This window comes from Anastrepha ludens, chromosome 4, assembly GCF_028408465.1.
Source record: "Anastrepha ludens isolate Willacy chromosome 4, idAnaLude1.1, whole genome shotgun sequence".
NCBI lineage: Eukaryota > Metazoa > Arthropoda > Insecta > Diptera > Tephritidae > Anastrepha > Anastrepha ludens.
The window spans coordinates 26,168,488-26,240,576 of NC_071500.1; the positions used below are offsets into that span (position 1 = coordinate 26,168,488).

Here is a 72,089-nt window from a genome sequence, read left to right on the forward strand (position 1 = left end):
TCTGAACCCACTGACCTCTGTTGAAGTAGCATTTGGTTTAGGGATGGGGATAATTACTGCATTTTTCCACGCCTGGGGGTAAATTCCCTGGTTTAAGATATTATTATAGAGTCTTAAAAGTCTGATCTTCAGACAGAGAGGAAGATGATGTAACATGGGATATGATATACGATCGGCTCCAGGGGTCTTGCCCGACAGAGAAGAGAGGGTGGATTCTAATTCTATATGTTCTATCTTGGAGTCTAGGTATTGGGAAAAGGTGCAACCGGTGTTATCGTTGCTACTTAAGTATTGGTTTTTGGTAGTTACAAATGTTTCATGAAAATTAGAGTCATGAGAACTATCGGACCAAAATGAAGCAAAGTGGTTGGCTATTTCTTTTGGGTCAGTTATGGGACCATTTGAGTTGCTTAGAGAGATTGCCGGAGTTTGGGTGTAAGAGCCAGATAGTCTTTTAATATCGAGCCAGGCTTTCTTCGGATTAGTTTTATGATTAATGGACTCCGAGAATTTTTTCAGACAGTCTCATTTAGCTTGTTTGCACTTTTTGCGAAAAATTGCATTTGCTTTCTTATAGCGAATCAAATTGATGTTTGTTCTAAAACGTTTATATTCAGACCAGTAAAGTTGTTTCTCTTTTCTCAGCTGAGATAGTTCGGTTGACCAGTAGGGTACCGATTTTGAAAAGATTTTGTTCGTAGATTGTGGTATGGAAAAATGTGCAGACGTCCGAATTATTTTAGTTATCACCGCAGCTTCTTTATTTATGTTGTCAGAATATGGGTAGTAAGAGCAAAGATTAGATGTCACTTGTTGAAACATTTCCCAGTCAGCTTTGTTTGTTAGAAACTTAGGTTTGGGAGGTACTTTGTATGCCGATTGAGTGCGGAGCTCAGTGACGATGGGATAGTGATCGCTGCCATGCAGATCAGATAGGGTGATGGTTGTAAGTTTTGGTGCAATGTTGGATGAACAGATTGTTAAGTCAACGGTTGTGAAAGTTTTATGTGTAGAAAAGTGTGTTGGGCTATTGTCGTTTAGTATGGTAAGATTCTCTGAGAGAATTAGATCCTCTATAATAGCGCCTCTGGTGTTTGTGTTTTCGGATCCCCAAAGAGGGCTCCAAGCATTAAAATCTCCAGCGATTATAACCGGGGTTGAGACTGAGCTTATGTATTGCCTGAGTTCATTGCATGATATATTTTGTAGTGGTGGTATGTATATAGAGACAATAGTGAATTTGAAACTTAGTGCAATTTCTATTGCAATTGTTGCGATGTTGGACTGAATGTGTAGTTCTCTGTGGGGAATGGACTTCTTTACTAAAACCGCGATGCCTTGTTTGTTCGAATTGTTTTGTGGTAGGTTAAAGAAAAAACCTTTGTATTGAGTAGGTACCGCAGCTGCCTTTCCAGCAGCTAGATGGGTTTCTTGAATAGATATAACGTCAGGCGATTGTTCTTTTATCAAGGTCTCCAGCTCAGTGAAGTTATTGAAAAAACCGTGCATGTTCCATTGTATTATCTTAAACATTTTATTTGTATAGAATTATCGCAAAACGTAATGAGAGGGGATATGTTACATGCATGTCTATTGACAATCGTCAACTGTCATGTACTGATCTTCAGTATTGTACTGTGTTAAATTATGCGTTAGACCGTCATTGATAGCATGAGAGTCAGTTGAAGTTGTTGTGAGTAATTGAGTAATTTGTTGGTTTTGGTCTATATTCGTTTGTCCTATGATACTTGCGAGAGTAGATTCAAGGTTGAAAGAGGATTGTAAAAAGGAGTGAAGTGGTGGTGATATAGTGAGTTCATTAGTTAATGTATTTGTGGATTGTGATTCGTGTGTATGGATAATTTGTTGGGTGTTGTTGTTATTTGAGATGTTGGTTTGAGGTATATTTTGTTGGTCGATGTTGGAAGAATTATTTAATGGAATGTTGGATGGAGAGTCATTTTTTGATTTATTTTGTAGAATAGAGCGAGGTGAAATAATAGTGCTTGATGTTGGTTTTTCTTTATTATTAATATATTTTTTTGTGTTTGAGTTTCTCTTACTTTCGTGGCGAAAGATGTATCGAGTGTTGGTATTGTTTGTGCTTGGTAAAGTTTAATTGCTTCACGCATTGAGCATTTGTTTTTGCATTTTATTTTAAGTAATTCTTTCGATTGCAAGTATTTGGGACATGTGTTGGCTGATGAGGCGTGGTTGCCTGAGCAATTCGTGCAAAACGTGCGTGTACAGGAGGAAGTGTGAGGAGGAAGACTACAAGTAACACATGCCGGAGTACCATTGCATCGCTTAGTGGTGTGACCCAACTTTTGACACGTCTTACACCTCATGGGGTTAGGATAGTATGGTTTGACTTTAGCACTTCTCCACGATACTTCTACTTTTTCAGGTAATTCATAAACGTCAAAAGTGAGCAAAATAACACCAGTATGGTGTGAAACACTGTCAACCGTTCTACTAAACTTGTGTACAGCTATAACACCTTGTTTACTCATATTCTCTATGATTTCTTTTTCGTCAACATCAATGAGGCAGGGGGCATAAATTGTACCTTTAACACTGTTTAAGTTGTCGTTGAGTTTGGCTTCAATTTCACATACACCGTTTAGTTGCTTAGCGGATATAAATTTTTGCGCGATTTGCGGATTCTTCACTAATAGCAAGAGGTTACCTGTTCGAAGTTCTGTAATTGAAATTATTTCTTTACTAATAGACTCTAATGCTTTATGCACCGCAAAACATGAGTACTTTGATAGAGGTTTGTTGGTATCGATTGCACTGATAGTAATGAATTTGGGGTTATCTTTTTTTTGAACCGGCAAAGCTGGAAAATTCAATGGTGAATAAGAAGGTTTTTTCCGTTTCGTTTGTGGGCCAGGAGCAAGCAATGCAAACCTGTTGTCCCCGAGATTTGGTGGCCCGGGGGCCATAGTTGGTAAATTTTCCAAAAGCACACTTGTTTTTAAGCACTTATAAAGAAGAGGTAATTAATAAAATGGTAAATTAAAACTTTGAAAGCAAGCACGTGAACGTTAAGCAAATAAACTGAGAAATAGTCAACACAGAGAAACTTAGAATGAGTGAAACACGTCTACTCTGAGTAAACACCTGTCGAGAACTGATTTTTCGCTATATTTTAGGTCAAGTAACATCTTGAGATAGTTTTTTAAGTACATAACAGTGTCTCAAAATATAACTCTTTACTATTAAACTAAACTAGGCTATTAGACTTACAACTTCTCAGACTTTGCTTGCTGACCTAATCAATAATTCAGCTCTATCAAGAATTTCATGTGAATAAATGATTCCTACACAAGGTGAAGTTCAAAATAAACAAGACTGGCGTCATAAAAATGTTTTTGATGGCGCCATCTTTTTAATGAGTTAATGCGTTAAAAGCTACATCCCTAGCTGACTTCCAGTGAAAGCTCGTAGACATTCGATTCAGTGGAAGCAAATTTATTGCCTGTGAAGTGTCAGTAGTTTTGAGTGATCGGTACAAAAATGAGTTTTAAACAAAGAAGTAATATCAAATCTTCGTTGAAATTCATAGAATCGGAGTTTCATCCAGACAAGTTAACTGAGGACCAAAAATTGCTCAAAATTCAACATTCAAAAGACCTCATTAAAGAGGCGAGAAAAGACGAAAACTTCCTTTACAACATTGTAACAGGTGATGGAACGTGGTGTTTCCAAGATGAAGCTGAAACTAATGCTCAAAGTGACGAATGCAAGGCCCCAGACGAGCAACCACCCAAAAAATCGCGTTTGGAGAAGTCAAAAATCAAGTTGATGCTCATTTGTTTTTACGATTCCAAGGAAATTGTCCACAAGGATTTCATGCCAACGGGCCAAACCGTTAATGCAATTTTCTATCTTGGCGTTTTGAAGCGTTTGTTGCATTGCATTCTTCGAATTCCCCCTGAATACCGCGAAGTAGGTATCGCATGATAATGCACCATCTCATCGATCCACTCTTGTGACTGATTTTTTGACTAGAAACCGCATTTTAACCATCAATCACTCACCGTACTCGCCTGATATGGCTCCCTGTGACTTCTCCCTATTCGGAAAATTGTATTTGGCCATGAAAGGAAAACGTTTTGCGTCCGTAGAGGTCATCTAAAGGGCTTGTGCCGACATTCTGAAGGACTTTCCGGTCAATCACCTGAAATACTCTGTCCAAAAGTTTTTAGAACGCGCAAAACAGTGTATCGAGGCCAGAGGAGATTTTTAAAATAAATAAACTCCAAGTTATCAGAACAAAGCTCCTGTCGTTTTTATTTTAGCTCAGTCTTGTTTATTTTGAACGTCCACTTATAATGCAAAACAAAAACAAAGTAGTGAGGAGTTTCTTAATTCATTTTATAATTTATGAGACTAAGCGCACAGTAAGCCCGTTTCTTTAATTATTTGCTTAAATGCTAGTTGGAGCATCGCGCGCGCCCATATAGAAATTTAAAATAAAAAATTGTTTTCTTCTTTGTTGTTTTTTCAAAGTATATAACTAAATTTTTATTTCATCTCAGTCCCATCTCGACCTGACACATAAATTAATTTATAAGTGTTTCAAAATAAAAATTGTAACGAAATAATATCTTATTTGAACCATACAGTTAGGTAACTACTGCCAGAACGCCAGCGTAGTTGTAAATATATACTTTTAGTTCAGGATTACATCGTTAATAATGTTGACTACCTCTTACGCACAAACATTAAATTTACGTATAGTTTCACAATATAATTAATTATTAAAACAAAAATTTTTCAAGATTTTTCCCTTCAATTTTCTAAATGTAGGCTAAACAAAAAAGTTATTCATTATTTGTTGCATTAGCTATTTCAAGTGTTTCGTGTGTTACTGTGTGTATATGTGTGAGTACGTGTATGTGTATTTGTCTACAGTGCAAGTTTTCGGGAAATACTTAAATCTGTTTAAACATTTTACACGACTTGATATCATATTTTCAGTTAATAGAGGTCATATTTTTGAAATTTAACTGTTCGACGATGTGTCCGTGGTGCTATGTGTGGTGTTGCAACTGGCAAAAGCGGAAAATTTTCAAATACAAAAATATAGATATGCATAGGTCATAAACACAAGGAACACAATTATTAAGTAACGCAACCTGTAGATTTTACAAAAAATATAATTAGTGCTCTCAATGATGCTTGTCGCAATTCTCAGTTGGTTGGGAGTTTTCCTCGTATTATTAACATTAGTTTTCTTATTGCGAATAATAGTCATTACATTGTCTACTAACATCAAATTGCTTCCTATTGTTGGTGTTGTTGTTGTTGTTGTTGTTGTCGTTACTGTTTTTGCTGATGCTCTGCCAGCGTTGAATAATTTGAAGATGGAGTTTTGTTATTTTAGATCGAGATCCTCATCCGTGGATGATGACGTGGTTATGTTGCCACTGCCGCTATTGACGTTGGTATTTTTAGCGCAGCGTGCTATCAGTTCTTCATATGGTTTATTCTGTAGTAAACAGACAAGCACAACAGTCATATTGTCGCCACCCAGGCCGCCCATTTGGCAATCGGGTGCGAGACAGTGATTCATCAATTCTTCGCAAATCTCTTCCGGATACATGCCCATGCCGATACGTTTTCGACAAAAGTCGATGACTTCTTTGTTGCTCATTACGTCCCAAATGCCGTCGCATGCCAACACAATGAATTCCCAATCGGATGTTATTTCACGTGCCTCCACATCGGGATAGGCTAAAGCAATGAATGAGTAGCGGCGGTTGAGTAGAATGAGGTAAGCATGAAGATGAATGGAAAGAAGAATCAGAAAAATACATAAATATAAGAAAATTCATTTAAAATTAATAGGAAAATCTTATGAACAATAAAACATAAACAAAAAAAGAAATTACACATACATATGTACATATATAGGAAGCATTTTTATGAAGTGTACGCGCCCGCCTTTGTAGTCCAATAGAATGCAAATACACATCGGAAAATAAACAAACGAAAGCCGTTGGAGCGAAAAGGGGCCAAAGTGCGTATTTATGTATGTAGATACGTATTTAGTTATAAATATAGATCAACACGTTGCGATGATGAAAGCAATTGCCTTCACTTTATAAATTAAATGATCACATTTTTTTCATCGCAATTCACATTTTGTTGTTGGTTTCGCGTGGGCGCTAATGTTAGATCATACAGTGGGATAGCAATATCATTTCAATGGTAATTTTTTTTTTGGGAAGTATTAGTTTGGGGAAAATAAATCTATTATTTTCTCGCTAGATGGCTGTAGTGATCGATATCTCGTAAAGTATCGATCAAACAATTTAAAGTTTACGCTCGTTGTCAAGGTGACATTTCACACTAATAAAATCTTTTGCTATTCTTTGTTTGTTCAGGGTGTTAGCAATGGAAATCAACAAAGAAAAAATCGGTACATATCACAGTATTTTCTTTGATAAAGAGAAAAATGCAAGTCAGGCCTGCTGAAATCGTGAATGGTGCCAATACTGTAACAATTGATTTAGGGGACCCGGTGGTCTAGAAATTTCAAAAAATTGAGTTTTTTTTTCGATATTTCGAAAGTATAGTATTTTAAGAATAGACAGAGAAATTTTCATACGCAAATTCCAAATATTAAAGCTTCTACAGCCCATTAACTAGGTAGAGAGCAGTCCGCGCGCTCCTGTACCTCTAGCTTTATACTCATTTATCTCGAAAAGACTTTTTTCGGCCAGGTGTTGGCAAAAAAACAAAAAACAAACTATTTAACCGAATCGTCTGAAATTTTGATATGTTGTTCACAACATCAATGGCTATCGCCCGTACTGGAATCACACTATTATGTCAATTATTTCGTATTTTTTTATTGAAAAACTGAGAAAAACCTGATTTTTAGAGTGTCAAACTCAAAACTGCGCCATTTTGTCAATTTTTTTTATTCTAGTACGAGACATAGCTACAGTCATACTGATTAATAACTTTTTTGGTTTTTGTGTTTCAGATAAATAAAGGGGGTTTCAATAAGGGCGGGTAGACGTTGAAATGGAATAAAATGGCGTTTGCTGTGTGGCACGTAGCGCCGTCCTGCTGGAACCACATGTCGTCTAGGTCCGTATGGTTCAATATGGGCCATAAGAAATTGGAAGGGCCACCACGTCTACCGAAAAATGGGCGCAATGCGCGCAACGCTTGCGTTAATGAACACTCATTTTGATAATAAAGTTTTATCATTTGAACGTGCTGTTCGATCGTGTAACTTGCCATGATGGATGATTTGGCATAAATAACTGAATTATAAACAAAAGATTTGACAGATGTCACCAAAACAAAATGGCTGCCACAGGGCGCCAAAATCGGCCCCCGCCAATTGAAAAACCCTATAGAAGAGCCAAAATGGACAACACCGGCCAGGTTCAATTTTTCGGGAGGGTGAGCTTCGGCGCCATTTTTAAAATCATTAAAATTAGAAAAAAAAATTTTAGTTTCATAATGGTTTTAAAAGAAGTTAAATAAAAAGCCTAAAAAACTTAAATATCATTTTTCATTTTTTTATTGTAAAAAAAATTCGTGAAATACCCTAAATTTTCGAGCTCTACACCATTGGGACTCCTTAAGTGCAATTTTCGTTTCGTCAATTCTGTTCAAGCATTGTTGAAGTTAAAAAAACTGTCGAAAATGTCGATAAAATCACAGAATAAATCAAAGTAGTCCGGAATTTTAGTAGTCGTAGCATCGCCCAAGAGCCAAAGATTGACCATAAAACGGATTTAAACCATTTGCGCAAAAATTGTATGCAACAATAATGGATTTCTTTTTCCCTTAACTAATATTAATATATAAATATATGTAATTAGCAAAATTTAGCAACACCTTAATGTGACAGGCCTTGATACAATTTTTCAAGTTGCGCGGGCAGTCAAACTACGCACTGTGAATTCTTAAAGATACATAAACACGTGGCGCAAAATTTGATTGTTACAGTTTCTTAAAGCCTTAAGGGTTAGTATTACCCCTGTTTAGTGAATTCTATGACATATGTTTCCCAAAGGACTCCAAGTTGATTGGATTTACACTGACTTCTCTAAGGCATTTGACAAAGTGTCGCGCGAGATTCTAGTAAAGCTAGCTTGCTTGGTTTTTCACTCAACCTTTCTGCAAATGGCTTAAGTCATATTTGACAGACAGACGGTGCGTGGTAAAAGTTGATGGGAGTATTAACGAGCCACTTTGTTGCTACTTCAGGTTGCCCCCAAGGGCACATCTGAGGGACACTTCTTTTTGTCGTTTTTATCAATGACTTAAGCAAATGTTTTTTATTTTCGGATTTCTTGCTCTTCACGGATGATTTACACATTTTCTCATCTGTTAAGGACTCAGTGAATGCTCAGAAGTTTCAACTCGACAAACACAATCTTAGAATTTTGAATATTAAAATTTGTTTTCATTTATTATTTTCGTGGTGTCCTTACAACCGACTTTCGATAAATCAAATTGAACGCGTTCAAAAAAATATTTCTTGAGCTGCAATTAATGGTGCCGTAACCACAACGCCATAGCTGCAACTATAACCCAGCCGCAGCATTACTGCATTTGTCGATTAGTCATGCCGTAACCATAAACAGCTGCTATTGATAGCTCATTAGTTCTAACAGCACTGATAATTTTCCACTAAGTCAATTAATTTTTGGCCCTTAATTTCTAATATTGAAATTTTTATCGCAAATATCAAAACAAATTAAAAGTATTTCACAGCTGCTTACGGTTATGGGGAAAACCTATAATTTAATAGATACATACGGCTACGGTTATGGTTATGGCGATATGCTGCGGCACCGATAATCGTTTACAATGATGCGTGTATGTTTGATCGGAACAGCTGATTGCTATGGTTACGGTTATGGCTACGGTACGGCACCACTAATTGCAGCTTAAAGTAGACAAATTTTAAGTTCACAAGAGAAAAGAGAAGAGCAGTCCTTTCAATTTCCTTTATTTTCAGTGCTATTAATGGCATCGTCGACTGTCCAGTTCTATTTGAGCGGATAAGCTTTAATGCTTCACAAAAAAGTCTTCGCAATGTATACCCTTTTTATGGGGAAGACTTTAAGAGTAAATTTGCGAGTAAAGAACCCATTGCTGACGCACTTAGAGACAATAATGCATTATCCAATTCCAACCTACTAGATTTCGCTTTATCTACAGTCTGCGTCAGACGAAAAGAACCGGTTTTTTTTCTTGTAACTTCTAGATATATATTTTTTCGTTCTGCTTTTTGCTGCATAATAGTCCCACTCAAGAGCTACGACGCCAGTGCTAACTCAGATTAGTGTCGTTCGAAACTTTAACGTAAACGCAACCAAACAAAAATGAGTGAGAAGTACGCGAAGCGTTTTGAGGCGGTATTTTTATGCACGCAATCGAAAGGGCCGAAATTATCTTACGCCCCGGAATGATGTGATGTGGAATCAGCGGTATTAGGTGTACAAAAATGTTGATGACTTTTTCGAGCGCGGCTTGAAGTGAGTGACGACAAAAAAGCAGGATAAAGTGATCGCCCAACTTTTTAAGCGAGAGTCTTCTTTGTGACTACGCCAAGCACGATCAGTTCTTGCTAAAAAGGGAATAGATGTGAGTATCAACACCGTCGAACGTCGACTGAAGGAGGCGAACATATCCAACCGTCCCACATCATCGAAACTACTGCTCTCAGCAAAACACATTGAGAAACAACAAAACAAGAAAATGGCGTCACAGTATTTGGAATGGCTTTCCCAGTCCCCAGACGCCAACTCCATTGAAAATGTGTGGGGAAATATAAAAACGCTTCTTGGCGGAAAATCAGTCCACGATTTAAAGCAACTCGTCCTCTGTCGACGAGCTAGGCAGAAAAGCTGGTTCAAAGCATGCCGAGAAGATGCCAGGCTATACTCGACAACGATGGAGACTATACGGCTTATTGAGTGATTGCGACTCGTAGTTTTGTACATACTTAAATACTTAAATAAATAAATAAATTCGTCCACACCCGTAAAGAAGTTTTGGAAAACGTTGATTTCAAAGCTTGTCTTTATCGCAAAATGTTAGAAATTGCTTAGCGCGAGTTTCTTCTCAATTTATGGATTCATTTTGATGTTGTGCTACCGCAAAAGAGCGCTACAGTTTTAGATCAACTCCGAATGGCCGCCGTCGGCTTTTGTAAGTAGTTTTTTGCGGCATAAACGCACCCGGAGGTTTGCCATTGGCAGTCGTTGAGCTGGTGCCACAGTTAACCCTTTTACAGCACCGCTCGAAATGCGCGATGTACTCGAAATGCCTTGCGTCGGCAAGATCTTTAATGTTTGTTCTAATGAAAAAGAATATTACAGGATTACCAAAATTATTTATTTTCCTCAAACTTTAACAAAAACAATAAAATATTGCGAATTATTTCGTTATTTGTGATAAAAGAGAGTTTTTGTTCGTGGAATGATGCAAAAGGGCTAAAGAACAACTCTCTTTTATTATTTTACTCTTTCACGTTTAGTGTAGGCTTTGATTCTATGGTCTACTGCCTACTGAATGGTACGAAGTTTATTTCTCCTTTGTTTTAAACCTTTAAGCTTTAGACTGAACCTTAAGTTGCAATCAAACAATAGTTTTATTATATCAGAAATACAAACTGGACTTTGGTGGTGAAAATAGTGAAAACAATTAGGTTTTGTATAAAAACACATTTTTAAATGCAGGTGCAGATATGTATTTGAATAGAGATTTTATACCATCCATGCTCATTATTGATTCAAGAAATAATTGTCGTACAAGTTTAATATATGGCTGTATTGTATGAATGTACGAATATATAAAACCCATACCGGTTTAAGACAAAAAATTCGCTGGATATTTGCGAGCCCACTTTAAAGCGGTAAATGACCCATTGTAGCGTGCAGCTACAGATGACCGACAGATAGACAACGCACAGAATTCAATGAAACGGACATTTGGAAATACAAAGCAGATATTCAGGTATGCGCAAATAAACACAGTCCGGGGAAGTATTGTACATATGTTCAGTATAATTTACATTGTTTTTTTTGTTTAAAGGCAATTAAGTGCCTTTGCTCCTGCATGATGAGCATACGAGCACTCGTATGGTACGATGACTTGGTGTTTACTAGTACAAAGTGCGAAGCCATTTGTATGGTAGGTAATGTAAGCACAGTAAAAATTGCGTACTCAGAAATAAAACTGTGAGTGCAAAATCTATGCAAATGAAAACAAATTTTACTTGAAATTAATGTGAAATACCAGGTATGAGGCATACTTCGAAAAATTGTTATTAGTTTGATCCATATTGGAATTGGCTTTTAGAAAGAATTTTTAAATATTTTTATTTGTTAACTTAGCACAATTAGGCTTTCTCTGAAAGGCTCTTGGAAAAGTTATGAGAGAAGAGACAATTTTTCAACATATTGCGCATAATTTCAATCTACGTCATTGTCAATTTTGAACCAGAATACCGTTTTTAAGATTAAGTGTAATTTTTACAAGGAGCTTTCCACTGACAAAATTACATAATCCAGACAAACAGAAACAGAAGCAGTTTACATGTAAGTTCGGTATTAAAAGTGCATCGAGGAGTTAAAACTTAATTTCTTTTTCGACGTGATAAAGGCTCCACCGAACTATTTCGATTGAAGAACGTTTTAGCACTCTAACATCCGACTGCGTACTGCAATTAAATAAAGGTTGGGTCGATGTTGAATGTGAACCACACCTAAACGTCAAGTTTTTTCTGCATTTCATTTGACATTCTTCAATTTCAGACTAACTCAATTTGAACCATGGAAAGATACACAATCGAGCAACGCGTTAAAGTTATTCAGGCTTATTATGAAAACGGGCGTTCAAATCAAAATGCATATCGCGAACTTCGTGAAGAAAATCATCTTCAGTGATGAGGCACATTTTCAGGCACATAAGCAGAATTGCCGCATTTGGGCGAATGATAATCCAAGAGTGATTGCCGAAAAACCAATGCACCCACAAGGAGTGACTGTTTGGTGCGGTTATTGGGCCGTATTTTTTCCAAAATGAGGCTGGTCAGACAGTTACTGTGAATAGTGTTCGCTATCGTGAGATGATAACGAACTTTTTATGGCTCGAATTGGAAGATATGGATGTGGGCGATATGTGGTTTCAACAAGACGGTGCCACTAGTCACACAGCTAACGAAACAATGGCTCTTTTGCGTGAAAAATTTGATGGCCGAATAATCTCACGTCGCGGCGATGTCAATTGGCCGCCAAGATCATGTGATTTGACACCGTTGGACTTCTTTTTTTGGGGTTATTTGAAAGAAAAGGTGTACGTCGATAAGCCAGCATCAATTCAAGAGCTAAAGGATGAGATAATTCGGCACATTAACGGCATAGAACCTCAATTATGCCTCAGTACCATGACCAGTAATAGTTAGTCTGTCGCTACTTCTCGTACGATACAAAGGAAGTCAAAGTCTAGTTGCTAAAGTCAAGTACATGACTATCATTCGGTTGGTCCTGGATTTGAATCTCACTGTGGGCATGAGACTTCAAATAATATAAGGTGTATATCATTGCAGTCGCAGCTAAGAGGCAATTGCAATGCAGTTTTGATATGAAAAAGTTTCTCATTTTGGCCTTCAGAGGCCAATGGCCTCCGACAAAAAATTCCAGGTTCCGCCATTTGTATGGTAATTTCAAGACGCTCACCGCTAATTGGAGAAAAAAACGAGGCCACTGGTTTAACAAAGAATGTAAACGCCAATATATTCGTATACGTACACTACCGGTCAAAAGTTTGGGTTCACTTACATTATTTTGGAATTTTACACAATCAAATCGGCTTATTAGTGGTTTTGTTTTTTAAACGTGCGTTCTTCTACTAGTTTGAGTTTAGGAGATTGTTATTGTTTACAAAGTGACTGTGGGAGACGCTCAGATCAAGAATAAACGTGTTATGACTTGCTGCATTCTGTCAGTGCGTCTAGTGCCTATTACGCGTAACATCTTATTGCTGCAAAACTCGCTTCAAGAGTTATATTTTTAATTGTTTGTGTAATCTTTGTTATCAAAAAGGTAAGTAAAACAATTTTTTGTATTCCAAAAAATAATTGTTTTACAAAAACTTACATACAAGTCGACGTTATACAAAAATTATCTTCTAATTATTAAAATTTAAATAAAACTACATATTTCATGTTTTATTATTTAAAATGGGTCGGAAAGCAGAGTTTAGTGTAGAAACACGAGCAGTCATTGTAGCACTACGTGAAGAAGGCTATTCAACGCGAAAATTTGCTTCGTAATGTAATGTCTCTCAAAATGCTGTCATGAGAACGTTACAAAGAAAGAGCGATACTGGGTGCAATCAGAGTCGTCATCGTTCTGGGAGGTCTAAAACTACGTCAAAAGGAGAGGATAAGTTCATATGTGTTGTAAGCAAAAAAAATCGTTTTCTAACAGCCCCTGAAATTCGCGAACAACTCAATTTCTCGCGCGAGGCTCCAGTATCTGTTTCGACGGTATAGCGACGACTAAGAAACTACGGCCTAAAAGGGTGTGTCGCCGCCAAAAAACTTTTACTTCGAAAGCAAAATACAGTAAAGAGACTTAATTGGGCTAAAAAACATAAAGAGTGGACAACTGAACAATGGTCTAAAGTCTTGTTCACGGACGAGTCCAAATTTGAAATTTTCAACAAACGACGCCGCCAATATGTTCGCCGTTTTGTCGGTGAACACATGATGAACCAATGGGTTATTCCCACATTTAAGCATGGTGGAGGGTTAGTGTTAGTCTGGGGATGCTTTGCTGGAGACAAAGTTGGAGACATTGTGCAAATTGAGGGTATCATGGACAAAAAAGTCTACCGCAACATACTTCAACGGCACGCTTTTCCGTGTGGGAAAAGACTTGTGGGCAGCGGATTCGTTTTCCAGCAGGATAACGATCCTAAGCCCACTTCATAATTTTGCCAGGATTACATTGCAGCCAAAGAAAATCAAAAACAACTCAAATATATGGAATGGCCTCCTCAGTCGCCGGATTGTAACCCGATCGAGTTGCTGTGGGGCGAGTTGGACAGAGAAGTACGAAAATTGCAACCTACTAATACAAAACAACTTTGGACATTTCTGCAAAATTGCTGGAATCAAATAACAGCAGAATCTTTGCGTAAATTAATTGATAGGATGCCCAGAATATGCGATGCTGTAATAAGAGCAAAAGGCGGATATTTCGAGGAATCGAAAATATGAACAAATACTTGTGGGTTTCTTTAAAAGTTAACATATTTTGTATTAAACACAATTACTTTCTGTAAAATAACAATATTAAAAAATATTTGACGAAGAAAATCATGATTATTTGAAAATTTTTTACAATTTTTCAAGTGAACCCAAACTTTTGACCGGTAGTGTATGTCTAATGGACGCGTGACCGCCATACCTTGGACCCCATTTGACCAATTCGATTCTAACAAACTGCATTGTATGGGCCTATAATATTTATAATACGCAGCAATATATTCTGTAAAATGTATAGTCACCACCATTAACTATAATGGCTGCACATCTTTGAGTCATACTTTGAGTTAATTTCTACCCACGTTTTGGAAGTAATCGGCTCCAAATCACCGAATTTTCTTTTACGAGCGTTTGGGTGGCCGCCGTGGCCGAATGAGTTAGGGCGTGACTACCATTCGGAATTCGCAGAGAACGTAGGTTCGCATCTCGGTGAAAGACCAAAGTGAAGAAAAAGTTTTTTCTAGCGCTCGACAGGCAATGACAAACCTCCGAGTGTAATTCTGACATTAAAAAGCTCCTCATAAAAAAATACCTGCCGTTCGAAATGAGTGTACGCGCCAATTAAAGAAACAACTTTGCTTAACTTTTGCCCAAATATTTTCAATAGAGCTGACATCAGGCGACTGTGAAGGCCAATCCAACATATCAATCCCATTTTGCTGCTTCCACTCTATGCACCTTCGGCTTCGGTGCTTGGCATCGTCGTCCTCTTGTAAAATCCAAGGTTAGCTAGTTATTCAAAATATCTTCCCAGCTGATGGCAATGATGCTTTTTAATAAATTTTATTCGTCAAAATTACATTCAAATTGACGGTAAACAAATAAATAAATGCCCAAATCCTTTTTCGAAGAACCAGCCCCAAACAGTAACCTTAACTGGATGTTTCACAGTTCGCTGAAGTTGTCGATTATCAGCAGAACACCAGGACCGACGTATGTAACTATTCGCGTAAAAAGGAAGATTCACCCGTGAATGTTGCGTTTGTTCAATTCCGTTATGAATTTGCTTAGCCCATGCAAGTTCTTTTTCAATGTATGATAATGAGGGTAGCGTTTTTTTCAATGTGCTCCGAAATTTGCATGCAAACGTTTTTGAATCGTGTCTTTACATACAATACAACTTTTCCATAAAACTGCTTTAGCTTCCCGCACGATAAGCTTGGCTTTATCAAAAACAATTCAAATCTTCTGATCTTGCTTTGGGAAGGTATATTTTTTAGACCTCGTCCGACGAAGTCGTCAAAGTTTTTAACGTCTTCGACTTCTTCAAATATTTTGTTGCAGATACGCGTAACCTTTTTTTGGGCCTATAGGGTGTGTAGAAAGGAACATTGCTTCAAATCGTTTCTCCCGGAACCCATTTCCTAAAAACAATGTAGGCTTTCTAACAAATTGCACAACGCGAGAATGACACGCCTATTTAGCAGCATTTAAATTTTCTTTTATAACGGAACTCTAAGTGTGAATTTTGCCGGTCATGCTTCTATTAGACAGACCTTATATAGGTTAGGCTGCTTCTTATTTGACCTAAACTTTTCTGTTTTTTTGCATATATGCCATGTGCAACACTTTTATTATATTCTAAGACATAAAGAAACCTTAAGAATTTTTTTCGCATTTTTAGTAATATAGGGTGGGCCATGTAAAATTTGTTTTTTGAATCGGCTATAAAAAAAAACTAATCAATATTTTTTGAAACTTTTTTTTTTATTTTGAAGATTGAACATTGTCATTTATGAATGAAAAATAATATCGTTGAAATGACTGCCACGACTGGCTTTACAGTATGCCATTCGATCAACCCAATTTTGAAGCACATTTTCGATTGTTTGGGCTCCAATTTCATGAATGGCAACTTCGATTTCGTGTTTTAAAGCATCAATCGTCTCTGGATGGTTCACATAGCATTTGTCCTTAACGGCTCCTCACAAAAAATAGTCCAACGGGCTTAAATCACAGCTCCGAGGCGGCCAATTGATATCGGAATTTCGGCTGATTATTCGGTTTTCAAAAACGGTAGCCAAAAGTTCGAGTGTAACTTTGGCAGTGTGACAAGTTGCACCGTCCTATTGAAACCAAATGTCGTCCATGTCATCCTCTTCAATTTATGGAAACAAAAACTCGTTGAGCATGTCACGGTAACGCTCGCCATTTACTGTAACCGCGGTAGAAGAAGAAGACTCACCACTTTGGAAATAGGTTTTCAATATTTCCCAATTTTGTTCAAGCGTATAGCGTCCCATTTCGTAAATGTCAAACCTTTAAGTAAATTATGAACACATTTGACATGTCATTTGTGTTACCATTCTCAAAAAAATAGGTGGTTCAAAAAGCAAACGCTATATGGCCCACCCTGTATTTATGCCTATTCTCAGAAATTACTTAGAAGTACTTTATGCTAATAATGTCGATCACAAGTGCTCAAGTGCACACTTTGACACAGCGCGCAGTTTACTACTTTAAATTTAGAAAGTGTCAGCCATGGTGAAACGATTTTTAAAGGTGTTCTACGTGGCAGACCGTTATTCGCTCTGACCGTATTAAACAGATGTGCTGATGTCACTTGGGATGTGTTTCACAAAATTTAGCTCATGAAGGCGATAAAAATCAACAACACAGGCCAAATGACGTGGAGTCCAAAGTTCCCCTCAAAAAACAAATTTGTTTCCCCATATCTAACGAGCAAACATGGTAATCTATCCTTGAGTGTGACCTATGGTGAAAAGAATTAAGAAGGTGTGGCCACTAGCAGTGAATTTGTCAGAATTAGCTGATTGGCTGACGTAACTGGGGATGTGTTTGCAAAAAACTAAGTTTGTGTTAGTTATATATGAAAAAAATCCACACAGTTATTTGTTGTTGTTGTTGTAGCAGTATAAACATTCCCCATACATATACGGAGAATGCTGCTGAAGTGACAGTCCTTGGCCAGATATAAATCCGGGCCGTTCCGGTTACGTAGAACCGACTACCGTGGGAACGAACACAGTTACTTCACTTATGTTACTTCGTTGCCGACTGAACAACGTCTGATTGGACGAGTGTGACGAAGTCTCGTTCAATTTCGTTTTTCTCCATAGCGAAAGGCCAAACCTGGTAATCTATCATGCTTGACTTTGCCAATGGGTGACCGAACTGAGCCCACTGGGGCGTTCTAATGTTTGCAAGCGAAGGAATAAAAAATTACCAGCATGTGAGGTTTTCAAAGACGTTATTTATCACGTTTATATAACTAATTCAAGTGTTTCAGATACGATAAATTGTGGGAAATCTTATTACTATTTTCTCAAATTTTGACCAGTGATAGCGACCCCAAAAACTCAATCAAAAAAACTTAAAAAAAATCACGCGTTACTTATTTAAATTATAGGAGCGAATGGCGAGTTGACGCGGCTACATTGCGACAATTGAAAAATAAGAAGCATCCCAATATGTAAAAAAAAAAATTAATTTGCGCGTAAATTTCTGCTATGCGCTTGACCGAGCTCCTCCTCCTATTTGTGGCGTGTCTTGATGTTGTTCCACAAATGGAGGGAGCAACAGTTTTGAGCCAACTCCGAACGGCAGATATTTTTTTATGAAGAGCTCTTTCAACGCAGAAGTACATTCGGAGGAGTGCCATTGCCTGCCGAGGGGCGACCGCTATTAGAAAAAAACTTGTTCTATCATTTTGCTGTTTCATGCACGGAGATTCGAACCTACGCACTCCCGAATGGTAATCACGCACCAACACATTCGGCTACGGCGACCCCCACCCCAATATGTATACATACTAAACTGTAAATGTGCATTCCACGTCCTTTTGAATTGTTTGGAATTGGCTGAAATAAGTTGTAAAAGCTTTGAACTTCACGTTGTGTGACTAAAGGGCTCTCCAATAACAGGTGTTATTTTGAATTAGTTTGCGCTATCGAGAGATGATTAACGATTTTTTATGGCCGGAATTGGATGGTATTGCTCTGAACAACGTTTATTTTCAACAAGACGGCGCTACGTGCCACACAAGCAACGAAATCTTTGATATTTTACGGGCAAAGTTTCCGGACCGTGCTATCTCTCGAAGAGGTGATCACAATTGGCCACCGAGATATTGTAATTCAACACCTTGTGACTTTTTTCTTTGGAGCCAAGTGAAAAAGAAAGTCTACGCGAACAGCCCAAGGTCGATTAAAGACCTCAAATATGGAATTCGTGAGACTATCGAGGACATAGGGCAGCCACTTTGCAATTCGGTTATGGAAATTTTCATGAAAAGGAGATTGTCCTATAAGCGTGGTCTTGGTGGTCATTTGCCTGATTGTATTTTCCACTATTAACGGCATACCTTCCTCCTTATAATGAAATAAACATCCGATCATATGTATTAAAAAATAGCATTTTTCTTTGAATATCAAAATAACACCTCTGATTAAACAAGTTGCAAGTGGTCTAAAAAATTAAAACTTTGGATTTCTTTGGGATACAAAGTTTTTGTTCAATACTGCACAATTTAACTGCTTCCCAACTGTTAAAATGATTACACCTGCTGAGCAAAATAAAAGTATTGGCGCTCTAAAATAATTAACAAATAAATAAAATATAAAAAAATAAAAAAAGATTAAAAAAACACTACTAAACTAAACATATATACACACCAGTTACGATTTGTTCCTCAGGTTTCTTATTAGCATTTCGCTTGAATATGAAATCACCCAGTGCGCGTGATAGCGCTAAATTGCCATTTACACGATTGAACTCCACATAGCCGCCACCCTCATGTATGCGTTTTGTCTCCGCCTCATTATTTGGCTTATGGTCCAAAGACAAAGTCTCTACCTCTCCATTGATGCAAGCAATCGCACGAGAATCACCAGCATTGGCACAATACAAATGGTTATCCTTGATAAGTACAACAACGGCTGTGGAGCCGGCCATTTGTTCGCCCCATGACTCATTGTACAGCATCTCATAGTCGATATCTAGAAATGCCTAAAAAAAAAAACACCCGAAAAATGTATGTATTTATATGATTTGTTTACGCAATTATGTACATCTACATAAATACAATTGCACTAACTCACCTGTTTTAACGCCTTTTCAATGTTTTCTTTGTACTCGGGACGCTTTAGTATGAATTTGTGTAGATGTTTGCCGGCATATTGAGCAACTGTGGCGCCACCATGACCATCATAGACCGCAAAGAACGACGTGCCCGGATCATCGGGCAGAGATAGTATGTGTGTGTGCGAATCTTCCATGTTGATGCGCCATCCTTGCATGCAGCTAGATCCGACGCGGTACAATTCATTTTGGCAATACGCAGACTCTTTGGCTGTGACTGGTTCGGAAAGTGTTTGACCCATTTTATTGGTGGAGTGTTTGTGAAAAATGTGCGGCGGGTGTGGCAAGTACAACGACCTGGGAGTTTATTACGACTAGTAGCCCTTCTTTTGCTTATTACTTGCTCTCAGAGTTTTGCTTTATTAGCACAAATATGCAATCCGAAATAGGCGTGAGTAACTGAAAAAAATAACCAAATAATAAGAAAAGTTTGATTTTTTATCATGATTTTGGTTTTATGAGGCATACAAAAATGTAATGTAAATTTCGGCGCTTCGCCACAGCCCTACAGAATTTGTATATGCGAATTCACAAGCTCACCGTATCCAACACAGGAATTCACGCTTACAAGCTTTGCTAAATAAGATTTATTTGTTTTATGTAAAATATTGAATCATGAAACAATAACAGATTATAAGTCATTATTTCAATGTAATAAAAAAATATAGAAAAATGTCCCAAAGTAAACACAAATGACAACAGTCAAATTGACACACACCCAAATGATTTTGTCAGCCTATCGTCATTTGGAAAATATGAAATTTTTTTATGGAAACTACGAAGCGTGTCAGAAAATAAACAAAGACAAAGAAATGTAGAGAGTACAACCGGATATCAGGGAGATACATTTGAATCATAGTATCAATGCATTTGAACGTTTCTCACGCGTGAAGCCGTAATTGGTTGTCCGTTTCCCGTTTCCCTTCTCTGCCCACTCGCACCAGTGATGACTAAGCATAGCAATGAGTCGCGCGCGCAAGTTCCACTATTACATCATAGTAAATAATTAAGTTTTCATTTAAATTACAAGAATATTCTGAAGCGTACAAACAAGTTGCGGGCATGAAAATATGGTCAGACAGTAAGTTTGCATTTAAGAATTGTCGGGTGTAGGAGGTAGAAGGTCTCACGAGTGACAACTCAAATGTATTAAAAAAAGAAATGGCGCGTAAGCTTCTGTTCTCCTAAGTACAGAAAACACTGGATATGACTGACACTTGGGGCTGTGCGAATGGGCTATCGGCAAACCCCACCAAAACTGGTATTGTCCTCTTTACCAGAAGGAGGAAACTTGATGGACTCGTTCTGCCTAGGCTAAAAGGTGTCACAATCTAGCTATCCAAAGAAATCAAATATCTTGGAGTAATCCTCGATAGTAAACTTCTTTGGACGTCACACGTTGAAACAAAAACATTCAAAGCACTGACAACCTTCTGGCAGTGCAAAGGTGTCTTTGGGAAAACGTGGGGTCTTTCTTCTAGCAAGGTCCTATGGATCTATACGGCTATGATAAGACCTATTATCACCTATGCATCAGTGGTCTGGATGAGTAGACTCTCTCTCGTGGGAATCTGGAGAACCTTATTGAGATTACAACGCACTGTGGCCATTTGTTCCACCGGAGGTTTTCCGACTACTTCAGGCCCGGCATTAGATGCTCTGATTGATTTGCCACCACTTGATGATTTCATCCAAGAAGAGGCCTTGAAAGCCATATGCAGGCTGAAACACAATGGGAATTGGTACGTCCCCTGCCCGACACTGGAAAACAGAGAAGGCATGGACTTCGATTCAACGATTCTCTCCATGCCAGCAAGAGTCGTACTTGAAAAGAGATACAGTGTAGTGCTGCCAGAGGCTCAGTTGTGGGCCCGGCAAACCCTGTTTTCGCATTTTCACGGCTGGCTCCAGGACCGAGCATGGCTCCGGCTCTGGGGTTTACGTGGAATCCAGCAGGACAAAACTGAACTTTACTCTTGGAATGCATGCATCTGCGTTTCAAGCGGAGGTGTATGCGGTTCAAGAAGCGATGAACTTTGTTGTGTGTCTACAGTGACAGCCAAGCTGCGCTCATGGCCTTAGACAGCCCCCCAACCACATCAGTGGTAGTTGAGTTCTGTAAACCTAGGCTGATCTATGTCGGTACACATAACAGCCGGATGCTAACATGGGTCCCGGGACACGTAGGTATCGTGGGAAACGAGACCTCTGACTCCTTAGCTAAGATGGGTTCTGAGGCCAACTTCTTTGGCCCAGAGCCCGTTTTGCCACTCCCTCCTGTGGCCATAAAAGCCTCGGTTAGCAAATGGGTTACTACAACCCACAAGCGAGTTTGGCAGGCTGAGAGAGGTTGCAGATGGACTAAACTGATGTTACCTGTCATGTCCGATCGACTGTCGCAAACCCTCCTGTCATTAAGCAGAAGGGAGTGCAGGCAGCTGGTTGGACTGATGATGGGCCACTTTCTGTGAGCGAAGCACATGGAAAGGGTGGGCATCTCAGACAGTGTACTCTGCCCAGCTTGTGAAGAGGAGGATGAGACGGCGGGCCACTTCCTGTGCGTCTGCCCCGCCTTCGCTCGAATCAGGTTTGAGGTCTTTGGCACTGATGTGTTAAGAAGCGACCACCTTGGCTTCTTGGTACCACAAGATCTACTCAGATTTCTTCGGAGATCGGGTAGATTTAAATTAAAAGGAAATCCAAGTGTAGTACAATGGACTCAATTAATATCTGAGTGCTGTATTTGCTAGTTGTCCCGACAAAAAAAAAAAAAAAAAAAAAAAAAAGCTTCTGTTAGGTATTTAGCCGAGCTCCTCCTCCTACATGCGGTGGGCGTCTTAATGTTTTCCTCAAATGGAGGCGGTTTTACGCAGCCTCCGAACGGCAAATGGTTTTTAATGAAGAGCTTTTTCATGGCAGAAATACATCCCAATGTTTGCCATTGTCTGCTGAGGAGCGACCGCCATTAGCAACAACTTCTTCTACCAATCGGCGTTTCGTGCTCGGAGCTTTCACCCGCTTAATACAATTACTTGTCATTGTGACCTTTCATAAGGAGGTGGAATGCAAGCTAGAATTATATTTAAGTAGTTTAAAGTATTCTTAGAAAACGGCTGAAAGTAACGGCAGTACTTCGGAAACAAAAAGACGTACATATACTCTGTGAGAAACCTGCAAGTGAAAGCGAGATTTGTAAATCTAGTGCATCGAAGAAGAAGAGGACTAATTGCCCAAAGAGGAGAACCAATTCAGGACACATCAGAAGAAATAAAAAAAAAGCGTTAACTGAAGATGACGGCACAGAAATTTAAGATTCTAACACGCTGGTTCAAACTCGCGGTGATCCACCAAAAATCGATTGGGTAAAATAAAACCGAAATTGGACTATAATTAATTGAAAGAAGAAAAGTGTCTTTTGCAACTAATATTTGCTCTAAGCCTTGAGTAGAACCGATGAACGATATAGCGACTTACTGTTAGACAAGGTCTATTAGATCCTGAGATGAAGCGGTTACCTGAGTAAGATTTCATGCCATCCACTCAATATTTATATTCGCATACAAGTGACCTTATCTTTCGGGACGATGAGCACCTTGACATTTTGCTAAGGGGTAGGTAAACAATACACAATAGGGATTTCTTCTATAGACTATGTGCAAACAGACCAGTTAGCTGAGGCGAATAAGTTTTAATTTGTGTCAGTTTCAAATTAAATGAATTAGTATTTGACAGCTGAAAATGTTTTGGTTTTGTTTCTGAAAAATGGAGAAATACTTAATTTTACCATGAATTTTAATAATTTATGAAAGAAATATTGACTGGGGAAAAAGTCAATGCAATCGAGTTTTGATCGAAACGTGGCTTTGTTCAAGAAGCTGCTAATTTTTCAAAGGTTAAGGAGGCAGCATTAGAACAAAATGATACTCAAAGATTGTTGTGGAAGTTGGTAAATGAAATTACAACAAATTTTATTACAATCAATCAACATTTAATTCATTATAGAATTCGTTTAAGTTAAAATTAAAATAAATAATTGCGCGTATACTTCTGTTAGGTATTTAGCTGAGCTCCTCCTATTTGTGGAGTGCGTCTTGATGTTGTTCCACAATTGGAGAGACGACCTATAGTTTTAAGACTCCGAATGGCAAATAGTTTTTTATGAGGAGCTTTTTCATGGCAACAATACAATCGGAGGTTTGTCATTGCCTGCCGAGGGGCGACCGCTATTCGAAGAAACTTTTTCCATCATTTTGATTTTCCATGCACAGAGTTTCTAATCTACGCGAATGATAGTCACGCATCAACCCTTTCGGCTAGGCGGCCGAATAAATTTGGTCCCCATCGTTGTTTTGTGCTTCTCTATCACTTCATTTGCTCATTGAACAGACGCTTTCCTCTTCCCATTTATTTTAATTCTTTTTAACTTCTTTTTCTTGTTTCATTTTTGATTAGTTTTAAATAACAATTCAGTCTTTAAAAAGTTGGAATCAAAGTTTCACAGATCCAAATTTGTTGACTTTTGAAGTGAAACTTCTTTAGCGGCGGTCTGATATTTGAGCGAGAATGGAGAGTGAATTGGAAAAAATGTAACATTTAGAGATTTCGTTACGCGAGAAACAAAAAAAGATGCAACGTAGAGAGAAGGAGAAAGAGAGCTCTACATTTTCTATACATATGACATAGACTTCGTTGTAAGACAGAGTATACAGATATATAACATAGAGAGAAAGAGAAGGAGAGTTATACACCATAATGTTACGCGACAGTGAAAAAATCAGAAAAAAAGTTGCTGGTCATGTTGCAACGCATAATATCAGTAAAACAGCGGTAACAATCGGACGACGCACATCAACAATCCCGCCTAACAACAACAAAACGATTAACGCTAAACGATCACATTTACCACTAGTTTGTGCTTGTGCGACGACCATTCACAAGGCTCAGGGAAGCACGTATTCTGAAGTTGTTTACGAATATGATAAAAAACATTCGCAATCATTAGATTACGTTGCTTTATCACGAGATTGAAGGCTTGTGGATTATAACGAACGGAAATGATTTTAGATTCTACCATGGTCGACGAGCATCAGTCAGTATGTCTCATTTACAAGATGAATTCCAGAGACTATCGTTAAATAGACTGGAAACTGTGGATAAACAAATAATCGATTTCATGACTCAGAGAAGAGGGCTATCTGTATATACTCTTAATTGTCAGAGCCTACGAGCACATTCCGCAGATTTAACAGACTCTGTCATTCGCAAATCGAGTATAGTACTTTTGTCCGAAACTTGGTTAAACGATAACGAGGATATTAGTATACCAAATTTCAATTGCGTCATCAAATATAAGCGACTAAATGTTAGAGCTGGCGGTATGGCAATCTACAATACCACAATCAAGATGATAGCGTAAATATCGTCACACCAAACATGGAAATGACTGCAAGGCAGTCTCAGTCATATTCATCAACAGTCACACCAGTTGGCGATGTTTGCATTGCAGAATGTCAAACGCTGAATGGAAAAATTATTGTCATAGCCGCCATCTATATCTCACCGAACCAAAATCTTGATGACATAATATTATATATTTCATTCACCGCTCACTACTGGTTTGCAGCCACGCAGGTGCAATTGCACTTGGAAGAGGCGAAGACAAAATTCCATTGATTCTCGGGGGAGATTTCAACGTAAATTTCGGATCCAATGAGTCCTTGCCGTTGATTCAATTTCTTCGAGAAACATTCGGTTTGCAGATAAACAATAACCCTAAAGAATCAACAACAAAATCCGGAACTACACTAGAGGCAATTTTCACACGTTATCTAGAAAATATTGAATCACGTACATTTATTATATTTCAGCTATCACAAACCAATTATATCAGTATTACCAATTGAACCACCAACAGATGATAGCATAATGCATATACATATAGTTAATAAAATCGAATTTTGGTTACACAAATTTTATACTGTTGTATTTCTTTTGAAATTATCCCTGTCTCCTTCTCTTCCTCTCTCGCTCTCTCGCTCTTTCTCTCTCTCTCTCTCTCTCTCTTCACACACAGAAGTTTCACTTTTACCACGTGTACGATGCTGCACATGATTTTTTTATTCGAGTTTCTATAAAAATTTTGAGTACGCAGTTTTATAACTCATTAAATTTTACAATGATAAAGTGAAGATTGAATTTTTAACACCTTTTTTGCGGGATGATTTTTAACAATTTTTGTTGTTGATAGTATTGTGCATTTTCTACCGAAAAAAAATCATCTTTTTATGATTTATTATACTAAAATGGTAATATTACTTTAAAGCATTATAATCAAAGCGTACAAAAACTGAAACTTTTTCTGAATTTCCTACAAATTTAAAAAAATTGATTCATATGGCTTTTGTTAAAGAATGAGCTTTATTTTTTGTTAAAATTAGTTGAAATTAAAATCAAAATTTATTGTCACAACGAGTGCGACATTTTTTTCCGAGTGCACTTCGCAGGTTGGCATAGAGAATAAGACACAAAACTATTGCCAAATAATACTTATTTGGCAAATAAAAATTTGCATTTTTGTATGGTAATTTAAGTTACAATTAAGACTTAAATTGCTAATGTGTTCTTAAGTGCTAATTAGGTGCCTATTTGAACATAATCGGACACGGCAATAGTCCCAATTTCAAATTTTTAGAGAGCCTTTAGCTTTACTTTATACGCAGTACTTTAGAACCCACTTTACTTTTATTAAGGAATCGTGTGTGCTGTTACCTTCAATAAAATATCGTTCAAAAGTGACGCCTAGATGTCAGTAGTGCATAATTTCTAGACGGTACCTTTTTCATGCCATTTTTGAAACGCGTTAAAATTATTTAAATTTACTATGAAAATGCTCGATCTTTAAGAACATAACGCAAATTTTGGAATTTTTTTGGTGGAAATAATCGCCAGATTTCAAGAAACTAGTTCTGTCGAGGTCAGAAAAAGGCTAGCAGCGTAAAAGCTGAACGTTCTGTAGCGCAAAGTGTTGCTGAACAACCCGCAACATGGACATCTCGACCTTCTCAACAATTAGGCATTCATGAATCGACTGTGAACTTCTAAATTATGTAATTTTTCATATATGTATGTATGTATAATTATCAAGAGCCGTATTTTTAAATATACAGAATATTTATTTCAGTCCTTTTTTTTTGATAAGTTACAACACACAATAAAAATAATAAAATAATACAAAAAATTACAAACGATTTGCATATAAAAAAAGGTAATATTATAAAAATTTTAACTTTTTTGTGGGGCCGCAACTGTATTTGTTAAATATTGACGCTGAATCAAAGCTTAATTTCAAGAAATGGAATCACTGCAAGTAGGCGAGTATATCCACACACTTACACATAATTCATACAATACACATTCAGTAGTTATTAGCTCATAGCTAATATCTCGTCTTTGCTGTCACTCGGTAACAGCAGAGACGTACAAATGTACGCAGTTGGTTGCCTACTTTCGGCTACCCCTAACTTGTTTGGCCCAACACGTGATATTTACGAACGTTAAGTTAACAAACAAACGCTAACGAATCTTATCATCGCTGTATTGCTTGTAGTATTTGATGTAGTAGTAGTAATAAGAGAAACAAAATGTTTTGTTGGGTTTTTCTTTACTATGACCACAAAGATAAAAAATAATTGCGCTCATTCTGCGTTTTGGTCATGAAATAATCTGAAAATGAATTAATCGAAAAAAAAAATTATGAAATTATACCTAAAAGTTTGGGGTTTGCTGCAGAGGTACAAAGTAGCATTAAACATAGATTCTGGATTCATTCATTATTAAATTTTAAATAAAAAAAAATTCTTTTTAGCGGCATCGTTCGATTTTTGTGAAAAATGAAATTTGAATAGGTCGAGCCAAGGAGCACCAAGTGAATTGGTGGCTCCTAAAACACTCAGGCTAAAAAGCCATTGCCTGTAGAGGTCTGGAAAGAGGGTAGAAAGTCAAGGAGGAAAGTATCAGAGAAAGAGATAGGAAAGAATAATGACAAAGACAGAGGTGGTTGGTCCTGTGAGAACTTTCCATAGTCTATAGTAAATCTGTAAATATCCTCCACTTTTAGGGAACGAATATCACTCATTATTATTGTATATACTCACTACTCACGACATCGGAGCCCAACACTCATAGCCTTGCAATTCATGATTCCTGCGGAACAGATTCCGATTATTGGCTCTGGCCGTTGAGCCGATTTTTGCGACTTGCTTTTTAATACTAAATGCATGAATTTTAATTTTGGCTTCTCACGTTTAACCATTCCAAAGGTCAATTGGCGATGCTCAATTGCAAACCGAAGAAGTTTTTGCGCCGTCTCGTTACCTACAAAACAACAGACACTAGCGGAGTGTCAAGGCAATGAGCTTCTATTGTTGAATTGAAGCTGAAGAAAACTAAGGTGTTTCTGTCGGCTAACCTGGTTGTGGTAACAGATTTTTGGGATCCATCCCATCCATAATGTCGATTACCTTGAAAAGTGTTAAATGGTCACCGACGCGTAACAAAATCCGACCAAAACTAGCGCCGGTGGGGGCGCGTAAGTCCGCATTCTCAAAGTCAAATTCTTCAGATTTGCCCCACTGCGACTATTTCCTATGATATGGCGGTAAGAGATTTGGGGCGCATGAAGGGTATCAATAAAACTGACGCATATCTTCAAGGCTTCAGGTGTTTAATACATTTGACAAATGCTGGATGAAGTCTATCACATCAAATGGATATACTATATGTATGTATTTCTGGCGCTTACGCCCCTTGTTGAATGCTTGGCCGAACATCTAGATGTTTTCCATAAATGGAGAGTCCTACCACCTACGAAGGTCAGATGGTTTTTTATGAGTAGCTTTTTCATGGCAGCAATATATTCGGAGATTTTGCCATTGCCTGCCGAGAGAGACTGCTATTAGAAATAACTTTTTCAACCATTTGAGGTTCTGTGGCGCAGGTTTCCGAGCCAGGGCACTACTGAATGGTAGTCGCGGATCAACCCCTTCGGCCACGGTGCCCGCCAGTAGAATAAATATAGTCCTTTTTTTGATAGATATATACAAATTTCTACATTTGGGCCGTTTCTGGCAAGTGGATTGTTTTGTGCGTCTTAATATTTCGCATGTCAGATAGGTTTTATGAAAAATATTCAAGGGAAAATATTTTCGAAGACTTTCAGTCTTTATAACGGGTGTTTTTTAAGTGCAAAAATGCAGTTGTTTGAGCGGATGTGTGAGAGCTCTCATTGTCCTGGTGAAGAGTGATCCGTCTTTGGCGATTGGTTTTCCTAATTTCTTGGAAGACAACTGGCAAACAAATGGTTGTGTACCACTCAGAATTTACTGTTCTGCGTTGTTCTAGTGGTACGGTTGCGACATGTCCAGTTTTTCCGAAAAAACAGGCGACCATTTGGAAATGCTTCGTGCGCGAACAACTTTTGTTGGATTTGGCTCATCTTGAAACACCCATACAGTCGACTGCTGTTTACTTTCGGGCTCATACGCGTAAATCCATGATTCATCACCTGTCACGATGTCATAGACGTGTTTCGAAGCCCGGCGATCGTATTTTTTGAGCATTTCCTTCGACCAATCGACACGAGCCTTTTTTTGAGCGATTGACAAATAGTGTGGGATCCAACGCGAACAAATTTTTTTGACGGTCAAATGTTTATGCAATATTGAATGTATGCTGGCCCCACTAATGCCTAAGATTGTCTCAATCTCACGATAGGTCACATGACGATCTTGCAATATCAGTTCGCGCACAGCATCAGTGGATTTCGGAACAACAACTGATTTTGGACGACCTTCACGAAATCGGTCTTGGAGTGAACTACGACCACGATTGAATTCGCCATACCATCGATAAACACTGATGGAGCTTCATCGCCAAAAAATGAATTAAGTTCATCCATGCAATGTTGCTGAGTTAATCCACGTCGAAAGTTGTAAAAAATAATCGCACGAAAATGTTCACGATTTAATTCCATTTTTGGACCGAGATGAATCTTTTAAGTTACTGTAAACAACACAAATAGCGCTGGTATTTCAAAACGTTCTGAGTACGTAAAAGCCAAAAAAGTCAAACTTTGCGATACAGCTGTCAGTTGCCAGATTGCAACACCAGGGTTGCCAAATTCCGACATATAAAAGGCACCCCTCGTATATACAGTGTAGTCAACACAGCGGTTTCTTTTTAAAAATTTAGAAAAATACAATTTTTCTGTATATTATTAGAAAATATTCAAACCGATTTTATTCATGTGGCTGCCTCGATGGGATTCGCAGTATCGCTTTCTGTTAACCCAGTATTCCCCAAGTCTATGGTAATGGTTTTTTGCTCTTTCTCACGAATGGCTTGTTCGATATTCGTCTTAAGGGCCTGAATCTTAATGAATTGTACGCTTAACATCGGTCCTTCGCGGCACTCCAAAAAAGTCTCATGACGCCAAATAGCAGCTTCAAGGCGGTCCATTGACAACGCCGAGACGGCTTATAAGCTGATGATCGAAATTGGCGGGCAAAGAATCGATAGTGATATGAGCTGCGCGTCATGGTGAGCCATGCTGCTGAAACCAAAGATTGCCAAATATATGACTTCAGTTCCTGGCCATAAACAATTGTGCATCGTGCGTCTACAACGCTCACAGTTCACCGAAATGGCGTTCGCAGGAGCATTTTCAAATATGAAAATATGATAAACGTTCTGTACTGTTTTTTTGGCCACACCACCTTGACTTTGGAAATAAATGTGCAATATGTCCAAACGTAAAGCGATTTATTTCCTTCCGCGGAGATATGATACTGACTTTCTGTCAGGTTATCTGCCACCGCCAATATAACATACAGCCGATACGTCATGTAAATGCGCCTCAGGCTAGTAAATCGATTTCTCTTTACCAGCTGGATGGAGGATGTAAAACTACAGTTAAAGGTAAAAGTCAATGGTACACCGTCTGTTAATAATCCCAAAATTTTGAGTGTCACATTCGACAACAACGTCTTCAAGTTGCTAGCTGGTAGCACTTGGGGCAAATGCAATTGGCCGCCGGTTTTGAATTACGCTACGCTTGTCTGGTCGCCTGGCACCAGTGATACGCAGTGGACAAAGCTCTCCAGAGTGCACCGGTTCTCCAAACCTGTCAGAAGACTGCAATCAAAACAGTGATGGGATGCCAACTGATGTCACCCCTGCAACACCTTCCATGCTCCCGCCTAAGGAGCACAGCAAAATGCTCAGAAAGCTCTTTCTACTTGGGTGTTACTGAAGGTATTATCCCCGCACATTTGCTAAAGCCTGAACCTCCTCCCAGGAGTGTCAGGAGGCATCTCCTCAACTACACTGACGAGAACTAAGACAAAACACAACTACAACTACTGGACTGGACACTATTTAGACAGGTACTAAACGACATATTATATATCGGGATACTCTCATCACCTTCCTAAACTCCTGAATGCCGTTATCGGAAGCCAAGCCCCACCTATTGCAGATGAAGAGCTTCAGCTTCAATTGTGTTCTAGATACTTTAGTAAGTTAAACTCCTACGAGTATCTATCCAGAATCGACACCGACGTACTCAATATATGTATGTCCAGCATGTGAAGACGCGCCGTACGATACTAACCACCTATTCACATGCCCTCTCAAACCTACTCACCTAGCACTCCTCCCCCCCTGGATCCAACCTGCCGAAACAGCACGTTTCCTGGTCCTACCGTTAGATGAGGTAGACGCTGACGATAGGTGTCTGCACCGCACTGGCAAGGTTTAGTAATATGGTACAACAGCAACAAATAAATCGATTGAAACGTAACACTAGGTTTTCTATAGTTTAATTTCAACAATTAATACATTTCAAGTAAGTGTATTCGAAATGTTTATTCTTGGAGAAAAAACCAAAATTTCTTCAATTATGTAGAGGCAGGAAAAGTCCATGAAATTCTAAAATATGGATTTTATATGTATATAATATACCTACATATTATAAATATATTTATAAACAATGAGTGGCGTTAAATAAGTTGAGGTGCATATACAACCTGATGAAACACTTCATAGATAAAGATGAGAGCAGCCAATTGAATAAATATTGAACTAATTCAATACGATCTTACACACGCCCATACTTATGTGCTTGAAAGTGTTGCAAAATATTCCAGAGATGATTAGCACAAATACAAAAGAAAAATGCCATCTCACCCACGTAAAAAATCAAATTAAATGACTGACGGAAAATTTAAGACATTTAATTCTACAATTACTTGGAAGGGGCATAATGAAGGGAAACAGCAAATTGCAATAGACCCAAATTGTAAAGCTGTGGCCGTTGCATCTAATTTTATGTTTGCATGTTTGCAATTCCACTTTTTCGAAAGTTTAGATCTAAAAATACAAACGCAGGGAAGAAAATTTATTTTTATGACTGCAGAAAAAAGAAAGCGAAATAAATTCGAATGTGTCTGCCATAAGCAATGTGCTAAATACCTTTCATATCACCAATTTGATGAGAGCAAATACATATTTGCAGTTATAATTAAAGGCCTTCCTTCTCCATTCTCCAATACGTTACGAGTACTGATACTCGCACTCACATAGGTATGTAGATATAACGCAAAATGAAGAAGTGTTAAGAAAAAATCCTATGCGATAAATTTTCCAGATCTTATAAAAACTTGAATAATAAAAGTGCAGTCGGAAGTGTTGAATTAAAATATCGATAAGGAAAGCCCATCGATAAGATAATATTAAGGGCGCTGCATTAAGCTTATTTGTATTGAATTTAAGAGTAATTTTTTGTGTACCAACCGAATAGCGTTGTTGGCTGACAGGATGGAGATCTGAGTACGCTAGAGCATTTTTAAGTTGTTATAAAAAATTTAATTATTTGTTCCTATAAGGATTGATTTTGTTTACATTAAATAGATATTGAATAAAAGTAGGCATACAAAACTAAAATAATTTTACTCTCATTACAAAGAATTGAACTGAAAGAAGTATGTAATTGTGTTGTTGTTGCAGCATAAACATTCCCCATAAATGTTTGGGAAATGTTGTTGGAAAAATAGTCCTTGGCCGGATATAATTTCGGGTTGTTTCGGTAACATAGAACTGACAGAACTGTCAGTTTCTAGTTGTAAGATTGTTGATTTCAGGGTTCGAAGTGCTCTCTTGTCGTTTGCTACTGTCGTAGGTATTGACCACTACCTACTTTCAGCAAATTATTAGCAACAAGTGCATTACCTTTTCCGGAAATAAGAGCTCTCAGCTGTCCGGAAGTAAGAGTTCTCGGCTGCAGGCAAGACACTTTTGAGCTCTCCTATCTATACTCGTACCGACCACTGTCAAAATCAGTTGAGTCTTTGGAGAACTAAACGGCTCATTGTAATATGCTTATTGCAATAGTCTCGCAATGGTGCATCCAATACATGCACAGCACTTTTATGATATTATACATTGAATATTCATCCCAAACAATCTGAAGGGAGATTTTACCTATAGATCTCACTTTGGCAAGTAGCCAATTTATTAAAAAATGTTTTGGTCGTGACTTCCGGAGCATCAAGAAAAATAATTTGTTTTCGTCATTAATTATGGATGCTAATAACGCATTATAAATATTTTTTTATCAGAATTCAATCGATTCATGCCTTGAATCACAGTGTGCAAGTCGTGCTGGATCATATGCAATTTTTTTAATATTCCGTATTGTTTTCATTTAAATTCGTATTTACTGGTAAAGGCAACCCAAAAATCTCTCTTGTCTAGTTTAACTAATACGTCATCGAATATATTCTTGTTGATAATCAATTTTATTTCGCTTTCAACCATATTTTTTCTGTGATTTTGTCAAAGATCGCAAGGATCGGACAACTGACAGAGTGCAATTAAAATGGCATTTAAATATCTCACTGATCAATATCAACTTCGCTTAAATGTAATCGGTGCAAATGGTGCCATCTTAAGTGGACCACACAGATAGTGGATACATGATGCTCTCATCATCAGACGCCTCCAGCTTGTATACGGCTTCTACTTCGCATAATATCCCGGCCTCTCCGTCAAGCACCACAACTCCACAACACCACAAGGGCTCCTTGGAGCTCACCAGAGCAACACCACTTCCCCCTTCTGTCTTTTTGCTTGTTGCCCGAGATCACCTGTCACATTTAAACTTTGAAAGGTGCTTATTCTAAATAAAAAATTAAAACGCATACCACAATTTGTAGGCGAAACTCGACCTAAGCTTAAAAAGTCTGTATGCATCACATGCATGATGAGATAATGCCCGTCCTAACGTATGGTATCAAAGTGAGATTACAGATTTCAATATTGTCTACGGCGCAGTTCCCATGGATTTTTCCCTTGGGTATCGATGTCGATACCTTTGATATTTGGCATAGTGCAATAACAATAATATGCTGCAATGTGATGCATACAGATTTGTCAAGCTGACGCAGACAACATCCGATGAGGCGGCACTTGGAGTGTTCGAGAGAAAGATTCTGAGGTAGATATTTGGCCCTTGCACGTTTGGTGACGGCGTATATTGCAGGCGATGGAACGATGAGCTGTATGAGCGAATAAAGATCAAGCGGCTGCGCTGGCTGGGTCATGTCGTCCGAATGGATACAAATGCTCCCACTCTGAAAGTATTCGATGTGGTACCAGATGGTGGTAGCAGAGGAAGAGGAAGACCTCCTCTACATTGGAAAGATTAGGTGGAGATGGACTTGGCATCACGACTGGCTCGCTTTATTAAATTCGGCCAAATTGCGTAAGCGGTTATTGCGCCAATCAAGAAGAGGAAGAATGCCCAATGGCGACTCATGGCAAACGAGCTTCACTTCAAATGACGTTTCTCCTAGATGCATTCACATGTAGATGAGGAGGAAGTGGAGAACACTGAGCCCTGTCTAAGACACACATTTCCTTGAATGTTTAGCGGACTTAGGTTCAATACACATTCGAACTTTTCAATGTTTTATTAAGAAAACACAGATATTTTACCATATAGAATCGTAAAACGGGACAGAATTGAAAGGTCTCTGAAACCTAACCTAACTAATTCTGTGGGAAAATGGTCTGTTTAGAAAGTAAAACTGAGGAAACTGATTCTCTTCATGAAAGACAACCTATGCTCCACAAAGAATTAAAGGAAAACATATATGTTTTCATGAAAGACTGAATGCATACAGAGTACAGTCAACTGATGAAGTTCAGAAATGCGTGTGACAATCTCTTGATTGACTTGACTATTGATAGAGATTAAACGGCATTCACTGAGAGACTACTAACACCGTTATCAACCAAAAGCCCGCTAACACAGTCAGTGGAGACCAACCACCAATCAATGCAGACTGAAGAACTCCAGTTGCCTCATAACATCTGCGTGATACTACTTCGCAAATCTACGTTTTCTAGTTTGTGAGGTAGGTGAATCTAATATCATTCCTCATTAATATGACAAAAATGGTTGCTGCATGTATCAAAAAATCGTTTTTGTTGTTGTAGCAGCTTAATAAACCCTTGGTGGTGTAGTCACTGATCGTCTTCGCCTAGCTCATTTAACGGTAGACCCAGAAAACGTGCTGTTTTGAAAGGTTGGGTCCAAAGGGACAGGGATGTTAGATGAGTGGGTTTGATGGGGCATGTGAATAGGTGGTTAGTATCGTGCGGGGTGCTTTCACATGATGGACATATATATTATATTATTGAGGACGTCGGGGTCGATTATGGATATGTAGGAGTTTAGTCTGCTACATTATACGACATACAACCTAATTGGACTAAAGTTACGCGGATCTCTAGGGGTAGCTGAAGCTCTTCATCAGCAATACATAGATGGTGGTTATACTCCGTTAACGGCAGTCAGAGGTCGGGAGTTTAAGAAGGATGTAAGGGTCTCCCGATTAATGCCATTTAGCGCCTGTCTTCATATTGCCCGCTCCAGCCGTTGTAAGTTCGTTTTGGTCGCTCAGGTTCACAAAATATGGTACTTATAGTGACTTGTCTACGCTTGGAATGCGTAGCCGGTGTAACTCTGTTTTCGACTAAAATCGATCGACGGTTGAATTACCGCAAAAGTAGAATAATAATACATATATACTTCAATATTTATATTTCCAGATTAGCTTTTATTCTTATCACTGCATTCACACAGCCATCGGGTAGACACATACATACTTACTAACCTGTCCATACCTTCGCGCCTACACACATTTCTTTAGGTGTGTCGAGAATTCATATTCTATACTGATAACTGTTGATTTTAGACGACTGCTGAAATTCCAGTAAACTTATTTGATCAGCTTTTATTTACCTACTCTACATACATATATGCCATGTACATATGGACATTTACATCAGATGGTCCACCCCAAGCAGAACATTAAAAGTTAAACAAATTATATTGGGAAATTATAGGAAAACAACTGAGTTTAATGTAAACAATTTCAACAGGCCTCCACTTTCCGCCAGGCGTGAGTTCTGCCAGTTTAATGAGGTATAACTATACTCGCTAGCGGCGGGTCATGCTCGATAACTTTGTTGTTTTTTTCGTAAGCAATTTTGTCGTCAAGTTAGTCGAGCAGAGAGATAGCGAGTCGAGAAGTGGCGTGTAGAAGGGGGCTAATGTATGCATTCATAACCCATATCGAGATATTCGAATGCAAAGTCATGCAAGCGTAACTTTTCTTACTTGGATATTTCTATTCCACGTTTTGTTTTGACAAATGTTCTTAAAGAGAGATATTATACATTGACTTTTGCTCTCTAAAATCTTACTGAGGTTCAAAGGGTAAAAAAATGCATAAAGGTGCTGACCCAATACACGAGTTTTTGCTTGTTTTGCTTCAATAATAGTCAAATTGCCGCTTTGCTTCTTTCTTGTGCTAATCGGTGCCACTTTGAAGCACTAAGTGAAACGAAGTCCCTTCCACCTGATCTTTTCAACGTAGAGGAGGCCTGCTATCACCAGCTCGTAACGTATCAAATACTGTCAGAGCCGAATCGTTTGAATCCTTTCGGACAACATGACCCAGCCAACGTAGCTGCTGGATCTTTATTCGCTGCACTATGACAATGTCGCCGTAAAGCTCATGCAGCTCATTGTTCCATCGCCTGCGGTTCTTGCCGTCACCAACGTGCAAAGGTCCAAAAATCTTTCGCAGTATCATTCTCTCAAACACTCTAAAGGATGCCTTATCGGATGTTGTCATCGTCCAATCTTCTGCGCCATACGTTAGGACGGGTATGATGACAGCCTTGTAAAGTGTTTTGTTCGTCGAGAGAGGACTTTACTACTCAGTTGCCTACTTAGTCCAAAGTAGCACTTGTTGGCAAGAGAGATTCTTCGTTGGATTTCAAGGCTGGCATTGCTATCAGCGTTAATGCTGTTTTCTAAACAATCGAAGTCTTTTACAACCTCGAAATCATAACTGTCAACAGTGACATGGGTGCCGATACGCGAGTGCGCCGACTGTTTGTTTGATGACAGGAGATACTTCGTTTTGTGCTCGTCACCACCAGACCGATCAGTCGGATCAGTCGCCAATTCAAAGGTTGGTGAAAAAATTTCAAGGGTAGAAAAAGGACTAGCAGAACAAATACGGGACGTTCTTTGGCGCAAAGTGCTGCTGAACATCGACATCTTGACGTTCTCAACAACTAGGCATTCATGAATTGACTCTTTTTTGACTCTGATTTTACCTGTAGACATGGTGGACATTTAAATGATGCCACTTTTCACATATTACACTAAATTTTATATAAAAATAGTGAAACTTGAATGAATACAATTTTTTGCATTATTTATTAAAAAAAACTCTAGTTGCCTATTTATATACCTATATTTTTTTCACTTCGGCGCAATTCTTATATCTTAGCTGGCTTAGAAATCGTATGAATTTACCACTTGTAGACAGATAAGAGTGATAAGAGTGTTTACGAGGCGTTTGAGGAGGTGCATGTATTTATTTATTTATGAACGAATCATATTTTATTCTCTATTTACAAATATAATAACATTTCAAATGTTTTTATACTCTATCTCTTATCCAGCTCAATGGCTTAGTATAAACATAGATAACTTGAAAAAAAAAAAAAACGCTAAACGGCCATTGCCAAAGATAGTTATTTTTTATGTGTAACAAAAAAGCAATCGACCAAATTTAGTTTCCCGTTAAGGTCAATAGGCATAAAGTGAATAAATTAAGTTTAGAAAACGTGCAGTATTCGACATAATAGGACTATGAATAAGTTCGTGCGGTTTTACAACAGATGGCGTAACTTGATTATTATTCCATCGATCCACATTTCCAAACATTCATTGGAGAGCTACTGTCGTAAGGCACAAACGTCAGTATAAGTTTTTTATTTGAAGCGTAAACAACAATATTTTTACCACACTTGAAAATGTCGAATTTCGTGCCAAATAATGTGTTTTTGCGGGGAATTCTTCTTCATTATTTTAATATGAAGAAAAAAGCAGCCGAAAGTCATCGTATCTTGGTGGAAGTTTATGGTGAGCATGCTCTATCTGAGCGAACGTGCCAGAAGTGGTTTGCACGCTTTAAAAGTGGTGATTTTGGCTTGGAAGACGAAGAACGCGAGGGTGCGCCGCCAAAGTTCATGGATACCGAATTGGAGGAATTGCTCGATCAAGATCCGGCTCAAACGCAAGAAGAGGTTGCAAAAACTTTGGGAGTTGATCAATCAACCATTTCCAAACGTTTAAAAGCCATGGGAATGATCCGAAAGGTAGGCCATTGGGTGCCGTATGAATTGAAGCCAAGAGACGTTGAACGCCGTTTTATGGCATGCGAACAACTGCTTCAACGGCACAAAAGAAAGGGTTTTTTGCATCGAATTGTGACTGGCGATGAAAAGTGGGTCCATTACGACAATCCAAAACGTCGGGCAACGTATGGATACCCTGGCCATGCTTCAACATCGACGTCGGCGCAGAATATTCATGGCCTGAAGGTTATGCTGTGTATCTGGTGGGACCAGCTGGGTGTTGTGTATTATGAGCTACTGAAACCGAATGAAACGATTACGGGGGATGTCTACCGACGACAATTGATGCGTTTGAGCCGAGCACTGCGAGAAAAACGGCCGCAATACGCCGATAGACACGACAAAGTTATTTTGCAACATGACAATGCTCGGCCACATGTTGCACAAGTGGTCAAAACATACTTAGAAACGCTCAAATGGGATGTCCTACCCCACCCGCCGTATAGTCCAGACCTTGCGCCATCCGATTACTATCTCTTCCGATCGATGCAACATGGCCTGGCTGACCAGCACTTCCGTAATTACGATGAAGTCAAAAAATGGATCGATTCGTGGATTGCGGCAAAACCGACCGAATTTTTCACAAAGGGAATCCGTGAATTGCCAGAAAGATGGGAAAAAGTAGTAGTAAGCGATGGACAATATTTTGAATATTAAATTTGTAGCCATTTTACGTCAATAAAGTTTCAAATTTCGAAAAAAACCGCACGAACTTATTCATAATCCCACGTCCACTGATTTTTGATTCTGCGCAACATACATATCTACATTCTGTCAAAAAAATATCGGGAATTGTTCATTTAAAAAACGCGCGTTACACATACAAGTACAGGTAACCCTCCTATAACGCGGTACTTCTATAGCGCGATTTCGCTACAACGCGGTTTGCGAATTGCGGAATGTTTCTTATAACGCGACTCCTACAACGCGATTTTTAAGCATGTTTTAAATACATATTCTATAAACTGTATTCTATAAACACACAATTATCAAAAATTACTTGTGTATATGTGTATATCTATTATTCGTAGTCTCATAAAGAAATAATAATATGTTTGTATTATACATATGTACATACTAAAAGTGTTAGAATGTTTGTATGCACTATGGAATTTTGCAAACCGCAATTTTTTCAAACATTTACACACACGTTTTTAGATAAAACAAGGGGTTTCCCCGAAAATTAACTCTTGAGCACTGTTGCCAACTCCCTCTGAGTAACGAGAGCTAAAACACCTCAAAAAAAGAGCTAAAAAGAGCTAGAAAATTAAAAAAAAAGAGCTAAACAAAGAGCTAAGAGCTAAAAAAAATATTTGAGAGCTAACGAGCAAAAAAAGAGCTAGATCTAGCTCTGAAAGAGCTAAATTGGCAACAGTGCTCTTGAGAATGTTTTTGGAAATTTGATTTGGTTTAGTCATTCACAGTAAGTCGTGAAGAGGAGTTCAAACAAATTTTAAAACGTTTGTGAAACCATTTTTCGTATAATAATTTTGTAAAAATCAAGATAAATAGATTTTATAATCGGTGAGTTTCTGTTAAACTTTTTTTATAACTTAAATTAATTAATTTGTAATTTAGGCCATAAAAATGCCAAAAGCAAAGGAAAACGCATCATTAAAACGAAAGTTTATCACGATTGAAACCAAAATTCAAATTTTGAATCGGATTCAAAATCAAGAGAGAATAGCTGATGTTGCTAGACATTTTAAATTAAACGAGTTCACGATAAGAACCATAAAAAAAACGAAGATAAAATCACTTCTCGGCCAAGGACGAAGATAATAGAAAAAATGGAACAATCGCTAACGGTATGGATAGAAGATATGACGCAAAAGCGGTTGCCTTTGGATGGGAATATAATTAAACAGAAAGCATTAAAAATATTAAATTATTTAAAGGAAACAGGACAATCAACAACCGACGAAGATAACCACCAATTCGTGGCGAGCAAAGGTTGGTTTGAAAAGTTCAAAAAACGGCATGCTCTACACAATTTGAAAATTCAGGGTGAAACAGCATCCGCAGATGCTGATGCGGCGAATAAATATCCTGAACAGTTCATAAAAATTATTGAAGAACATGGTTATTTGCCAGATCAAATATTTAACGCTGATGAGACAGGTTTGTGGTGGAAAAAAGTGCCATCAAGAACTTTTATTTCGAGGAACGAAAGAGGAGCTCCTGGCTTGAAGGTTTCTAAGGACCGAATAACACTGTTACTTTGCAGTAATGCATCTGGTGATTTTATAACAAAACCAATGTTTATTAACAAGTCATTAAATCCACGTTGCATGAAAGGAAACAATAAAAACAATCTTCCAGTGTATTGGAGAGCGAACAAAAAAGCATGGATGACTGCCAAACTATTTAATGATTGGTTCTATCATTGCTTTGTTCCCGACGTAGAAAACTATCTAAAAAAAAAGAACTTGGCATTTAAAGTTTTGCTACTTTTAGATAATGCACCAGCTCATGCAACTGATTTAAGTCATCCAAATATTCAAGTTGAGTTTTTACCAGCAATGACAAGTGAAGCATTATCGATTGAAGAAAGCTCTGACGACCTCTCTGACACCGAAATCAAAAACTTTTCGCTAAAAAGTGTGGAGAAACTTATAAATCTGGCGAAGGAGTTGGAAGAGTATGTTTTGGAAAAAGATCCTCTAAATAGTAGAGCAGAAATGTTCAAAAGAAATCTTGAACATGATTTATCTGCCTACCAGGAAATCTATAAAGATTTACGAAGTAGGACAAAGCAGACATCAATAAAATATTTTTTAAGACCAGCAATAATAGCTGAACCGGATCAATGTGATAGTGGGTCAAGCTCGGATTTTGAAATAGAACGACCAAGAGCAAAACGTTTGAAGCAAATTATAATAAGCGAGGACGAGGAAGCGGATTTGTAGAAGGTTGAGATTTAAAATCCTCTGAAATATGTAGATTTGAAAATCCGTGTCTATTTTTCCCAGATTTTATTTTCCTTAGTTTTATGTTATTTAAATAAATGAATTGCTTTTTGCTGGTTAATTAAATGAATTAATTTATGTTATTATATTGAAATAGACAAATAGAAAAATATCTTTGAAAAGATAAATTTTTTTATTCGATGAAAGGTCTAATATAATTTATTCGGCTGAGAAAACTTTAAAATGTTACTTGCGTGATATTGTTTAAGAAAAGGAAAAATGGAGGAAAAAAAAAGTTTCCTACAACGCGATTTTCCTACAACGCGGAGTTTTTCAGGAACCAATTAATCGCGTTGTAGGAGGGTTACCTGTAGGTCTAAATTTTTTTGCTGGAATGTTAGTACAACTTTCCTCTATAGTGTCGCAGAGTGGCTTGTGTGTTGGAATTTAATGATATCATGTGGATAAAAATATCGAATTTGTCTTAAATTTTGTGTTTTGAAAGGGATTTCGCGTGCCGAATAGTTGAAAATGTTGCAGAAAGCCCATAACGAGTGTGCTTTATCAAAAACACGAGTCATTTTTGTCATTTCTTTTATGGTAGAAGGCTTTTGCCGAGTGCCGAGAAGACGCGGAAGATTTGCCCCGATCTGGTCGCCCGTCAACGTCGAACAAGTCAAGGAAATGGTGCTGAAAAACCATCATTTAAGTTTGAGGGAGGTAGATCGTGAACTTAACGTGCGTCACGAATCAATTCGCAAGATTTTAGACTATCAATTGGGAATGACATCCGTGTCTGCTCGACTCATTACAAGAGTTGATTTTTTTTCAAAAAATTCATCGGAAGAAGGTGGCTGAAGACATGCTTGAGCAAGTGAATTCCGTTGGATCCGAACACATCATAACAGGTGATGAGACGTGGGTATATGAGTTTGACATGTAAACCAGTCAACAGGCGGCTGAATGGCGTTATCCAAGAGGCGAAATCCAAAAAACCACGTCAAAGTCGGTCAAAAGTGAAAGTCATGCTACTCGTTTTCGTTGATTATCACAGTGTTGTGCACTCGGAATTAGTTCCAAATGGTTCTAATGTAAATCTATACTATAAAGGTGAATGTCTGTAAGTTGTCCGCGCTTCACTACGAAACGACGTAAAAATTTGTATACATTCAGGCCGCACCACCACTCTCATTCGTCACTAATAATTGAATATTTGCTTAAATTTAATCTAAAAAAATTTAGTTTTTCCTATTTCCCACTATTTATCGCACCCTCTAGACTTCATAATCCATATAAGCTGTTCAACTATGACCCAAATGCAAAGTTCAAAAACGGTTTGAGATAGAAAATTAATAAAAATAATTTTGCTTGATATTTTTCTGATTGGTTGTTTTGATTTTATTCAACGAGACATAGTAACGGATGCCGGGTATTGTAATGTTATGGTTATTAATAAAAAAATATTTTCTATGAAATTATTGTTTGTAATTCTTTTATATACATACATATCCTAAATCCCTCAAAACTACTCCTACGTGAACGGGGCCGCGGGTTAAAGCTAGTAAAGAATATTATTTGGAAGTTATGCGACGTTTGAGAGTGAATGTGCGTAGGAAACGACCCAATTTGTGCGACGACTTTTTTGACCAAAACTCGAGAAATATCATCGAACAACCACCGTATTCATCGCACTTAGTCCCCCCTGTGACTTTTTCCTTTACCCAGTCGATAGAGGCCATTAAGGAGAATTCGCTGAAGGAGCTGAAGAAGATCTCTTCAGACGCGTTTAAAGGGTGCTTTGATGATTGGACTAATCGTTGGCATATGTGCAATGCTTCGAATGGAGCCTATTTTGAAAGCGACAAAATAAATTATGATGATTAAACAATTATTTCGCGTTTTATTAAACCATTCCTGGTACTTTTTTGACAAAATGCAAGTGTAGATTTTACAGGTGAAATAGCGGTCTTAGATTTAATCGTCGCATGACCTCCATCTGGCAGCCCCAGTTTAAACTACTTGAACGTGGTGCGTGAGCTGTTAGCTCGATTTTTGTGGGTTCAACCCTAACTCGAGCAGAAAACCTATAAATTATAGAAAAATCATTATTAGGAAAACCAGAAACTTATTAAACTTCAATTTAGTTTTAGTGGAGGAAAGTTAATAGCCATATGCATGCATGTACAGGTGTTTTGCATTCAATTTTTGCATTGCTTTGCATAACAAACGGTTCAAATTTCAAAAGGCGGCATGTGAGTGGCGCGGTTTGCCTCAGATTGAAAGTTGACAAAAACGTTTGCGTTTTTTGCAATCGATTGCGTGTATGTGGCGAAGTTGGCGATTTTTGTCATTTCTTTTGATATTTCGAAGTGAAGACTCGACCGGAGAAATGGCAACATTCATAATAAACACTAAGCGTGGCAATCATTTTATACTCGACGGCGAACAAAGTGCAATGAAAATCGTCAAGCACGTTTGAAACGCATTTCTAGCGATTGTTATGATTTGTTGCGTGTTTATGGCACGCAAACAACGATAACACTGTGCCACAAAATGGACTAAAAAAAACGGGAGAAGAATGCGATATAGTACATAATTATATTACGAAAGAGGCAGAGTTTTAGAATAATGAATAAAAGGGCAGGTATCTCAAAAAGTCACACTGTTTTTGAAGTTTTTCTAATTTGGCCTCAAGTTGATTTAATTTATTTGAAAAACACTCGTTTCAAATAAAATTTGTTATTAATATAGTCTTACAAAATTTAGAAAAAAGAGGTTGTCTGTAAAGTCGGTTTACTGACGATAGTTTAACGTGACAACGTCATAAGAAAATATTGATGGAATGGTTGCAATTTTCAAAACAAAATTTTAATTTTATTTGTTTGATAGATATTTTGTATGGATATAGAGGAGGAGGTAAATGGAATTGCAATGGAATAGGTCCAGTTACATTTACACAAACGTGAAAAATGACGAAACATTTATCAAATTCATGAAAGATATCTTCAATTTCGATTGTGCATCAGACGTTAATAAGTCAACAACACTAAGAGGCACCATCATCGATTTGCCTTTTTAAAGACACTTTACACTCGCAACACTCCCTTTCATTTCCTACTTTTTCTATCATCGTCCTATTCTCAACCGAGAAATGGTTCATTACCATCCACACAGGAAGAAGGCATATGCAAATACAAGTATGTGAATTTATATACAAATGCGCATATACATACATATATATGCTCACTCAAGTAGGACAGAGCCAGATGTCGAACGTTGCCGAACGCGGGGACCGATTGTGCTCTTTGTCGTTCGTTCCGCGCTCTCGCTTGCAGTTCAAGCACATTAGCTTACATTTGCTTGCGTACGGAATAGATTCGTATATTTGATATGTTCATATGACTTGTATGCATCTTTACATATAGATTTGTTCTTTTTGAAAATTGCGCGAAATTGTATTTGCATATGCATGTTTATATACATATATTAGTATACAACATATCTTATAAGGTATATGGTAAATAGTAGCATACATTTTTTCCTTCATATACATATAATAAAAAAATTAATAATAATAACATTAAAACAACAGGTAATATTAACAAACTTGGTTTTATTTTAAATTCTTTAAGTGAATCAAATTAATAATAATCAATAAGAAGGCATATGCAAATACAAATATATGAATTTGTTTATGTACATATGCGCATATACATACATATATACGCTCACTTAAGTAGGAGAGAGCAAGATGTCGAACGTTGCCGTTCATTTGCTTTGTTGGTTCCGCGCTTTCGCTTGTAGTTCATTCAAGGTAACGGCAATGAGCAAGGTAACGACAAATGAGCAAGGTAACGACAAATGAGCAAGGTAACGACAAATGAGCAAGGTAACACTAATGAGCAAGGTAACGACACATTTTTTCGTGCGTGCAGCCTGTTAAATCGAATTATAAGACGTTATCACGTCAAAAATGTAATGACCCATATTTTAGTGGAATATTTCAACCCAATATTTCTTATTCGACGATCGCAATATAAGACGCCACTGGAAAATTAATCCATTTGCATCAACCAGGGTCATCCGCAACAACCTTAGTTTGCCAGTTAATTCCGAAACTGTGCGTAGACGTTTGATGCAACACAAATCATTCGCAAGTGGTGCACGAAAAGTACCGCTGCCGACAAAAAAACACTTTAAAGTCCATATAGAGTTGGCAGAAGAGCATGGACCCTGGCCCGTGAGTGAATGGCGAGATACATTTTGGTTAGATGAAAGCAAAATCGAATGGTTTCGTAGTACAGGCTCATGAAGTATGTTTTGCGATCACCCAACACGGGATGCAGTCCCCGTCTCACCACAAAAACGGTCAACCATGGCGGCACTCAAGTTATGGTTATGGGGTAGTAGCTTTTCATTTAGCGGAGTAGGCCCAATTTATTTGATTGAAGGTATCTCGAATTAAATGGCATGTGTGAAAATATTAGACGATGTAATGTTACTACATGCCACTGTAATGAGTGCATCAGCCGGATAATGATCCCAAACATATAAGCAGGGCCGCAAAAGAATGGGTTAGGGTCAACGGGGTTGAGGCTATGTATTGGCCTGCTCAGTCTTTCAACCAACCAATTCTAGAGATTTGTGAGTAAGGCAGATTTGTGAGTGAAGCAGTAAAAGAGGCTTGGAAAGGAATCCCATTAAAACGAGGATCTCATAGACTTTATGCCACGAAGCTGTGATGCACTGTTGAAAAATCGCGTTTATTCAACGAAATATTGCTTCTTTTCTCGTTTAATAAAGCCTTGTAGCCATTTTATGTTTAAAAAAATCTTCTAATATATTATATTTTTATCTTTTTTATGTGGAACTAATTTTTAATTTGTTTTTCTTAAATTGAAATTTTAATTTTTGTTTACTTTGGATTCAAATAAAGGGTGTTTTTTTTAGAGGTTAGGTTTTCCAGTTGGCACTACTTTTTTCGTAGATGGTCTTTTTGACAGCTGTCACTTGATTTATGCTCAGTTTGGTTTGCCATTTCATAATGAATAGACATACACCTGAACAACGTTTGCAAATCGTGCAAATTTATTACGAAAATAATGGTTCAGTTCGCGCGCTGCGTCCAATATTCGGTCGACATAATCGTCCATCAGAGTCACTAATTCGATTAACCATGGATCGGTTTCGCCCCACGTTTGCTCTAGTGGATAATACGCATCCTCAGAGACGTCGTACAGTGCGCACCGAAGACGCTATTGCTGCTGTGGAGCAGAGTATCGAAGAAGACCCGAATGAGTCCATCCGCCATCGCGCGCAGCAATTGGAGATGTGCCTATCCACTTTATGGAAGATTTTGCGGAAGGATCTTGGTTTGCGGGCTTACAAAATCCAACTCGTGCAAGAATTGAAGCCGAACGACCATCAAGCGCGTCGCACGTTCGGTGAATGGGCCCAAAACGAGATGGCCACCTATCCCGATTTTCACAAGAAAATTTTGTTTAGCGATGAAGCTCATTTTTGGTTGAATGGGTATGTCAATAAGCAAAATTGTCGCATTTGGAGTGAACATAATCCACAAGCCATTGCTGAGACGCCGTTACATCCTCAAAAATTGGTGTGCTCTATGGGCAGAGGGAATCATTGGTCCATATTTCTTTAAAAATGAAGCCGGCCATAATGTTACAGTCAATGGAGAGCGCTATAGAGCCATGATTAATGACTTTTTCGTGCCTGAATTGGACGATGTTGATGTGGACGACCTTTGGTTCCAACAAGACGGCGCTACATGCCATACAGCCAACGCAACAATCGATTTATTGAAGGAAGCTTTTGGTGCGCACATTATCTCGCCCCGTGGACCTGTGGCGTGGCCTCCAAGATCGTGCGATATAACACCGCTGGACTATTTCTTGTGGGGCTATGTGAAGTCGCTTGTCTACGCAGATAAGCCCGAGACGATTGACGTCTTGGAAGAGAATATTCGGCGCGTTATTGCTGACATACGGCCCCAATTGCTGCAAAAAGTGGTCGAAAATTGAGCCTCTCGGCTGGAATTTATTCGAGCCAGCCGCGGCGGCCACTTGTCCGAAATCATTTTTAAAACATAATGGCAAACCCTTATCTTTATAATAAAGGAAAATTCTTGGCCATAACATTAAATTATATACGTTTTATTTCATCTTGAAAACCTAACCTCTAAAAAAACACCCTTTATGTTAACTGCGGAAAGGTCAATGCAACTTACAGTCTGAGTCAGAAGAAAAGAACCGGTTGTTTTCTTGTAACTTCTAGCTATATTTCGTTCGGCTTTTTGCTGCATAATGGTCCCACTCAAGGGCTACGACGCCAGTGCTAACTCGAACGACCGAAACGTTCCCGTAAACTCAGCCAAACAGAAATGAGTGAGAAGTACGCGAAGCGTTTTGAGGCGGTATTTTTATGCACGCAATCGAAAGGGCCGAAATTATCTTACGCTTTGGCTGCAAAAGTGATTAAGAAATCAAAAAAGTTCGTTGTGATGTGGAATCAGCGGTATTAGGTGTACAAAAATGTTGATGACTTTTCCGAGCGCGGCTTGAAGCGAGTGACCACAAAAAAGCAGGATAAAGTGATCGCCCAACTTTTTAAGCTAGGCCCTTCTTTGTGACTACGCCAAGCACGATCAATTCTTGCTAAAAAGGGAATAGATGTGAGTATCAACACCATCGAACTACAACTGAAGGAGGCGAAGATATCCAACCGTCCCACATCATCGAAACTACTGCTCTCAGCAAAACACATTGAGAAACAACAAAACAAGAAAATGGCGTCACAGTATTTGGAATGGCTTTCCCAGTCCCCAGACGCCAACTCCATTGAAAATGTGTGGGGAAATATAAAAACGCATCTTGCTGGAAGACTAGTCCATGATTTAAAGGAACTCGTGCGTCAAGTTCCCAAAATCTAGTCTTGTTTGTCGACGAACTACGCAGAAAAAGCTGGTTCAAAGCATGAAGAAGATTTCCAGGCTATACTCGACAACGATGAAGACTACACGGCTTATTGGGTAATTGCGACTCGTAGTTTTGTACATACTTTCATCAAAATTTTTTTTTAAATATATATTGTATCTTTTATACCTCATGAATAATCGCGGTTCCTTTTTTCTGATTTTTGAAATAGAACCGTTATGTTATTGATAATTTAACATTGAATTTTTTTTATGCCGGCACTGCTATTATTTTGTGGACTTTCCAGGACTTCATTCCTCTTATGCTCGTATGTATTTTATAAAATCTAATGAATTCTAAAAAAAAGGTGCACTTGTTTTTGATTTTTTCGAAGTTACGTAGGTGGCGAGATGGGTTGGGTAGGAAATATTTGTGGCACAATAATCGGTACTCAAAAGCCTGTACTGCGATATTCTGCTTTGCGAAATTCTATATTCAAAACATTAAAAACCGTTCTCAGAATTTTTAGTACAGAAGGTTATATTCAGGCAATAATATTTAAATAGTTAGCGCTACCTGTGAGGGCGCTAATAATTGATCCGTTGAATCCAAGCAGATATTTTAACCTTTTAAGATTTCTTTTTTGGCCAGAGCGCTATGCAGACCCTGCAGTTATTAGACAGAGACCACCTTCTATTGGTTTCGGGCGATTACGCTCATGTTTGTGTTCTCTACCACACGCCGAAGGTCAGGCTCAGAGTCTTTCCTAGCACACTTGTCCGCGTTTTCACTTCCCTCCAGTCCCGAGTGACCAGGGATCCAACAAAGTGTGCTAACGCAGGTACCACTCTGGCCACCAAGCCCAACCCTCAAGAAAAATTAGAATACTCTGTAAGCTCAAAAACTTAATTATTAAGGGGGGAGCCTACTTTAGAGGCTTCAAAAAATCGACTTTTTGTTATGCATAAATGTCTTCCTAAACTATCCAAGAATGTGTCCTCAAAATTTCAGAAGCAAATTAAAAATATCAATAATATTTTCGGAGTTACAGAAGAAATTGTGAGCAAGCGTCGAGCAGGCATACGAGCAGCCGGATCGCTCGAAGTGCGATTTCTCGGTTTTTTATTTTTACGATTTTTCCTAATTGGCGGGAGAGATAGGGAAAAAGTTAAACGTCCTATCGAAACGAGATTACATTGATTGTATTCGGAATTAAAGTCTCTTCTAGTTGAACCTAAAAAACCTTAAAAAATTTATGATTAACCCACTTTTTAAACAATCTAAAGTGAATTTGTTTTTCCAAAAAAATGAATTTTTTTTTAATTAGCGAAAAATTGTTGAATTTCTCAGTTTTTGTTTAATTTTCTTGGATTAACTAGATGCTATACTATACTAAAATAAAATTTTTTTTGGGTTTTTGGTTTCAGATACAAATTACGATCTGCAATATTCCCACCGCATGACACATGCACACTCGAGGAGCCTCGGCAAAATGCTTGTACCAGGCATAATATGACATATATATTTTAATGAACAAATTTGAGAAGACTGTTGAAATATGTAACAATAAAACCTGAAAGTTTTGTTTCAATCGAATATTTCTTTCCTTCCCAAAAACAACCACGAAAAATCGATTTTTTGAAGCCTCTAAAGCAGGCTCCTCCCATAAATCACAGCCAAACTCCTGAGCACGGCGAACCATCCGACATTAAGCGCGAAACTACTGACGTATTCACAAAATTTTCTCCTGGGAATGCCAAATTCAGAGACCAACCAGCACCGGCACTTTCAGCTTGCTAGATTTTAATTTTATTTAAACTATTTATAATTCAAACTGTTCACAGCTATAGCTTAAAAATACACTCTGTTGTAAGATATCAAAAAAAATAATTTGTTTCGTCAGAAGTCGTCCCGACAAGGTTTTTGGCATTGATTAATGTAAGTGGTAGTCAGAGGTTGTTATTGTTCTTGCCTGAATATAAGTACCTACGTGCCAAAAAAATGTGCCATTCCAGCAAATTTAATCTAACACCAGACCTATGTATGTATATATGTATATGTGTGACAATTACTTTTGCTAAAAGTTAATATCTTAAAATTTAATTTTTAGAGACGAATTGAATGAAACAAAAGCGATAACAACTTAGGCCTAGTGAATTTATCACTTTCCAGATAGCGATATCAGTTTAAAAATATACTATACATACATATGTAAGAAGATAAACCACTGTGAATAAAAAGTCATAGCAACAAACACAACGAAAAGAAATATGTCAGATGGCTTTAAGCCGACCGTATTATGGAAGGCTACATATGTACATATGCAGTGAGAGAATATAAATATACAGTGGCTCACAGCTTATTTCGTGTGCCCGTTTATCAAAATAAAAAAGTTTAATATTTTTGTATAAACTTTATTTAGAAAAAAAACGTTAACGTACATTCAAAGATAAATTATTTCTTGTTACAAACATACATAAATAAACTTAAATTATTTCTTCTTAAATAATATATTTATAGCAAAATCAAAATTATAAGAAAATCCACGTCACACCTTATTTCGTGTGCTTAACCAAACTAGAAAAAACATGATTTTTTTTTTAATTTATTATGTTTTTACTAATCTAATATTTTGTAGGGTAGCCTTTTTGTTTTAATACAGCTTTTAACCGGGATTGCATGGAGCTAACAAGTTTTCCAGTGTATTCAGGAGATATTTTCTCCCACTCCACTTGCAATGCTGTTTTTAGATCTTGTTTGTTGCTTATGTTATGTTTTATAATTTTTTGATCCAGAATATTCCATAAATTCTCAATTACATTGAGATCAGGTGATTGTGCTGGCGTTTTTACCACATGAGGGCAATTCCATATAAGCCACCGTTGCACTAATTCCGACTTATGCTTCGGATCATTGTCCTGACAGAACCTGAACCTGTCCCGAATGCATAATTTTTCAGCACTTTGTAGTAAATTATTTTTTAATAAATTCAAATAAATAAATAAATCCATAATTTCGTCGATAAAAACCAAGTTTCCGACACCAGCTGTTGACATGCAGCCCCAAACCATTACATGGCTCCCACCGTGTTTTACTGTACCACGCAGATTCTTCGGGTCCAGCTCCGCGTTGGGCTTACGCCAAACGAAAGACTTTCCATCGGAACCAAAGAGGTTGAATTTGCTTTCGTCGGCGAAAATAACGTCATTCCAAAATGTTTGGTCTTTATTAACATGGTTTTCGGCAAACTCCACCCTTAATCTTCTGTTATGCTCATTAACAAACGGTTTGTTTCGAGCTGTACGACCATGGAAATCAGCTTTGCGCAGAATTCTTCTTATTGTTTCAGGATTACATGACTTATCAAGTACTTTTTCAACCTCTTTTGTCAAAGCTGGCGCACTAATTCGTGGGTCTTTTTTAATTTTTCTTAATATCCACCTTTCATCAGCTTCTGTAAAAATTTTGTTTGGAGCTTGGCGGCCTTTGTCAACCACTCTTTTTTCACGAGAAAAGCGTTGAATAATGTACTGTACTGTGGAAGTACTTAAACTTACAATTTCAGCAATTTTTTTCTGCGACTTTCCATTTTTGTAATGCGTAATCACTAATTCGCGCCTTTCAATCGACGTACGACGACCCATCACGGTGTTTTTAAATTAAGCTGGACAACCGACTACTTTCAATGTGTAAACTAAATAAGGATATAATCTAATATACTATGCAAAACAAATTTCTATAATTGCTAACCGGTTTACTGGCACCGATAACGGTAAAAGTGAACACACGAAATAAGCTGTGACGTCAATTTACCTAGTATTCTGTTTTTGTTGTAAATATTCTACTAAAGCAGAAAAAATTTGAATGCATTTATACATGTTTGTAATTAGAAATAATTTATCTTTGATTGTGCATTTAAATTTTTTTTAAAGTAAATCAAATAAAAATAATTTTACAATTCTTTAGTTTAACATACAGCCACACGAAATAAGCTGTGAGCCACTGTAGATGATCTCCATTTTTACACTTCTTACTTTACAAGAAGTCATGAATTGTGAAGTGTTTCAAATCAGTTAGCAACTGAAGAAATTAACACCGAATTACTACCACCAACCCCACACTACTATTCCTCATCGAATGAAGGATACCTTGCATACATACATACATATATACACGTTCTTGAATGACTGTCATGTGTACTGAATGTGAGTGCGATAAATGACGAGCATAAGAAATAAACAACAACACCGCAAGTAAATGAAGAAGAAGAGAAAAATAATTGTATGAAGCCTCAAAAGCAAAACAAATAATTTTTAAATATTTTTTAGATAATAAACAAGCGAAGAGGGTGTAGAGAGGAGAGGAAATGAGCGTAAAAATGCTGCGCATTTAAGTGTGTGCGATAAGTGTATGAATCAAAGAAATGCTACATTTTGTGTAAAGTGAGTGGGGGATAAATGCAAATTAATTGCAATTGAGCTTTATTGCCCTGAGATTTTGCAGAATGTTTGTTTTTATATTGCGCGTAATTTTTACCACAATATTTGTAAGAAAATATGATTAGAAATATGTTTATATTTAGTACTTGAAAGCTATTTTAAAATAAATATTGAATATAAAAATAAAATTTTTAAAAAAGAGCGACTAATGAGAAGATTAAAATACCTACTTTTGTTTATATTCAGTGCTAACGTTTCATTTTACTATAAATTATATTACAACTGATAAGAAACAAAGCTTATACAGGGTGACTTATTTTAAGAATACATATATGTACATATGTATATGTTAAGGTTGTTAATACCCGGCAGGCGTAAACACCTCAATAAATAAATTAAAAAATCATTAGAGAAGTGCTAGATTCGGTGCGGACTGAACTTTATAGATATATATTAGGCCGGGTCGATTTGTGGGGAGGCAAAAAAATCGGCCATTGCTCTGTGAAAATCATATTCTTGGGATCAAAATAAGAAACTTTGGCGAAGGAACCATGCCTCTAAAACGAGTTCTGATGCCCCCCAATTTGGGTATGTATGTATATAAGATAAATTATAATTGGCACTACGCCCTTTTCGGGTGCTCCTCCTCCTATTTGTGGTGCGTGTCTTGATGTTTTTCCACAAATCGAGGGACTTACGGGAACCTTATGAGAAACTTTTTCATGGCAAAAATACACCCGTAGGTTTGCCATTGTCTGCCGAGGACCCCTAATGGACAAACCTTTACAAACTTTATACTGTCGCGCTGAAAAAATGCGTTGATTTTTGAAACTTAGTTTGCAGGTAATGCATTTTCTCCATATAAAAAACTTTCGAAAGCCGAATTTCGAGCCAATTTAAACTGGTACAATTTATATATAAAATAAATAAATAAATAATTGGCGCGTACACTTCTGTTAGGTGTTTGGCCGAGCTCCTCCTCCTATTTGTGGTGTGCGTCTTGATGTTGTTCCACAAATGGAGGGACCTACAGTTTTAAACCGACTCCGAACGGCAGATATTTTTATGAGGAGCTTTTCCATGGCAGAAATACACTCGGAGGTTTGCCATTGCCTGCCGAGGGGCGACCGCTATTAGAAAAATGTTTTTATTAATTTTGCTTTCACCGAGATTCGAACCAACGACCTCTCTTTGAATTCCGAATGGTAATCACGCACCAACCCATTCGGCTACGGCGGCCGCCGTTTATATATACCAAAATTAAATTGGAAAAATTCTGAATGACTCTGAAAAAATTTTGAAATTTGGAGAACATTTTTTAATCTTGCACAAAACTTGAAGCTTTTATTTATATGGGTTTTGGAGGATTTTGTAATTTATATATTTTTATGAAAAAAAAAAATTAAATAAAAAATTAAAATTTATACATAAATAATAAACAATTTATATAAAAAAATAAAAAATTATATAAAATATAAATAAATAAAAAATGATATAAAAAAAAAATAACCAAAACTTTACAATACGTCACGCTGCTGCTATTGTGACATAGGTGTATAGAACTACAGTCATGGACACATAAATAGCACACTTGACTTTTGAATACAAAAAGTCGGGTTAACTTCCTAAAGGTCAGTTGGGCTGCAAAAGTACAAAGTCAGATGTTTCTGAACAAAAAGAGAATCATTTAAGTTTCCTAAATGCCAAAATCCAGTCATTGATACGCACCACAAACGCAAATTACTCATCACAGAATTGTATGATGCAAAGCATCGCAGTGGTATGAAAAAATTGCATCGCATTGGTTTTCGCATCTCCCAGTCATTGATACGCACCACAAACGCAAATTACTCATCACAGAATTGTATGATGCAAAGCATCGCAGTGGTATGAAAAAATTGCATCGCATTGGTTTTCGCATCTCAGTGCTAAATTGCAAAGCGACGTTTAGGAAGCCAGCCTTAATTTCAATCACTTCAACTTAACGAAAAAATAACTCAATCTTCAAATAGCATGGACATTTTAAAATTTTGCTATTTAAGTGCCCACTCTTAACTTATAACTAAAATCGGAAGTAAATAATTGACGGTAATTTTTATTGCATAGAAGAAAATTTGAATATGGGAATGAATATACGTAAACCTTCAAAATCGTAAATTTTAAACAAAGTCAATGACAATAAAAAAAAAATTAACACAGTATTAAATTAAAATGTGTGCATTTATATGCCTATGACCGTGTATGTATGTGTACAAGATTAAGTATGTTTGGCGTTTCCCTATGGACTCCGAAATCAGGGAACCGATTTTGATGAAACTTTTTGGAATGACGTCGTTGTAATATCAGAAAATTATCCCATAAATTTTTCTGGAATGCTGCTGGAGTGGCAGTGGCAGATATAAATCCGGGTCGTTTCGGTAACGTAGAATTATCGTAGGAATGTTCTAACTTTACACTCTAATGTTACGCTGCTATTATTGTGAACACATGTGTACACACATATATGTATGAATATTAATTCGGTATTTGTATGCATGCACCGATTGTAGGATTCACGGCTTTATTTCAATTAGATTATTTTTCTGACCTTTTTACTTAGCGACAGGTGTTTCATCATATCTGGTATTATATAACCCCATAGTTTATTTTTAGTATTTAGCAGTAAGGTTTTAATAATTATATTTTGAAATATGCCTTTGCCTTTTAACTCCAGCGGCATGTGGCCTGCTAACGCAAAATCCGGGCACAAAACTCCAAATGATAGAAAGTTCTTTTTGATAGCGGTCGCCCTCTGAAGGCCATGGCGAACCTCCGAGAGTATTGCTAGCATGAAAAAGTTGTTCATAAAAAACCATCCATCGTTCGGAGACGAAACAACACAGTGCATTCCTTCGTTTGTGGAAGACGCACAGCACAAATAGGAGGAGGGGCTCGGCCAAACAACTCTTAAAGGGAGTAAGCGTCAATTATACATACATATATACATATGTGCATTTGTATTATATATAATGGAACATTAAAAAAACATTAAAAAAAGCGCATTGAGACAGACAGACAGCATTTGAAGAGTATTTTTCCTGTTAATGGCGATTTTTAGTATAACAACTTCATTAAAAAACAACATAATAGGAATAGGATCTATATACGCATAGGTATTCACACACATTTTGCTGGTATCTGATTATCGAATATTGAAGAAAAAGTGCGCCAATTGAGCCTAAGCTAAGATGGTACCATTTGTCTGTTTATCCCTATTTCTTCTATTCGTAATTTGGGGATGAAAGACACGTATTGGTATGCACGTGCTTCCTCGCAGCAATTGGTAAATTTAAGAAAGAAAAATAAAACAATATTATTTATTAACAAAACTGGAAATATGGGTATATTTTAATTGCATTTTGTAGCAATACTACAAAATGCAGAGCACCGATTAGCCCACATTAACACATAAAATTAGGCAGCTATCTGGCTAAGCGCAATAAAACTAAAACGCTTACTCACCTGCCTGTCTTGGTATGTGACCGCAATTATTGGACTTAGAGCCCTATGGCACCCCGTAGCTGGAGATTTTGTTGGCGCTAAATGCGCTATTTACACTTAAATCTACTTCCTTGTGGTACTTCACCCGATGATGATAGTCCTGAATCGACAGCCGCTATGCCGAATTGCCAATAAAACAGTACGGTTGTTGTTGTTCTTTATGGCGGTTGGTTTTTTGCTCACTGTTATTGTTACTGCGTGATTCACTATTGTAAATGACCAATATTTAGTCGTACGAGAAATATACGATATCCAAGCAAACTGATTCCGATTTCAATGTGTGCTAGCCGCTATCGCTTGCGATTTTGTCGTTTTGGCGAGCGCTTGTCTAGAGCACCCCTTGACCGGAAAAATCTACAGTTCTTGATGTCGCCAATGCTCTTTATTTTTTACTTCCGCACTTTATCTTTATATTTATCCCTTTCACGTTAATTTTTAATTTATTTGTTTTTCTTGTAATAATTTCTTCCAACACAAAAAGCACAACAAAAACTGTTTCAGTTCGTTCCGCATTGATTCTCCACATGAAAATAAAAATGCTCAGAACTGCCAAGTGTTGCCTTAGCTTTGTTATAAAACTTTACGCTAATTTACTGAATCATAGAAAAGAGGGAAATTAAATTTTATAGTAAGAACTTGACTTAAGGGGATAACGGAAGCAATTTAAATTTAAAAGTCATGCAATAAAATTTTAATCCCGCAGCCACTATCTGATCGGAAGATAATTAATTGCTGTTATAATTGTTTTACCCAGTGGATTGATTAAGTATTGCAACACTGTTACTGGACGGCATAATTTAAATGACGTTTATTTACAGGCAGGCACCGTGGTTAAGTAAACAAAACAGGGTGTCGCAAGAAATCTGTGAAGAACAATATATGCACCCTGTTGTGAAATGAAGCTAACGCAGGGTGCACAATTTCAGTTTCGCATTTTGCTATCAGAAATGTTCATGATATGCGAATGCGGAAATGTTAAATAACATATTTAAATTGAAGATCAGCTGGCAGAGAACATAAATGAGATGAGCTAACGCAAATGTTAAATACAATTTCTTTGAGTTCTCAAATGAAGATTCGCTAGCAGAGAACCCATGGTGCAAAAGCATTCAGTAGGTGTGCCCAACATCAGATCGTTAACCATCAGAGCAGGCCTTCCTATTCCTCTGCTACCACTAGCATGTGCCACATAGAGTTCCTTCAGAGCCGGAGGGTTCATTCAGATGACTTGACCTAGCTAGCGGAGGCGCTGGATCTTTTTTCGCTGCGCAATGTCTATGTCGCCGTAAAGGTCAAACAACTCAGTGTTCGATCGGAGTTTGCATTAAATATTGCGTTAAAAATGAATTCAACGGTGCCAAAACCTTGGAAATGTTGAGGAACTGTTTCGGTAAGAATACTCTAAAAAACAGACGACAGCCGCTTACGAGTGGCATGAACATTTCAGAAAAGTTGGTGAGTTCATCAGTTGTTCGGATAAAGAACGTAGTGGCAGGCCGTCGACATGAAAAACTGATGAAAACATTAATAAAGTAAAAGGAAAGTTCATCAATAAACGCAAATTAACCGTCAGAGAGCTGACAGAGGACTTGAGCATTGCTTATGAATCTATACGGAATTGTAGTTAGTGACTTGCGTTGCGTCGTGCTGCTGCAAAATTGGCCCTAATGCTTATGAATTTCATGCAAGAAAGGGATCGCGTTGACGATTTCCAAGGCTAAATCTATCCTAACATTCATCAAACCGCATCATTACTGGAGACGAGACGAGACGTGGGTTTATGAGTACGACACGCAATCCAGACATCCGGCTTCGTTTTCAGCGAAACAAGAAAGTGATGCTCCAGATTGTTATGGACAGTATTGATAGAGTCAGAAAATCAGCCTGTTGTATTCTAACCACATATACATACGTTGCTCTCTCTCGCTCCGATGCATTAGCGTGGCGTTGGAGCCGTGCGCACATATATTCTCTTTTGCTCCGATGTATTTGCGCTCTACTATAGTAATATGGCGTTAGTGCTGTACGTTTACGCCTCACTCTCTTTCTCTCTCTGTTATATTCTAACGCCTTGTATATAATGTATACATGTTTCTCTCTTGCTCCCACAATACTAGTAACGTCGTACGACTTAGACTAGAGTCTTAGCGTAGGAGTGGGAGAAAAGACGAAGGACCGCACAAAACGGGGTCGTGAATAGCCTAAAGTGTATCTAAGATATATACAGTATAATCTCGATAATTCGGACAATTAAATACCAGAGGTTGTCCGAAATATCGAATTTTCCGGATTATCGAGTGGGTAAAAAATTTAATAGAAATCAGTAGATCAGTAATTAAATGAAATAAACTTTTATTTAATCTTAAATTGATTAATATTTAATGAGTTATATGTACATATATTAGTTTTTATTCGGCCGTAAAATAAATCAATATATTCGTTTGCCGCAATTTTGTTTCATTTCTCTTTCTGAAGGCAATATCTCTGAGACTCACAAGTTTTAAAATGTTTCCGGATGAAAATTCCTGTTCCTCTGCATATTTAATACAACTATCAAATGCGACAATAGCTTGAGAGTGCGAAATTTTAGGATCTTGACTTTCATTTTCGTCAAGACTGCTGTTCTCGTTATCTTCTTCCTCAATCTCGTTGATATCGAAATCAGTGTCGTCATTCAACCACTCAGTAATCTCGTTATCATTATATACATCAGGGGATATTTCAACAAGAAGATCAATTATTTTAGTTGAGCTGCTGGGCCGTAGCATCGCAAGAGGCAAATCATCATCTGAGTCCCATTCTTCGTCATAAAGAATTTTGTTAAAACATTTTCTGAGCACGCGTTCATCCACATTTTTCCAAGCATTAGACGATAAAAAAGCCACATCTTTTAATGTAAAGTTTTTTAAAGATTCCGGGAGATTGCTCGTTGGGCTGGACAAAAGTAGAGACAAAAAACTCTTCCGATAGTTTGTCTTTAAAATTCGGATAGCATTTTGGTCCATTGGCTGTATAAGAGCCGTGCAGTTTGGTGGCAAAAACATAACATATATGTCCTTATCGACATCCGACAGTGATTGGGGATGGCAAGTTGCATTGTCTAGCAGTAAAATGGCTTTGGCTGGTAAATTCTTTTCCTTTAAGTAACGCTTTACTTCTTTAACGAATGAGTTTTCAAACCAATTTTTAAAGATTTGCTCTGTTATCCAAGCATTTTTGGTATGGGAGTACCCAAGCGGAAGGTTTACATTTTTAAACGCTCTGGGGTTTTTGGCTTTCCCTATCATGAACAATGGAAGTTTATGTTCTCCGGTTGCATTACAACAAACTAGAAGTGTTACTCTTTCTTTTCCAATTTCGCGCCCGGTGCGGATTTTTCATTATGCAATGCAAGGGTTTTTTCTGGAAGTTTTCTCCAAAACAAAGCAGTCTCATCTGCATTATAAACCTGATCATACGTAATGCCCATTTCTGCAATTTTCTTTCGCAATTTTTCAATAAAGGGTTGCACAGCAGTAGAATCATTGGAAAGTTTTTCGCCAGATATTTTTAAGAATTTAATTCCATATCGGGAACGAAAATTACTAAACCAACCATTACTAGCCACAAATTCCACACTTTGTCCGTAAATTTGGGAACAGAATTGTTTGGCCTTTTCTTTGATGATTTCCGAGGAAATCGGTGCATTGTTTAGTCTTGCGTTTACAAACCATTTATACAAGTGGTCTTCCATCTTTTCAAACTCCGCAGGTCGCATAGTTTTACGCTTTCCAAGGCCACATTCTGTTCTAGCAATGTAACTGCAAAATATAATCAAAGGAGGGTAAACTCTTCTTACAAAATATTTTCGTTTTTTACCTATCAATCTTTAATCCACTTGATTTTATGTCCGAAATTGTAGATTTACCTATATTGTATTGCGCAGCTAGCTGTCGAATTGACTGCCCTTCACTTAGTTTCTTAAGAACTTCTTTTTTCTGGTCTATCGTTAAAAACGTATGTTTTTTCTTAGCTGCTGGTGCCATAGTTAAATTTATACAGTCCACAGTTAAAGAAATTATGGAGTTAATGTTTGAAATTAGCTACTGAACTACATGTTACGCAAATATGCTTATGAATATGAACTAGGAGGCTGACGAGCACTTAAACGCACTAGTCACGCAAAGTAGTTAGCAGGGGAGGATTATAAAATAAAATAAAAAATAACGGAATTCCTTTTTATTTTAGCATATTCACTGGATAATAAAGAAGTGTCCGAATTTTAGAGGTACATGAATACGTGGTGTCCGGATTACAGAGACTTCTATAGAAAGCGTTTTGGTGTCCGGATTACCGCGCTGTCCGAATTATCAAGTGTCCGAATTACCAAGATTAGACTGTATAAGGTATTGCTCTCTCTCTCCTTTTCCTCTACGTTATATTTTTTTTCTCTCTCGCGGAAATGCCCAAAACGTTGCATGGCCTTGAAATTTTAATCTCCATTCTCGTCCATCGACGCTTAAGAAGTAGGCAAGTAAGCGGTAATATACATATACATACATATATATAATATCTTTTAACTTCGGGTGGATCGTAGGAAAAAAAATCCTCCTCGAGGGATTGTTATCTTACCGCAATGATGAGGCTTAGTAAGTACAATATTCCTGAGAGCGATGCCAGCGGTAGCTTAACTACTGTAAAGCCAGTAAAGTCTTGTAAACAATTCATTTAGTTGCATCTGGCCACATATAAACGTGTTACTAGGGTACGTCCATATGCTTGGCAATTGCAGCGTGCAATGAAGGGTAGCAACTTTACTATTGGACTAGAAAACCTGTGCTAATCTACCATATTTTCGAAGGAAACTGATTTCTGATTAAAAAACAAAGTAACTAAAGTCGAAAAATAATCCGAAACCCAAGTTGACATGGTCGTTGACATGGTAGCACGAAACAGGCTACCTGAATTGGACATTGGAATGTGAAAACTCTCTACACACAAGAGTCCCACAACAAAAGTGGCAAGAAATTTAGGCAACATCAGTCAATAAAAGAAGTTCCCGAAAGTTCGGGAACTGTTGAAAATAAGTGAATTGACTTTAGTTTTTGAAGCGATTGAAACTACGATGAAACGAAGCTTTTTCACTTGATTAGAGGCAATCATTTTTATGGAAGAAAATGGTTATCAAAGTAACCGCATTTGTTCTAGTAACACAAGGGTTCATGATAAGTCAAATGAAGACTGTAATTTGCTCGAAAATAAATATGCAGGAAATTTTTAATCCATTTAACGGTATTTCGCAGCTATTGTAAGTTGCTTGATTTATTGGTTCACTTGAATAGAGGCACTCAGCTTGCCGGAAAAGGAACAGTGTTTTGAAGCGTTCATTGCGTTTGATCGAAAACTTCTTTTAAAAAGAAAACTTCTAATAAAATGGGAAAGCAGAAAGGTTTGACAGATCTCGAAAAAGGAGAAATCGATATCTTGACTTCAAAGGGGCTTTCCAATCACCAAATGGCCAAAAAGATTGGCCAAAGTCCAAACGTTGTGGATATTTACGTACAACAAGGTGATTCCTGTGGAACTACTTATACAGTACAAAGGCACCATTTTTTCAAACAATTTTTTTTTTCACCAAGTCCCCTTTTAGAAAGATACATTTCTCCCAACGCATCGGCTATTTTTATAACCCCTCAAAAAAATAGGAATTGTCGAACTCTCCAAAATACGCCTCTGTCTCATCGATGACTTCCTCGTTTGAACTAAATTTTTATCCCGTGAGCCATTTTTTCATATTAGGGAACAAGAAAAAGTCGCAGCGAACCAGATCGGGTGAATACGGGGGATGCGGCAGCAATTCATAACGCGATTTATGCAGTTTGGCGGCGACAACTCCAGATGAATGTGCTGGTGCGTTATCGTGGTGAAACAGCATCTTTCATTTTCGCCAAGTACGTGTCTTCCTCAATTTTTGTGAAAGCGGTCCAATAACTCACTGTAGTATTGCCCAGTGATTGTTCTACCTTTTTCTAAAAAGTCCATGAGGATGCCGCCTTTCGCATCCCAAAAATCGTTGCCATGACCTTTCAGGCCGATGGGACTGTCTTCGCCTTCTTTGGAGCAGATTGTCCGAAAGAAATCCATTGTTTTGATTATTACTTAGTTTCTGGTGTGTAATGATGAGTCCAGGTTCCATCAACGGTGGCAACTCGACGCAAAAATTCTACCACTTCTCACTTAAATTGCGCCAAACACTGCTTCGAAGTTAACAGCCGCATCCGTTTGTTGTCCCCCGGGAGCAATCATGGCACCAATTGAGCCGACAATTTTTTCATCGCCAACTTATCATGTAAGATATTAATTGCCGTTCCACTCGAAACACCTATGACCTCTGTTTTTTCGCGCATTTTCCTTCGTCGATCAACGAGAATCGGGTCATGGACTTTTTGAATGATTTCGTTGGTAACCACGTCTCCCGGACGTCCTGGTCGCACCTCATCAAAAACGGACGTTCGCCCACATTTAAATTCGTTGAACCAATATCTAACTGTGGTCATAGTTGGCGAAACATCCCCATAGACAGCATACAACTTTGCTTTTACGAGTACTTCTCGCATTTTTACCCGTCCGAAAACAAAAAGCGAATTACCGAACGATACTCCTCTTATCCATCTTAGCGAAAATCACGAAATACGTCTTACTCGGATAGCTGCCAAATCCAAACTAACCTATCAATCAGTTTGAAATTTGTTTTGCAGTCGTTTGATAGATTGCAGCACACGATGCTAAAACCACCTTCCCTCAGGAACGCCCTCTGTCAGCAAACACAGGTACCTATTGAACCGCTATCGTAATACTTCAGCTAACTTTTTTTAAATGATTTTTTTTATAGGTATGTATAAGAGATAACTCTCGAAAACTGTCTCTATATGATACTTTATGAAAAAAAATTTTAATACAAATATTAGTCAAATATCTTCTTTAAAAACTAAAAATTGCTAATATAATTTAAACGACGTGAAATAAAAAAGCTACACATTTTTGATCTCTCAGAATCAATCTAATGACTCATGTTTTGGGACGCTATCATCAGTCTCAGTCCTTTAAAAAGGCTTCGTATAGAGGATGAACTTTTTTGCCCGTCTTGGCTTTGTAGTAGCCAAGTATGATTTGTATATCGCGATAGGGGTAAAGCTCGCATGTTGAATTATCTCGCTTTGATGCGGATTATGGCGATACGCTGGTCCATCACTGTAGAATAAAATAAATTGATGGCGACGTTTTTATCTCAACTCGAGTTTTATATAGAATTTGCTGTACTTTACATGATAAAGGGTTTTCCAATAACAGATGTTATTTTGAATAGCCCGCTATTTCGGTAGATGCCACTTTTGAAGCTGTCATTTTTTGATATTTGTCGAATAGAAACTACGCCATTAATAAAAATGGAACGATACACGCTTAAACAACGCATTGAAATTATTAAAATTCACCATAAAAATGGTGAAAATTTGGCAGAGACGGTGCGTAAAACTCGAACATTTGCGGGTCATTGTGAAGCACCTTGTCGGACCGCAATACAGAAACTGGTGAAAAAATTCGAGCTGTTGGGACAAGTTAGTGATTTTAAGAAGAAAACCCGTGCACGGCGGGTTGTAGCCGAAAGTGTTGAAGAAAACCCAGGTTTGTCCATTTCCCGTCGTTCTTTGGAATTAGGCATTCCACAAACGTCATTACACCGTATTTTGAATAAAGATTTGGGTATTAAGGCTTATAAAGTCCAGTTAACAAATGAACTCAAGCCGGCCGATCATCAACAACGTCGTGTCTTTGCTGATTGGGTCATTGAAATGCATAAAAATGATCCGGAATTCCATCGAAAATCATCTTGAGTGATGAGGCCCAGTTACACCTTGGTGGCTTCGTCAACAAGCAAAATTGTCGGATCTGGGGCTCAGAAAATCCAAGAGTTATTGTGGAAAAGCCTCTCTATCCTCAACGTGTGACCGTTTGGTGTGGTTTATAGTCCGGCGGAGTCATTGGACCTTACTTTTTCGAAAATGAAGCTGGAGCAACAGTTACGGTGAATGGATTGCGCTATCGAGAGATGATTACCAATTTTTTATGGCCGGAATTTGATGGTATTGAACTGGACAATGTTTATTTTCATCAAGACAAGAAGAGCCACACGAGCAACGAAACCATTGATCTTTTACGGGAATAACACCTCTTATTTGAAAACCCTTTAGTTGTATTAGACGTCGTAAGGTGCGATGATATTCTTTACATGTCCCGTTCATTAAATGTTTTGGGTGGTGCTGATTGTAGCATTTTTCCTCAAGAGCTAGTCAGCAGCTAGTCGTCAAGAGCTGATAAACGTAGGAAAATCTGTTTGCTGATGGCTGCTTTTGGTGTTCTCGCCATTCGGTCCGCTTAGCAATTTAAAAGATACGGAAACAAGTAAGGCCAGTCACATGGATTTTACTCTAAATTCCCAAAATACTCTGCTCGATTACTATCCACTACACTCATAGCTAGAAACATGACTCTAATTGTGGCGTAGGATGAGTTTATTACCAGTCGCCTTCGCATGTTTGTTGGCTGCTCTAGTTCTTCCTCAATTCTCTACAATTTCGTTAATACTCGTGCAGAATAAAGTTTATTTATGTACTTACATATATACATATGCACATGAGGGTGTCTGTGATTTACATACCTATTACAATATATAACTTATGAAACTGTTGAATATTTTCTAAATTTCTTAAAACTAATGAATTTTCTAACTGAGCTGCTATTGACCGTTTACTTTCCATTTTTCAATTGGACTTTTTCGAAGGGATGTGCTTCAATGTAAGCCAATGATCTGAGGATATAATCCGGAATTGGAGGTGGTGTCGGCAGGTGAGCGCCCTTAGGTTGATATCCATTCTCATCGGCTGTGTATGATACTTGTATCGGTTGCCCCTCAGGCGAAATGTATGAATAGGAGCCTGTTGCATAGGCAGCGCCAACACCGCTCTCCTCAGCCTGAATCCTATTCGAAGTTTCATAGGCATAGTTGTAGCTGCCATCGGGTCGCACTTCATTGTCATATCTGAGTATTGAGGCATGCACGTCAGCAGGATCGCCGCCGGCGTAGGCGAGTGCGAACAGAGTTGTGACAATGAGAAGCTGCGCGTAAGAGATATACAGTGTTTTCGAATGTAGTTATAAGTAAAAAAATATAATGAACAAAATTTATGCTAAACTTACTGCTTTGAACATTGTCCTTGTTGAAATTAAATTAACTTATGCTATATAGATTTTTCTTTGATTATCAGCTTTGGCTGCTTGTGTTCTGGGTGGAAGTGGCTTTGGTACTGATTTGTTGAGAGCTTCAAAACATTTTTATATGTTTCGCAAGTGTAGCCCCCTGGTGTGCTTTTCAAGCACAACTTTGATTGTTTCGACAGCTGCACCTTTCTATGTATGTGTATTAGTGCGAATAGTTTAAATGCACACACATACACACATATATATATATATATGTACATATTTTTGCATCGCCGAGGCGTTACAGCCAATCAATCGAAAAAATGAGATATAGACAATCATAAGCAAATATATATTTAGTACACAACTTAAGCCGATTAATATAATTTTTTAGAGTAAATTTTTGTATATTTTAGTTTCGCTTAAAGCGCTTATCAGCTTGCCAATTTGATCGAGATTTATGATTTTTTGGTAGATTATAATTGTATAGATATATAGAAATATTTTGCTGACGCTTTTGGTTCACGGACGGTAGTCAAAACCAAAAAAAAGAATGAATGTGGGTACATTAGGGCGGGTTCAATTTTCATCTACTTTGTTTCGGCGACTGAAGTGTTCTGCTGGCAATTCTAAACTAAAATTGGAAGAAAACTTCTAAATTGGATTTCAAGTCTCCTTACTTAAGGCGTTAGAGGTAGTCAGAGGCCCGAAAAAATGATGATTTTCAATAATTTTTTTTTTACTAGTCAATTGCTTTATTTTACAACAATAAAGACATAGCATTAATACATCATTTTTCGACTTGGCTTTGGCATAATTTAAAAAAAAGTTAATAATTGTAAGAGTTATCCCAAGTTTAGTAATGTCCTCCTCTAGTTCGTCGGCCCATCTTTGTCTCGGTCTTCCTCTTGCTCCAGTATTGAACGCTCTGGTTTCTACAATTCTCTTCTGCGTCCCTTATACCGTCCAATGGAAATTCATTATGAATACAGGGTACGGTACTCGAAGTGTAACCAATTAAAACGGCCATCAATTTAATTTGAAATATTACTTTTATTCAATTCAAAATACAAAATGTGTGAAATAATACAAAATTAAGAATCAATTTACTTTTGCTCGATACGACCACCTTTTGCCTTGACTATGGCCTTGAGACGGTCCAGAAACGAATCGCAAGCTGCCCGAATGCGACTTACAGGTATTTTGGCCCACACGCGGACAATGATTTTTTTTTCAGCGCCTCGAGGCTGGTGAATCTTTTAGTTCGGACCTTGCTCTCCAAAATGGTCCAAAGAGAATAATCTATCGGATTCGCGTCTGGTGAATTTGAGAGCCATTGTGGGGACGTTATGAAGTTCGGAACGTTGTCTTTTATCTATTCTTGGTTCACTCGAGCATTGTGAGACGATGCCGAGTCCTGTTGAAACGTCCATGGTTTGCAACCAAAATGTTTGTCTACCCACGGCTTCATGACTGCTTTCGGCCAAGCGAATCAACTCCTTCGCTCTCTCAAGTTTGTCTGATTCCTGCTTTGGTGTGAGAACAAGCGCCTTGTGGATCTTGTAACGCTTAACTTTGAGATAATTTTTCAGTATGCGGTGGATGTTACGGTCAGATATTTTCAATTCTTTCGCCATTTGACTGGCACATCGTCCTGGATTTCGCTAAAGTCGCTTCTTCACTTTTTGAACCATTTCACGTGACGTTGCAGTCTTTTGATGACCGCCTCATGACGTTTCGCGATGCTACCAGTATCATTGTAACGAGTAATGGCGCGATAAACAGAAACTTTGTTTACTTTAAGGTGCTCGAGCTCACGAACAATCGCTGGTTGTTATTTTCCAGCCAAATATAATGCAATCACACTGGACTGGACTGTCATTTAGCCAACTAACAGACAACTGATTCCCGTACATCAGCTGCTCGAGCGGTCTGAAGTAGGATACACTTCGAGTTCCGGACCCTGTAGGATTTTTAAAATGTTCCTGAAAAATTGGAGGATGTATGGTAGTAAACGTGTAAAATTTTTATGATTTAGAATTATCTAATATCCTACACAGACGGCGGCGTTCATCGAGATTAGCGCAGTTAATTCTGATTAAAATTATAGTGTGACAGGCAGTTGTTATGCGGATAAGTGAACACCTGGATAGTTTTGTCGGTAAATGATGGACCGCAGGCAACAAATACGGGCATTAGTCCTGATATTAAGAAATAAATTATTTATATATTATTATAAATTTATTACAAAAAAATCTTAAATTGCAATTTCTCAAACTGCTCCGAAATATCAAAACAATTAATGGAATTTCGGACGCATTAGTGCAAACTATTAGGCTTCTTTTTCGCCAAGACTTAGCAAGTGGCGAATAGATGAAGCAAATAAACATATGTCAGCAATGCGGGTAGAGGGCTGCCTTAAATTACATGCGCTGGTAAGGCAGTGCGGCCTAATGTGCTATAGTTATACTCACTAGCGGCGAATCTTACTCGATAACTCGATAAAAAAAAATAACATTTCACATCCAGTTCTTCCAGTCCTTCCTGTTCTTCTCTTAAAGTTTTCATTCACAATAGATATTAAGTGTCATTTCTCGGCAATGTGCGGTGGTGATTTCCATACTAATGATGGATGACTTCAAGGTTTTAAAAAAAGTTTCGGCTTCTTCAATTATCGGGCGAAAAACGTTCTGTTAGTTGACCCGTTTAAAGAAAAACTAAAATGGCCGAATTTGAGCTGGGTGCAGGAATAACAGTTTATATTTTACGGGAAACAATGACGATCTTGAAGATAGTATGCCGTTGGCCGTTCAAGAAGGAAAATGGGGAGATAAACTGCGCTTTTTAATGTGCAATACTGTCGATCTCCTTTGTAGTTCAATTCCTGAGGTTTATTCTTGTGCCCAGATATGTAAAGGGTGATAAAGTCAGAGGTCTCGAATTTTAAACTGAAATAGAACAACGGATATTCAAATGGATTGGACAATTTTTAGTATTTTTTTGTGAAACCATTCATGACATTTATTTCTTAAAGATAATCCCTTTCAAATGTTGAGCGTAACTGCGCCGTAATTCGGTCATCCCTAAACACTAATTTTGAATGACCCGCTGGAGGACTTCGGTCGGTATCTCGTGAATAACTTTGGGCAATGTTGGCTTCCGATGCCTCAACCAAAGCTGGTTTATCCACAAAGCATTTAGACTTACATACCCCCAAAAACAAAAGTCCAAAGGTGTGATATCTCACGGTTTTGGTGGCTAATCGACTGGTCCGAGATGAAAGATAAATTGCTCACTGAAACGACAACGCAGTAAATGCATTTTTTCACGGCCTGTATGACAAGTAGCGCCGTCTTGTTGGAACCAAATGTTGTGAAGGTCACGGACTTCACTTTCCGGCAGTAAAAGGTCTTTTATGATGGCGCGTTAACGTTCGCCATTCACTATAACATTGGCTCCAGCCTCGTCTTTCAAGAAATAAGGGCCGCTGATTCTTTCAGCCCATAGGCCGCACTAAATGGTTGCTTTCACTGGATGTAATGGCTGTTGAATGAATGGCTTCGAGCTTCTCTCCAACCCAAATACGGCAATTGTGGTCATTGACGTAGCCATTAAGTAAAAAATGGGCCTCATCGCTGAACGCCATAAGTTGGCCTGAGCGCGCGTTGAACACTTTTCACAGCATTGATTTGTCAGATTAATAAATAAAATTATAAATAAGAAGACTCGAAATCCATTTTAGAGCTATGCTTCCATGGACCTGTTTGTTCAGAATGGTCTGTAAAACACTTCGGCTTTCGAAACAAGGCCATTTATATTTTTTGAGAACAGATTTACTCGCCCTAATGTCAATATTTGTAAGTACAAAAAAATTTAGCAGAAGCGAAATATTTGAAATGAAAATCAAATTTAATTACCGACACACAAATAAACATATAAACGTCAGATTTTTTCAAATTTATTAATCGGACTTAATTACACAGGATTCCATTGTCTCAAACAGCTTTTCAACAACAAACTTCAACTTACAATCACAAAAGAATTGATTATTAAAATTCAAATATTCTCCGTTATGTTTAAGATCTAATACTCACACATGCTACTACACAAGTGGGGTATACTTACATACGTGCACACATACACTCATACATACATATGCATATATAAAAACGTACGAGTCTACAGAAGTGTTACGCATAAAATATTTTAAAGATGTGCATCTTATGCAATTAATATGCATTTATTTGGTTGTATTTGCATACAGTTTATGATTTTTTAATCAACAATAGTGCACAAGTTTATTGGAAATGTCGCTGAACCCTTGAAAGAAACAATGCTAGTAGCAAAATAGCAGACAAATGGCGTGAATGCTAATAAAGATGACCAACTTTTGTGCGAGTAAAAACATAATGGACGGATGGATGGACGGAGTTCTTCTATTCATGTGTACACATACATACATATATAAGAAAGACTTGGCGGTCATATCTATATCGAAAATGTCTTTTTCTAAACATATAGTCTTTACAATGGTCATCATGTCCAGGTCTGTGCTCGGCTTTGCAGTAAGGAATTCAAAGGAGTTTTAGAATCTTCTACGCTGAAGGGTTTGCATTTTCTCTTGTTAGAATAAAACTCGACTGCAACTTTATCCGGGATCCATTCTATATGGGTTCATCTTTAAGAATTGAGAAGGTTCAGAAACATTTCACTAGATTTGCCATTCAAAGTAGTCCCCCTCAGATATAATACACTTGTGCCAGCGTTTCTTCCAATCCTCGAATCAATTCTGATAAGCACTTTTTGGTATATCCTTGAGCTTTCTGAGCGATTCGGCTTTTATCTCCTCAATCATCGCAAAACTCCGCGCTTTCATGTGCCTCTTTAATCTTGGGAAGAGGAAAAAGCCGCAGGCGGCCAAATCTGGTGAATACGGTAAGATAACGGTGTTGTTTTTGGCTAAATAATCTCTCCCAAGCAAAAGTGAGTGAGCAGGTGCATTATCATGATGCAAAAGCCATGCATTTTTTCCACAATTCCGGGCGTTTTTTTCGTATTGCATCACGCAAACGGCGCATAACTTCAAGGCAATACTCTTTATTTACTGTACGACCTTATGGTAAAAACTACTGATGCACTACGCCATGGTAATCGCAGAAAACAGTGTGCAAAACCTTAACATTTGATCGAACTTGAAGTCCTTTTTTGGTCTTGTCTTTCCTGGTGTTTTCCATTGGGACGATTGGGCTTTGGTTTCGATGTCATAACCATATATCCATGATTCGTCATCAGTTACGAATCTTTTAAGCAAATCTTTATCATCGTTGACGTCATTCAACAATTCCTAAGCGATGTTATTTTTGGTCAAAATTCAGCAAATTTGGAACGAAATTCGCTGCCACACGCTTCATGCCCAAAATCTCCGCAAAAAATTGCATGACATGAGCCAACCGATATACCGACATCGTCAGAAACTTCTCTCATTGTGATTGGACGATTCTCCATAACAATTTTCTTCACTTTCTCAGGGATGTTTTAGAAGTAGATCTTACATTTTCTTTGCGCATGCTTGACTCCAAATGGATACTGCCAAATTAAGAGGCGGAAGAATTTGGTTCACGATGTTTTCTTTGATGATTTTTCTTTCCGTTGAAAAAAAAAAAAAACGAAAAGTATCGTTAGCATCTTACTTCTTAGCATTCATCAGCGTTCCGACTAAATTTTCAAATAGTCCCAATTTAAAGTGAGTGCGTTTTATACAGGTAGCTCCTTCTGCAGACACTTACTGATATTAGCATGTTAGCAGATATAAGCCATTATATTTTCAGTAGATACCGAGTGCATAAACGGTGATGCGTGAATCCACTTCTTCTGTACTGCAATATTAAGCTCTTCGTTAGCATTACTCTACTATTCTTCCTTAAAACTATTCTGCTATTAATTTGTGTATTAGATTGTGAAGGTGCTAATGTAGGCCCATATGTAACGCGAATAGCTAGCAGTGCAGAAAAGTGAGAGGAAGGCAAGTTAGGAGATGCTACATTCTTCATTGTTGTTCACAGGCAAGGCACTACCATATTCCAAATGTGGTATAAGAGAGAAGAGGGATGATATTACAATGTTATGTCCTCATCAAACTTCTCTGGATCTTTAAAGTCTGTCGATAAAGCAGCTGACCAGTTCTCAATAGGGAATGGAAAAATTGGAGAGGGGGATTGTACAACATTAATTCCTCTTTACACTTCCATGTGATCAAAGAGAGCAGCACATCCAAGCTCCTTCCTTTTCAATGTGATAAGGTATTTCACTAATTTTCAGTCTAACTTTTTTAAGAAGTGCTTCACAGATGTTGATGATCCTTGTTTCTTTTGTACACGAGGTCCCGAATTCAGCAAACGGTTTCTGAACTAAACTTGTCCCGACAATTAGTTTTAACCACAGTGTGTAAGGGAATCTGAAATTTTCCTCCAAATACCTTCCAGAATATGTTTATTTTCGGTATTGGAGCCGCTCCTCGTAAGATGTTATTCGAAAATATATTATGGATATTTTTGAACTGTTCATAGCTCTCCAAAAGGCAGACTGATACTATATTTTGCCTCAAAGGAGTCTTTTGGCGCAAGTATATGCATCAACTTAATCCATCAGTACCAGTGGAAACTGTTCTGGTAAGTGCCGAAATAGTTATTTATGTCCAGAAGTCCGATCGCCGTGATGAGTAGTCCGCTCACACGCTAATACGTCCACACTCGGCTGCAGCTCACACGTTACT

At 37.8% G+C, this 72,089-nt stretch overlaps 2 protein-coding genes across 2 annotated transcripts; both read right to left on the reverse strand.

The window, feature by feature from the left end:
- Positions 1-5,184: 5,184 nt before the first annotated feature.
- LOC128861302 (probable protein phosphatase 2C T23F11.1) lies at positions 5,185-56,783 on the reverse strand. The gene is made up of 4 exons (XM_054099344.1): positions 56,045-56,783; positions 19,384-19,822; positions 18,958-19,291; positions 5,185-5,745 (listed from the first exon to the last, which is right to left on the reverse strand). Exons 2-4 carry the CDS (start codon positions 19,663-19,665, stop codon positions 5,387-5,389), a joined length of 975 nt encoding a protein of 324 aa, XP_053955319.1. The 5' UTR covers positions 19,666-19,822; positions 56,045-56,783; the 3' UTR covers positions 5,185-5,386.
- Positions 56,784-64,732: 7,949 nt separating this feature from the next.
- Positions 64,733-65,411, reverse strand: LOC128860420 (pupal cuticle protein Edg-78E-like). Its single transcript, XM_054097946.1, has 2 exons — positions 65,318-65,411; positions 64,733-65,236 (listed from the first exon to the last, which is right to left on the reverse strand). The coding sequence occupies exons 1-2, from the start codon at positions 65,327-65,329 to the stop codon at positions 64,868-64,870; spliced, it is 381 nt and encodes a 126-aa protein (XP_053953921.1). The 5' UTR covers positions 65,330-65,411; the 3' UTR covers positions 64,733-64,867.
- Positions 65,412-72,089: the final 6,678 nt, after the last annotated feature.

What these genes read in the sequence shown, in the direction of transcription:
- LOC128861302 (XM_054099344.1), bottom strand. Translation starts at nt 19,665, where the DNA reads ATGGGTCAAACACTTTCCGAACCAGTCACAGCCAAAGAGTCTGCGTAT. An exon ending in TTGAAAAGGCGTTAAAACAG is followed by an intron (nt 19,292 to 19,383) that starts GTGAGTTAGTGC and finishes TTTTTTTTTTAG; the next exon opens with GCATTTCTAGATATCGACTA. An exon ending in TGAGGAACAAATCGTAACTG is followed by an intron (nt 5,746 to 18,957) that starts GTGTGTATATAT and finishes TCATTGCTTTAG; the next exon opens with CCTATCCCGATGTGGAGGCA.